This window comes from Nicotiana tomentosiformis, chromosome 6 (assembly GCF_000390325.3).
Source record: "Nicotiana tomentosiformis chromosome 6, ASM39032v3, whole genome shotgun sequence".
NCBI classification, from domain to species: Eukaryota; Viridiplantae; Streptophyta; class Magnoliopsida; order Solanales; family Solanaceae; genus Nicotiana; species Nicotiana tomentosiformis.
Window position 1 is genome coordinate 138,464,261 of NC_090817.1, and position 71,236 is coordinate 138,535,496.

General features: G+C 39.4%; 5 protein-coding genes across 11 annotated transcripts; 1 reads left to right on the top strand and 4 right to left on the bottom strand.

Annotated features, from left to right (window-relative positions):
* Positions 1-7,064: 7,064 nt before the first annotated feature.
* On the bottom strand, positions 7,065-11,458 carry LOC104106263 (protein CANDIDATE G-PROTEIN COUPLED RECEPTOR 2-like). Its single transcript, XM_009614763.4, has 6 exons — positions 10,952-11,458; positions 9,400-9,591; positions 7,770-7,929; positions 7,575-7,677; positions 7,400-7,481; positions 7,065-7,311 (listed from the first exon to the last, which is right to left on the bottom strand). Exons 1-6 carry the CDS (start codon positions 11,234-11,236, stop codon positions 7,234-7,236), a joined length of 900 nt encoding a protein of 299 aa, XP_009613058.1. The 5' UTR covers positions 11,237-11,458; the 3' UTR covers positions 7,065-7,233.
* A 905-nt stretch (positions 11,459-12,363) lies between these two features.
* Positions 12,364-17,168, bottom strand: LOC104106264 (chaperone protein ClpB1-like). The gene is made up of 7 exons (XM_009614764.4): positions 16,916-17,168; positions 15,194-16,367; positions 14,419-14,600; positions 13,694-14,316; positions 13,331-13,610; positions 13,002-13,199; positions 12,364-12,917 (listed from the first exon to the last, which is right to left on the bottom strand). Exons 2-7 carry the CDS (start codon positions 16,344-16,346, stop codon positions 12,624-12,626), a joined length of 2,730 nt encoding a protein of 909 aa, XP_009613059.1. The 5' UTR covers positions 16,347-16,367; positions 16,916-17,168; the 3' UTR covers positions 12,364-12,623.
* An 18,061-nt stretch (positions 17,169-35,229) lies between these two features.
* LOC104106265 (uncharacterized) lies at positions 35,230-44,936 on the top strand. 3 transcript variants are annotated; one of them, XM_009614766.4, is made up of 10 exons: positions 35,230-35,397; positions 37,238-37,610; positions 37,691-40,245; positions 40,340-40,482; positions 40,687-40,976; positions 41,265-42,603; positions 42,681-42,729; positions 42,818-43,065; positions 43,159-43,266; positions 43,986-44,936. In XM_009614766.4, the coding sequence occupies exons 2-10, from the start codon at positions 37,427-37,429 to the stop codon at positions 44,218-44,220; spliced, it is 5,151 nt and encodes a 1,716-aa protein (XP_009613061.1). In that variant the 5' UTR covers positions 35,230-35,397; positions 37,238-37,426; the 3' UTR covers positions 44,221-44,936. The 3 variants fall into 3 exon arrangements, with proteins under 3 accessions (XP_009613061.1, XP_009613060.1, XP_070033994.1); XM_070177893.1 differs by having other exon boundaries at positions 35,231-35,397; positions 37,238-37,346; positions 37,443-37,610; positions 40,687-42,603; XM_009614765.4 differs by having other exon boundaries at positions 40,687-42,603.
* Positions 44,937-46,006: 1,070 nt separating this feature from the next.
* LOC104106266 (uncharacterized) lies at positions 46,007-53,242 on the bottom strand. Of its 5 annotated transcripts, XM_033658691.2 has the most exons (9): positions 52,906-53,242; positions 52,461-52,554; positions 50,443-50,484; positions 49,148-49,316; positions 48,410-48,462; positions 48,075-48,299; positions 47,334-47,380; positions 47,088-47,158; positions 46,007-46,926 (listed from the first exon to the last, which is right to left on the bottom strand). In XM_033658691.2, exons 1-8 carry the CDS (start codon positions 53,208-53,210, stop codon positions 47,104-47,106), a joined length of 990 nt encoding a protein of 329 aa, XP_033514582.1. In that variant the 5' UTR covers positions 53,211-53,242; the 3' UTR covers positions 46,007-46,926; positions 47,088-47,103. The 5 variants fall into 5 exon arrangements, with proteins under 5 accessions (XP_033514582.1, XP_033514581.1, XP_009613063.1 ...); XM_033658690.2 differs by having other exon boundaries at positions 46,007-47,158; XM_009614768.4 differs by having other exon boundaries at positions 46,007-47,158; positions 52,470-52,554; positions 52,906-53,240.
* A 3,452-nt stretch (positions 53,243-56,694) lies between these two features.
* On the bottom strand, positions 56,695-59,877 carry LOC104106267 (biotin carboxyl carrier protein of acetyl-CoA carboxylase 1, chloroplastic-like). Its single transcript, XM_009614771.4, has 7 exons — positions 59,487-59,877; positions 59,341-59,394; positions 58,713-58,846; positions 58,322-58,631; positions 57,524-57,595; positions 57,039-57,104; positions 56,695-56,957 (listed from the first exon to the last, which is right to left on the bottom strand). Exons 1-7 carry the CDS (start codon positions 59,616-59,618, stop codon positions 56,934-56,936), a joined length of 792 nt encoding a protein of 263 aa, XP_009613066.1. The 5' UTR covers positions 59,619-59,877; the 3' UTR covers positions 56,695-56,933.
* Positions 59,878-71,236: the final 11,359 nt, after the last annotated feature.

A 71,236-nucleotide genomic window follows, 5' to 3' on the forward strand; every position in this document is an offset into this window, starting at 1 on the left:
CTCGTACGGGGTTATGTGAAGGTTCGCTACCCCTACGATCTCTGTTATACGGCCGGTATCGATCCTTGTTTGACCTTGGTTCTCGGTCGATATCGCTTTTAATATCGGACCCAAAACCCAACTGGTCGTCTTCGACTCTTATTTAGGATTGATACCGATTGTGCATATCGGCCCAAGTAATAGCTGGGTACTCGATCAGGTTATGCTTCAGCCGCCGTGAAGCCATCGAGTTTCGTTCGTTTAGACCTTGAGTGAAAGCTTGAACAGTCCAATCGTCTGTGACTGGTGGTAGATCTATTCGCTCCATTTGGAAATGAGATACGAATTTTCTTAGCATCTCGTTATCCTTTTGTCTTACCTTGAATAGGTCCGACTTCTTAGTCCCGACCTTTATGGCCAAAGCATGTGCTTTTACGAAAGAATCTGCAAGCATAGCAAAAGAATCAATAGAGTTAGACGATAAATTATGATACCATATCATTGCTCCCTTTGACAGGGTTTCACCGAATCTTTTCAATAATACAGATTCGATCTCATCTTCCTCTAGATCGTTCCCTTTGATGGCACATGTGTAAGAGGTGACATGTTCGTTGGGGTCGGTCACTCCATTATATTTAGGAATCTCGGGCATGCAAAACTTCTTTGGGATCGGTTTAGGAGCCGCGCTCGGGGTAAAGACTTTTGTATGAATTTTTTGGAATCTAATCCCTTCAATATCGGTGGTGCCCCCGGGATCTGATCAACCCTGGAGTTCTATGTTTTCACTTTTTTGTCGTTTGCCTCGATCCTCCTTTCTCCTGACTCTATTCGTTTTGTCAGTTCTTCGAGCATCTTAACAATTTTGGGATTAGTCCCCGATTCTTGCTCATTTGACCTTACTACAGCTGGTCCCATTTTGTGGGTGACTTCGTAGGGTGGACTGGGCTCGAGTCTGGTCAGTGCCTGGGTTTGGCTCTGCAACTGGGCTATTGCTGCTTGTTGAGCTTGCAACATCTCGAAGATCATATGCGAACTGATTCCGTTTTCCTCAGCATTTTGGGTATTTCGAGCTGCAGACCAGGTTCCACCATGAATGCTATTTTCAGGGTCGGAACGTTGGTTCGCCTCCATGGGCGCATGTGAATTGACGTCTATTGGCTCTTCGACCCGAGCTCCAACGGGATCGACGAGTGGCTTTCCACCCTCGGGGGTTAAGTTATTGTTCTCATCTTGAAGGCCAGCTTCGTTGTCGATAGGTAGGGCCATTAATTGAGAATTCGTCGTTTTCAACCTGAAATTAAAGATACTTCCAAGAGCAAGTGTAAAATGGTATATTTTGTAGAGATTCGTACCAAACAACCACTGTTATCCTTAGCCCCACGGTGGGTGCCAAACTATTTACCCGAAAAACGGATAGAGTTGAATTTATACGTAGTTCTAAAGGTACGTGATATAACTTGACATAAATTGAAACAACAACAATAACAACAACAACAACAACCCAGTAAAATCCCACTAATGGGGTCTGGGGAGGGTAGTGTGTACGCAGACCTTACCCCTACCCCGAAGGAGTAGAGAGGCTGTTTCCAAAAGACCCTCGGCTCAAAAAAAAAAGACAAAAGGGACAAAAAGGGAGACAATATTAGTATCACAACAACAATCATAGGATAAATAGGAACACCATGAAATTCAGAAGAAAGATGCAAAGTAAAGGGAGACAATATTAGTAAATATTAGTAACACCACAACAGTCATAAATAAAATAGGAACCTCATGAAATCTAGAAGAAAGATGTAAAGCAAAAGCGATAGTTAGTAAATAGGACCTGCACTTAAAAGAGAAATAGTAAGCCATAACATTCCCACTAGTTATCTTTAAAAAAAAAAAAAAACTACATGATGAATCAAGAATGAAATACAAACCAAATTGAGTGAAAAATATTTTATAAACAAGCAAGATGAATCAATGTACTAAGCCCAAAAAAGGATAATCTCTATATCAATATCAGTATGTTTTCTCTGTGAATAATATGAGAGTGTAAGAATGCCTTTAATGTTGGATCCTTTACAGAAATAGTAGCTATCCCTCTTATAGTGGAGGAATCCTACTTTAGATATAATTAAAAATACATAGTGGAAATCCCATAATAGATTAGCTTTTCCCTAATTTCCGCCGAGATTCTCTCCCTTAGTGTTGCTATAACGGCTCTTGGCTTTTGGCTCGATCTTGGTCGGATTCGGTATTTGTCGATTTTCAGATTTAGAGCTCGATATTAACTCGAGCTCGATATTGGTTTGGGGCTCGATATTGGTCGGTCTCTAACTCTTAAGCTCGACGACACCGCTTCACTTCATAGTTCGATTTGGACTCGGGCTCGGTAATGACTTCGAGCTCGGTATTTGATCGGTCCCAGAAATTTGAGCTCGGTAACTTAGCTTCGGATCTCATATCCGATATTACGAAGATGACCTTCGGTCCATTATGTTTCAATCTTGACTAATCATACGAAGGTCGAAACCGATTTTGACCGTATACATATATACACTCTAATAAGCTCTCTACCGTCAAGAACCAGGGACTAACATATGTTGTTTAGCATAATTTTCAACAAGTACAAGTCCATTCTCATTTTTATAAGCATCCATTGAGAATTCAAACACCATCTTAACATTTTGGCTTTGTGAAGAAGAGTATTATTCAGAGTTAGTATGATCATTCTTTTTATTTGATATAGAAAAGAACCAGCCCAATAAGTTAAAATTTTGGCCTTGAAATTGATAATTTGGGTTGGGGAGTGAAAGAAGGTGCACTTTAATAATTCGGTATTTCGGCATAGTATTTCGGTATACCGAAATATCGAAACCTCAATACCGAGGATCGTACCGAAATATCGAAGAACCCAAAATCCTATACCGAAATACCGAATAAATCGATATTGAAATACCAAACAAATTCGGTCCTGTTCGGAATTCGATTTTTCGGATTTTATGCCCACCTCTAGCGTGGACTATAACACACGAAAAAATTTGGGAATCGTATTGAATTCTTATTTTATGGCCCTAAAATGCCAAAAAAATAAGGAACAGATATGGTGAAGCGGTGACTATTATTCATTAGATCATTTTTATGGGCCCGCAAAACTTTAGGAGATTCAGAGTCGGTCACCCGAATTCATGTTGTTGTCATGGATAGTACACGAAAATCTAGGAACCGTCCTTAATTCTTATTTTATGGCCCTAAAATTCCCAAAAAAATAAGGAATTGTCATGGCGAAGCGATAACTATAGTTCATTAGGTCGTTCTTTATGGGCCAGTAAAATTTAAGTAGTTTCGAAATCGGTCGCCCGAATTCATGCTGATGGCGTGGACTATAACACACGAAAATTTGGGAATCATTCAGAATTCTTGTTTTATGGTCCTAAAACGCCAAAAAAATCAGGAACAGTCATGACGAAACGATGACTATTGTTCATTAGGTCATTTTTTATGGGCCCGAAAATTTTTAGGAGATTCAGAACCCGTTGCTCGAATTCATGGTGGCGTGGATTATAGTAAATGAAAATTTGGGAATAGTCCTAAATTCTTATTTTATGGCCCTAAAAAGCCAAAAATGAGAAAAGGTCATGGTAAAGTAATGACTATTGTTCATTAGATTGTTTTTTATTGGCCCGTAAAATTTTAGGAGATCCAGAGCCGGTCGCTCGAATTAATTCGGATGGCATGAATTATATCACACGATAATCTCGAAATCATCCTAAATTCATGGTTTATGGCCCTAAAACGCTAAAACACGAGGAACGGTCATGGCGAAACGATAACTATTGCTCATTAGGTCTTTTTTGAAGGACCCATAAAATTTGAGGAGATTCGGACCTAGCAGCCTGAATTCACGCGGATGGCATGGATTATAGCACACGAAAATCTGAGAATTGTTCTGAATTCCGCTTTTATGGCCTTAAACGCCAAAATATAAGGAACGGTCATGGCGAAACGATGACTACTGTTCATTAGGTCATTTTTTATGGGTCCACAAAATTTAAGGAGATTCGAACCGGTCGGTCGAACTCATGCAGATAGCGTGGACTATAGCACACAAAAATTTGAGAATCGTCTTGAATTCTTGTTGTATGTCCCTAAAATGCCAAAAAATGAGGAACGGTCATGGCGAAGCGATAACTATGATTCATTAGGTATTTTTTTATGGGCCCGCAAAATTTTAGGAGATTCAGATCTGATTGCCTGAATTCATGTTGATAGCGTGGATTACAGCACATAAAATATATGGGAATCGTCATGATATCTTGTTTTATGGCGCCCTAAAACGCCAAAAAAAAAAAAGGAATGGTCATGGCGAAGCGATAACTATTGTCCATTAGGCCATTTTTTCTGGGCCCATAAAATTTTAGAAGATTCAGGGCCGGTCGTACTAATTCATGTAGATGGCGTGGACTATAACACACAAAAATCTGAGAATCGTCCTCAATTCCTGTTTTATGGCCCTAAATGCCAAAAAATAAAAAATGCTCATGACAAAGCAATGACTATTGTGCATTAGGTTATTTTTATGGGTCAGAAAATTTTTAGGAGATTCGGAGCCGATCACCCGAATTCATACATATGGCGTGGACTATAGCATACGAAAATCTCATAATCGTCCTAAATTCCTGTTTTATGACCCTAAAACACCAAAAATGTGAAACGATCATGACGAAACGATGACTATTGTTCATTATGTTATTTTTATGGGCCCGCAAAATTTTGAGAGATTCAGAGCCGGTTGGCAGAATTCATGCAGATGGCGTGGTATATAGCACATGAAAATCTAGGAATCGTCCTTAATTCCTGTTTTATCGCCCTAAAATGCCAAAAGACGAGAAACAATCGTCGCAAAGTGATGACCATTGTTCATAGATCGTTTTTTAGGGGCCCGAAAACTTTTATGAGATTCGAAGCTGATCGCCCGAATTCATACAGATGGCGTGGACTATAAGACACGAAAATTTCATAATCTTCCTAAATTCCTGTTTCGTGACCCAAAGCGCCAAAAAAGATGAATAGTCATAGCAAAGTTATGACTATTGTTCATTAGGTCACTTTTTATGGCCCGTAAAATTTTAGGAGATTCGGAGCCTTTTTTCCGAATTCATGCATATGGCATGGACTATAGCTCACGAAAATTTGGGAATCGTCCTAAATTTCTATTTTATTGCCCTAAAACGCCAAAAAATGAGAAAAGGTCATGGTGAAGCAATGACTATTATTCATTAGGTCATTTTTTATGGGCCCGTAAAATTTTAAGAGATTCAGAGTGGATCACCCGAATTCATGTAGATGGCATGAACTATATCACACGATAATCTGAAAATCGTCCTGAATTCAAGTTTTATGGCCCTAAAACGCCACAAAAATGAGAAACAACCATAGTGCATCGATGACTATCGTTCATTAGGTCTGTTTTGATGGCCCCGCAAAATTTTAGGAGATTTGAAGTTGGTCGCCCGAATTCAAGCAGATGGCGTGGACTATATAGCACACGAAAATTTGGGAATCGTCTTGAATTCCTGTTTTATGGCTCTAATACGCCAAAAAACGAGGAACGTTCATGACGAAACGATGACTATTGTTCATTAGATCATTTTTTATGGTCCCGTAAAATTTTAGGAGATTCGGGTCGAACGCTCGAATTCATGCAGATGGCGTGAACTATAGCACACGAAAAATTGAGAATTGTCATGAATTCATGTTTTATGCCCCTAAAACGGAAAAAAAAAATATGGAACAGTCATGGCGAAGTGATACTATTGTTCATTTGGTCGCTTTTTATGGGCCCGCAAAATTTGAGGAGATTCGGAGCATACCGCCCGAATTCATGGAGATGGCGTGAATTATAGCACACGAAAATCTAAGAATCATCCTGAATTTCTTTTTTATGGCCCTAAAACGCTAAAAATGAGGAACGATCATCGCGAATCGATGACTATTATTTATTAAGTCGTTTTTATGGGCCCGCAAAATTTTAGGAGATTCGGAGTTTGTCGCCCGAATTCATGCAGTTGGTGTGGACTATATAACACACGAAAAACTGAGAATCGTCCTTAATTCCTGTTTTATAACCATAAAACGCCAAAAAACGATGAATGATCATGGTAAAGCAATGACTATTGTTCATGATATAAGAAAACATTTACTTCGTATATTTACTTTACTCGACCACGCGAAGCATGAGCATGTTCACTAGTTTGAAATATATGAGAGTAGTTATTAAAAAGATAATAATGTATATACACGAGGAGAAATGGAGGGAAAACAGATTCTTTTTACAGTGCCTGCTACTCCTTTAGAAACCGGAAATTTGGGGGCATTTTCATATACACACTTTTGGGTCACCATTGAAGTTATACTTGCATTCACAAAATTTTACAAAGTGTACCGCATATATCTGAAGTAGTTCAATATTTTCGATGCAACTTTAGAAATCAAATCTGAAGTAGTTCAATCTCTTTAATGCAACTTTAGAAATTCGATTTTGAAGTAGTTCAATCTCTTCAATGCAAATTCAGACATCAAATCTGAAGTTCTTCTATCTTTCAAATGCAACTTCAGACATTCGGATCATAAGAAGTTCAATCTACTAAATGCAACTTCAGATTTCGAATTTAAGTTCTGAAACATAAACTTTTTCTTCGAATTTCAAACAATTCAATACACGATTCAATGCTCAAATCTACTCTAAATGAGCTCAAATTTAAAACATAACTTTCAAATATCATAAAGAACAAATTTCAATCATCAAATTGTCAAAACAACAACAAATTTAACAAACTCATTTTCAACTAAGAAGATGAAACTCTAAGCACAAAAAAGACAACAGTAACGAAGAAGAGAAAAGTGTATGTATCTGATGTTATCCAAAAATTGGGTATCAATTAAACTTTTTTTAAAAAGTGGGTACAAATTCATGGGTAACGGCAAAATTGGGTGCCACATGAATATTTTATGAAAATCTGCAAGGATTGGATACTTTTTCGTCGGATGAGATCCAGAACCGAAAGATGTCTATCAAAGAGTTAGAGGGACCGACTAAATTTACAAAACAATTAATTTCGTGTATTCACTAATGTTCATGTCTTTGCAAAGAGCAGATTATTCACTAGTGACTTAAATTAAATATTGGTTTTGTTTGTTACAATACCTTCCAGTTAATATTTACAGTTACACAGTGGAATTACTTATTTGTCTACCAGTTTTACAAGCTTACTCCCAGTCAACATCAAAAAATCCTGCATCTTTCATCTCTGAGTAGTAAGCGCTGTCCAGAAGCCAATCTTCCTCCTGCAATTGTGACGACAGAAATGAGAGAACGCTTGCAATTGCGCCCAACAAATAATTTACTGGTCAAAGACCTAACTTGGGTAATTACCTTGAAAAAATCAGCCAGGAACGCTACATAAAGAAAAGGAAGATAAAGGGAGTGATAGCAAACTACTGCCAAATTATACAACCTGCAAAGTCAAACGATTTGCAGATGTCAATTGAGTTGAAAAGACACTATTAATTTGGAAGAGTATAGGTGTTGGAAACAAATTTGTCTCTACCAAAGTCCAAAGCCAGCCTTAATGCCTGCAAGCCCACAGGCAAATAACACTACAGCAGTTGTTGCAAACATGACAATGACATAATTGTAGAAGACTGGTCGTGCTGCATATAATGGAAAACACTGTATGTTAATACGAGATGTTGGACAGGGAAAATGGAATAGGAGAAGAAGAGGAATAAAACATCTGACTTACGAGGCAGCTTATCTCTCCACTTTGAGAAATGCACAAATAATATGTAGCCATACGCTGCAGCAAGAAGAAGTTTGTGGGTGAACCAGACGCCCCACTTCCCCCTATGAGCTATTTCCACGTCATGGAAAAGTGGAACTCCAAATCCAAACATAAAAATTACCTGACGAAATGAAAAGAGGCATATAAGAGCTTCCACATAAGGGACCCACATAGCGAAGCTTTATTTTATTAATGAACGTGGTTCTGTCTCATCTTAAAAAAATAACGAATGTGGTTCTGAAAAAGTAGCAACAACTCTGGGACACGAACGTTTTTCACTTCTTGCTTCCTATTAAACAGAACCAGGTTTTTTATGGGTAAACAGTAACTAAGTAAAATTTAAGTACTATCTCCAACATCTTTTGCATAGTACTTGCTAGTATTCCACCTTGGACTTGTGTGTTAGGGAACACACCCCAGTGCTTATTAGCGAACAATATACTCAGTAATCTCGACAAATATCGAAGTTGGGCACGCATTAATTACTGCTCCCACCCCTTCTCTCCCAGCTGCATTATTTAGTGGGGTAAGTTTCGCTACCATGTCCCATGTCCCAAAAGCACAACAACATTAAACTCACCATTTTCTGGAAATATGTGTATCCTACCTTTAACAATCATGATGGGCTAAAAATTCTGTGTTCCTGGATGGATGTCGCTGTTCATATACACTTACCTTTTGAAGACTGATTTCTCTTGTTTCAAGAGAAGCTTTGCAGCAACAGACAAAACGAGGCATCCCTTAAATTCAAGGAATCGAACAAAGAGCGGAACACATCACATTGAGATAAATCATTTTAGTGTGTTGTTGGAGCACCAAAGGCTTCCAATGAAATGCAATTACACGTTTAGCATGGCTTGTTAAAGCACAAGATCTTGATCCTGTCCTGGTTGCAAGTGTAAGAAACCCAAACCAACCAATCAAGCTCTACAAGATATACAAGGCAACAGACTCAGCAATCTCACTACAATATAAGAGCATTCTCCCTGAGTATCTTTTACCATGTACTATACCACCATTTAATTTGCGTTCTCACTATGGGCCATTTGGAATTTAAAACGGGACACTGTAGCCCAATATTTTCTTTTTGAATCGGTACTATAGCGCCCAACATTGTGAGGGTTTGTCCACATTCTTTTCAATTAAGCTTAAGATGAAAACAAGGACAGCAACTGATGGGAAACTATGCGATTTCTGCAACACTATCATTTGCTTCATCTATGCTCCCGTACAAAAGGAAAATTCATGGAAATTCAGTCAAGAAGGAGAAACATTATAGCAAGAAAGTGAATATTTGAATGGAAATAAATAGACCTATGCGCCAAAGTTTCACCAAAATTACACTTCAATAAAATCTAACCACATAGCCGGTGCTGAATACTGGGTCTTTCTTCTGTGTAGATTCCACTTATCAACAAACTTAGTTTAATGGGTTCCTTTAATTCGTTGGATAGGGGCCAATTTGTGATAAAGTTTATGCTCAGGCTGGAAAACAGGTTTTCTGTTACTGGGTTGCAATCATCGGTGCATTCACCAAGTAAACTGTCTTTGTTAGTCAAAAGACAAAAAAACAAAATGAAGAAATCTTTACCTTTAACAATAAATCTGCCCCGACAAAAAGGCCTGAAACCATGAACGTACGTGCTAAAGTTTCCAAACAGCTCGCGTAATTGTCCTGAAGTAAGAATGCCACTATGCTAATCTCCAGAAATAGCATTGCTGACGTCGCAAACAATGACAGAAGATTCCAAGCCACCTGCTTTCCTGGAGTGCACTGCCACACCTGCTTTGGCAGAATTTGGATGGGTGAAGCAATAACAGTTAAGGACAGCAGTGTGTATAAAGATTATTGTTTACGACTACAATATTATACATAGACCATAACAGCACTAACACAGAAGGTAAGATAGGTTCCAGGACACAGACCCCTTTCCTTCAAGCAATTTTTACAGCAAACAAGCCCACATAACCACTCAAGAAACGACAACTTTTGATCACATTCCATAACATAGAAACTCAAGAAAAGATTGACCACAATAATCAAGCACAATTCTCTTAAGCATATGATGCTAATCAGAGTTCATTTTATACTATTTTCTAGTCTTTTACTACAAAAATAGCGCAAAGGTCAGATTAAGTCATGCTTTGATCACCCTGTTTATCTAGATATCCATATTCCCTCTTAATTTTCTTTTCTACTTTATCTTCATCAACCACAATGGTAATAATACTCTATTTGCAAGCCAAGAGCATCATTTTCTTTTATAACGGTGGTGTCCATCCAACTTGTGCACACCTCAACTATTCACCATGTACTAGCATCCTTCCGCCAATGCAGTTACCAGGCAAATCTTCCCACCAAGGAAACATTTTTGCCTCGACTGGGATTGTAACTCCGACCTTCCATGGTCTTCATTCCAACTACTGATATGCTACACCCTTGAGGTGCAAATCGATAGCATCATAAGAGTTGATGAGTCAAAAATCTAGAGTCAAACGTGTAATACTTCCTTCTCATTATTTTGAGATGATAAATCGAATAAATGTGTCAGGATATACCACAGTTCAGCTCATTTACCCCCCCCCCCCCCAAAAAAAATAATAATAATAATAATAATCACGGAGTGACTGCATTCTGGTAATCTCTTCCTCAATTTGCTTCAAACCTACAATCCACCGAAGGAAAACCAGAAAAAAGATCAATCGAGATAAGAAAACATAATGTTTATCAACATGAAACCTATCAACCCTCCTTTCCATAAAGAATAAAGGGTTCCAAATACCCAGTCATCCCAAGCACCCTCCGCCAGCCAACCAATAACAATAGCAAGGGATCCCAGCTTAAGGAGCCACTCCTCTCCCTCAGCTCTCCTTAATGGCTCGAGCTGGACAAGCAATGTCAACTTTTACAGTATCACCTTAGAGAAGGTTAAAGTGTCTAATTTTAGGTCTCAATTCCAACATGAGACAATGAGTTAACATTTTTCAGGAAATAAGATGTACGTATCTGTAAACTACATAAAAGTACAACTCCACAGGACCAAAAGTCATTAAAATATCTCGAAATTGAATAAATTAAGAAGAGTAATATAACATGGAAATATTTACCGTCAAGCTAACGGAAGTGAAAATGATAAAATTACCTGAAGAAAGCACCAAGCTAGATTTAAAAGAGCAGCAAACCACAGAAGTCCATAGTATCCGATCATGATATACGATCGACGGTGATTGAGCTTCTTAAGGTTGCTCCTAGCATGAAACCCTAAGTACACTATGAACAAAGCCGAGGGCAATACCAGCGCCGTATCGTGCCAGAATCCATGGCACGCAGTTGCGGAGCTGGAAAACCGGAATATGAAGTGATCTAGACCGGTGGCTCGGACCGGACCGGCTTCAGTGATGGAGTATGTTCCGCTAAGATTCGACATTTTTCTTCGAAGAAATGAAAAACCAGAGAATTTAAGGCATTTTGAGAACTTGAAGATGAGATTGAATCGAAATTCGAAACCCTAGAGGTGACGTGAAATGGAAGCAATCGCGGGAGAGGAGATCGATTGGTTGCCGTGTTGATGATGGAGGAAGAATTAGGAAACTGATTTAGTACTTATTTGAACAGGGAATAAATTCACGTGGAGTGAGGAAAAGACAAAAGAATGCCTTGTAGATATATATATATATATATATATATATATATATATATAGCCACTTGGCAGTTGGCCATAAACGAAATCACTGGAGTTTGCATTCACGTGCTTTTAGTGGAACTAGTTGGACTTCCATTCAGAATCTATCATAAGTTTTTGCTTTCTGTAACTAATTTAGGAAACTTTCCTAAAACGTGATGATTTTCAATTCTGTCAATTCTAGTATAAGTGATTTATTTCTAATTAGGATTAAGTAATACAATTAGGATTTATTTCTAAAAATATTTCCACTATTAATATAATTTAATTTGTTACTATAACAAATTACTTATTATTAATTCTAGATTTCTATTTTTATTAAATAAAAATTACTGATAATTACCCTTCAAATAATATCAGTGCATATAGCTTACAAAAATGTAGAAGTTCGTCATTTTTTTTTAAACCCTTCACAAATTAGGAGGATCTATAGTGTTTTCACACTTAACCTCCAGTTCGTCATTTTTTTTTAAACCCCTCCCAAATTAGTAAGATCTATAGTGTTTCCACACTTAACCTCCAGTTCGTCATTTTTTTTTAAACCCCTCCCAAATTAGTAAGATCTATAGTGTTTCCACACTTAACCTCCAGTTCGTCATTTTTTTTTAAACCCCTCCCAAATTAGGAGAATCTATAATGTTTCCACACTTAACCTCCAACATGACTCGACTAGGTAGATCACTTGTCATATATCGACAATGCGGCCAAAATTATACAAAAATGATGAGAAGTTATAACGCTCTACAAAAATTCTTAAAACCAAAATAATACTCCTGAAGTTTTAGAAATAGTCTGCTTGACTATTGATGTTTTATTTTATTTTATTTACTTTCTTGAAAACGATTTCATTGCTGTCTAACAACTCCAGATCCTTTAGACGAAAGTAATTCTATTATTGACTTGCCAACCATAGTACTAGAGAAATTTTCACCGAAGTGAGTACATTAATAAAGACAACAAGTAGAAAGTTTACACTTACATGATAGAAGGATAAAACCCTGTTTCAGACCCTGTAAGACAACAAAAATACGTTCATAAAATCAACACATATACAAGTAGTATCCTCAAAGTTGAAGCTATTGCAATGTTAGTAGTCTCTGTTTCATCTTTTTTTGATTAATTTTCAACTTCTTCAATCTTCCATTTCGTCATCTTCAATTTCTTCAATCCTCATCTTCTTGACTGCTTGGACAGCATCACTACTGGGACCATTAGGAAGCTGAATCAATATATCAGATTTTTGCCCGGTGGCAGCATTCACAAGCCCTCCATTCTTCTCCACCCTGTAGGTTAGATCTTTCCCGCTGACCCCAGCATCTATGTAAACCGTTGAGTTCTCATCAATCTCCTCCTTCACGAGCATCTTGGATAGCTCGGTCACCACCTTCCTCTCCAACCATCTCCTAATAGGTCTTGCACCATAAACCTGAATGCCATGAACACCACAATAAGTACAAGTTCGCAAAATAATCCTAAAATATTGGACTAGATTACAAGACATAACACTTACCGGGTCATAACTCTCTGTGAGTATGACATCTAGAGCTGCCTCAGTAACGCCCAATGCAATACCCCTCTCAGCCAGCCGTAGTGCAACGTCCTTCATCTGGTAGCGGCATACTTGCCTCAACTGCTTGTGGGACAGAGGATCAAACACAACAATCTCATCCAGCCGATTCAGCAGCTCGGGCTTAAACTGCTTTCGCACCTATCACAAAGCATACACACATGTATTCAGTTGTCATTCCAGCTAATAAGGTAAACTATTCACTGTATTGTTCCAGTTTTATCAGCAAAGGGGGCAATAAGTTAAAGAGTTGCTAATGTGAGACTATTTACCTCCTGCATGACCATTTCACGAGCTGTCTCCATGGTACATTTGCCCATTAATCCAGACAACAGATACTCTGCTCCCAAGTTTGAAGTCATAATAATCACGGAGTTGGTGAAATCAACTGTGCGGCCTTGACCATCTGTTAACCTTCCATCATCCAGAACTTGAAGCAATGTATTAAACACTGCAGGATGGGCTTTCTCAACTTCATCAAATAGCACAACACTGTAAGGCCGCCTCCTAACAGCTTCAGTAAGTTGTCCTCCCTCATCATGCCCAACATAACTGCAGATGTGGAACACATGAGAATCTGTGATTGAATACTGTATAATATGATATAAAAAAAAAAGAATTAGATTCAAACTTACCCTGGTGGAGCACCAATCAGCCGGGAAACAGAGTGTTGTTCCATGTACTCGGACATGTCTATTCTGATCATCAGTTTATCATCATCAAAGAGCTGCTCTGCAAGAGCTTTAGCGAGCTCTGTCTTTCCAACACCAGTTGGCCCCAAGAAAAGGAATGAACCAGTTGGTTGCTGTGGCCTTCCTAAACCAGCTCTGGACCTTAACACGGCTTCAGCAACAGCTCTAACTGCATGATCTTGCCCGACCACTCTTTGGTGCAATCTATCGCCAAGACCAATCAGTTTCTCTTTCTCATTCTGACCAAGCCTTGAGACCGGAATACCAGTCCAACGACTCACAACTTCCGCAATCTGATCAGGACCCACAGTCTCTGTTAGCATTGTACTCTCAGCTGAGGTACTCTCAAGATTTGCTATTGCAGTTTCCACTTCTTGAATTGCCCCATATCTCAGATCTGCTGCCCTCGCCAGATCATATCTCCTTTCAGCTTCTTGTAAAGCATAGATGAGCTCATCGCGCTTTTGCTTGAGCCTGCGCAGCTCATCTATCCTTTCCTTCTCTTTTTTGTACCTCATCATCAAAGGTTGGAGTTTGTCTCTCAAATCATCAAGTTCTTTCCTCACCTGAACAAGTGTCAGCATAATTCAAGTCATTACTATTCTTAACATATCTTCTAGAAAATAGAGCGATTACCAGTAAAAGCAATGGTAGCATATAATACTTACTTCTATGAGACGTGCTTTGCTAGCTTTGTCTTTTTCCTTCTCGAGAGCGTGAAGTTCAACCTCTAGCTGAATTCTCTTCCTCTCAAGATTGTCAATTTCCTCAGGTTGACTATCAAGCTGAACTCTAACATTTGCACAAGCTTCATCAACTAGGTCAATAGCCTTATCTGGCAGATGTCGACCTGAAAATACAAGAGGTTAGTGATTTTTGCACCTGGAATGTGCAGCAAAGACAAATACATGCCAAACTTTAACTGGCTGACTGCTTAATTTGTCACGACACAGACATAAAAAGCATTTTGCAAAAATGTGAAGTGGAAAACAAGCTACAGTTTTGATTTGAGTACTTCTTAATTATCCTCAAGAAGTTCTAGTACACTTCTGACAATCATACAAGTCCGAATCTACCATTATCCAGATGGGGAGCAGCTTGTAACACGTAAATAACTCATACGGTTGTAAAGGTCCAGAAGCAAGTGCAGACAATGATATGCTAATCAAGTCCAATGCCTTGCCTGCTTAAATGAATCAAAATTCTGGCTACTATTTCAAGAAGTCATTTTAGTACCAGACAAATATACATCTATAGCTCCAACACCATAACATTTTAGTTTAAAATTCACCCTTCATTTGCTTGACCAAATCTAAGACCCCTTCTGATCTATAGAGTAAATGAAATGCACGAGGAATAAGTAGTGCATATACATGCTTAGTGATTGACGGAGAACAGACATCAAAACAAGGTGCTACGTAAAAATAGCAAAAGCATAGTTACCTGTAATGTACCGAGATGAGAGCTGGGCAGCCACTACAAGAGCTCTGTCCTGAATTTTGACACCATGATGCCCTTCATACCTCTCCTTCAACCCACGGAGAATACTAATAGTGTCAGCAACACTAGGCTCAGCAACATACACCTGCTGGAAACGCCTCTCAAATGCAGCATCCTTCTCAACATACTTCCTGTACTCCTCGAGTGTAGTTGCACCAATGCACCGTAATTGACCTCTGGCTAGCATTGGCTTAAACAGATTAGCAGCATCCATAGACCCTTCTGTCCGACCAGTACCGAGGACTAAATGTATCTCGTCAATGAAAAGTATTACTTTCCCTTCCGCTTCTTCAACTTCTTTCAGCACAGCCTTCAGCCTCTCTTCAAATTCACCTCTGTACTTAGCTCCAGCAACTAGCGCTCCCATATCCAATGCTATAAGCCTAACATCAGCTAAATTACTTGGAACATCACCACGTACAATCCTCTGTGCTAGCCCTTCAACAACTGCTGTTTTACCCACACCGGGCTCTCCAATAAGAACCGGGTTGTTCTTAGTCCTCCTTGATAAAATCCGAACGACTCTTCTAATTTCTTCATCCCTACCAATCACGGGATCAAGCTTTCCTGCTTGTTCCACAAGATCACGGCCATAAGTGTTGAGTGCTTGGAATGTGGTGTCCCCTGAAGCACTTTCGACTTTTCTTCCTTCCTTTCCTCTAAGTTTCTCTACCTCTGATTTCACTCTTGATGCACTCACTCCAGCTTCTTTCAAAAGATCTCCAATTTGGGAGTCTTCTAGCAGTCCTAAAATCAACTGATCCACTGCTAAATGGCTGTCACCACGAGACTTCTGCGACGATTGTGCTCGGCGTAACACCTTGATAAGGGAAGTGCTAGGTGGGATTTCGTCAGGAGCCGGTGTTTGAGAAGGTAGCTTCTTCATCGCTTGATTCAATACCCGCTCCACTGAATTAGCTACTTCTTCATTCCCACCAGCATTGACAATCGCTTGTCGAAAAATACCATTGTGATCAGATATTAAGGCCACAGCCATATGCAGAGGCGTAAATTGAGCATGCCCTGCGGATAGTGCTAGCTCGAGTGCCCCAGCAAGGGCCTCGTTAGTCTTGTGGGTGAATTTTTCAGGATTCATAATGAGTCACCTATAGACAATCTGCAACAAAAGCACACACATTCCAAATAATCGGTTAAGTAATACCTATTTCCACATTAAGTGTACTGTACACCATAAGATCAATTAAGATGGGAAACTAGCTAGAATAGCAAATTTACAGTTCTAGATGTAATTATTGCAAATCCGCACGAGAATAATAATTGAGTTAATCAACAATCGATCCCCCTCGATATATATATCCAATAAAAGAGTCTAAAAGACATGGGGAAAAAAGAGGATCGCTAATTAATTGAACTTTCTGTAAATTATCAAACAAGTAATGCAAAATAACCAAAAAGGGCAGACCGTATTCAATTAAATCATACATCCGACAACAACTAGTTTGTGATGTAAGGCTGGGTTAATACATGATTGATTGAATAACCAACTGGAACAAAGAAGTACACATGCTATCCAAAACAATGCCCGCAGCGGCAATGCCGGCGAATCAACAAATGTTACAGCACGAGAAAGAAAATGCAGAATATGGAAATGAAACAGAGATAACCAATGATCAAATGCCAGACATGCAAGTGAAGCAAGCATACCTTACGGCAATAAACGAATAGAAACCCAGAAAATTAGCAATTCCTTCAATGTGATTTGGCGAAATTCGAGTGCTTGGTTTCGATTAGTGTACGTTTCAGGGAGATTTCACAAGTAATTCTTTGAGTTCGAAGAAGAGTGGAGAGGGGAGAGGTCCTTTTGTTAAGCAAGAGCGAAGAGTCAGGAAAGTTCGATGGTGAGCCCAGAAACTACTAGATTGTTCTTCTCTGAACCGCGACGTGGAGATGGAGGAGTAAAGTGTGGGCCTAGTTTTATTGTCTCTGGTTTTTACTGGATTGACCGAGATATGTCAGTTCACCACCCTCATTTTAGCGTATTTCACTATCAGTCCCATTCTGTAATAAGGTAGTTTTCTTTTCATTTTAATATTTTTTTTAGTCATTGCTCTCATATTCACGATAAATGGTAGTATCTATATTTGGAGTTAGGTTTAAAATAGTCTCTTAAATATTCGTTAAGCAATTTTAATTTTGCAAATATTTAACGATATTCTGGTTGTTAGATTTAAGAAAAATTATGAAAAATAATTAACGGTAACTAACATTTAGAGGTGCATTCTTTGATTTCTGTTATTTTTGTTTTAGTATCTTACGCAAATTTTTTTAGGAGCAATTTCTGTTATTTTTTATTTGTTTTTGTGTCTTGGGCATTTTTGTCATTTGATAGGTTCTTCCTAGTGTTTCTAGTTAAATTTTCCTTTGTCCGCAACTCAATTAAATCTAACAACTAAAGTTTGTTGAATATTACAAAGATCAAAAGACTCACTATGACAAATTTGAAGGATAAAACTTTATTATCAGTACATTAAAGGAAGAAGGAGGAAAAAATTTAGACGTGCACACGCAAAGAGACCATTTTTCACATTTTTCTACATGGTAAAATCAATGTAACTGCTACCATGTCTAATTCACTTCTTTTCTATTTTTTTTTGCTAATAAGTATACGATTATATTAAAAGCTAAACAGTAATATTATTACAAAGGGGACCAATGGTGGTTCAATAACGACCGAAAGGTCCTTATTAAAAGCATCCAAAGTAAAGGGTTGGGGAGACATAAAATGTATGGAACTCCACTGCAATTGGCCTTCAGAAGGAGTTAGGAGCATGCCATGTTTTGCCAGGGCGTCTGCTACACCGTTTGCCTCCCGATAGATGTGGTCAAGTGTGGTTGTCTGCAGCTGGTGGAGTAAGGTACTCCAATAAAAAATAAGATGCGAGTATACATCATTCCCATTGCGTATCATGGAGATAAGTACATGTGAATCGGTTTCAATCTTTAAGGGTAGGAGAAGTAGGTCAGTTGCAAGCTGGAGACCTAAGAGGAGGGCTCGGAGTTCATATTCTAAAGCAGTAGAGCAAACAATTGGCATAGTGAAGCCTCAGATCCATTGTCCTTGGTGATTTCGGATAACTCTTCTAGCTGATGCTTGCAGCGTGTAAGAATTAAAGGAGTCATCGGTGTTAAGTTTGAAAAAAGGAGTTTCAGGGGGGTGCCATTTAATGTGTTGGACATGAGTAGAAGGGATTGTTGATTTTATAGGAGATAAGGAGTGAAATTCGATAACGTGGATGAGTATGGTTGGTGGGTGAACGGGATTGTTGAGGTTGTTGAAAAGATTATCATTTCTGATTTTCCAATTATACCAGATGATAAAAGGAATCAGGAGTGATGCAAGAATATCAATACCATGATAGGTGAAAGGTTCATGTGGGGTGGCACAAGAAAGCTTGAGCCATGCCGAGAAATTTATAGTTGGTGGTGTGATGTGGAAGAAATACCATGTATGGTGTGCAGTCGAACATTGAAAAAAATAGGTGGGTGAGTATTTCAAGGACATGGGGACAAGAGTGGCAGTTAGGTGTGGTAAGCATATTGATGGAGACTAGGAAAGAGGATGTGGGGAGGCGTTATAGTAGGAGAAGCCAGAGGAAGGCTTTGAGCTTTGGTGGAATGTTGAGCTTCCAGATCCAGGGTAGGTCAGGGATAGATGGTTGATAAGGGAGGGATACGTGTAGATAAAGCCTATATACGGAGGCAGTGGAGAAGCCATGTTGTGAAAAAATCCAAGAGAGTGTATCAAATCGGTTAAGGGATGGGTGAAAATATGTATTATATATGAGTCACAGGATGTGTGGGGGCAATTGGAATAAAATTAGATAGGTATTCCATTGACCTTGTTGAAGGAGTGAGTTAACTGTGATAGTAGATTCTGACGAATTAAGGGGGCCTTGGATAAGGCTTCGAAGGGGCAGTTGTTAGGTAGCCAAGTATCATTCCATATATTTATGAGTGATCCGTTGCCGATCTGCCATTTAACAGTTTGTGTGGAAGTGGAATACCCTTTTACTAAGGACTTCCATATTGTCACGACCCAAACCGATGGGCCGTGATGAGTGCCCGAGTTCTACCTATCAAATACCCCTAGAATTCGTCTAAGATATAAACATGAAATAAGAGTAGGTCATGCATAACGTCTCGAAATAAACTACTGGTTCATATGAACAACGTACGTGAGAAAATATGCCCAAAAGACATATATATATATATATATATATATATATATATATATATATATATATATATATATATATATATATATATATATATATATACGGAATATGGTAGGGTGAGCCGATAAGGTCACATACTATATAACTATACATGACTATCTACAGACCTCTAATAGAGTGTACAACTGTATAAAGGACAGGACTGGAGCCCGTCATACCCATATGTATACAAAAGTATCGTACCAATACTCAATAGCAGCTCCAGATCAAATGGAGCACACCAACTCTCGCTGAGCAAGGATCCTAATATGGGGAACCGTCAGACTGTCTACATGCACCTGCGGGCATGAAATGCAGCATCCCCAGGCAAAAGGGACGTCAATACGAATAATGTACTGAGTATGTAAGGCATGAAAATTAGTACATAAAAGACATAGATGAAACATGGAGTACAAAATTCTACCTGTGAGTCTAAATAACTTTGTGAATTCTGAAATATTTATAACGTCATGCACGTGTATGTAAATGTCGTATCATGCATAGGTATAGGTGTACATAACATCATCAAGCCTCTGAGGGCATCCCATCATATCATCTCGGTCACTGTGGGCAAATCATCAACGTATACTAGATGATCAGGTGGTGGTGCGTATATAACGCCGTAACCTTTTCTCATATCCTATATATATATATATAATATATGCGTATATAACGCCTTCTGGTCATGGGTCAATGTATATGTATAAATGCATGAAATGCATAAGAAATACGTTAATAAGATTTCTCGACTATCATAAAATGAATCTACCTTTCGGACAAACTTTATCAAATACGTATTTTCTGAGACCCATGAACAGAGGATGTAATAATAATTCACATGGGGAATCAAGAATATAGACACTCCTAGTATTTCTATAAATAAAGCTATTTATGAAAGTTGCGTATTTTATTCGTTTCGTTTGTATCATTTGGATTATGCCAAAAAGAAAGAAGGATAGCCTTAACATACCTCAAGTCATCAATGCAACTCAACAACATGCTTATGACAACTAGCGCACCAACCCTATAACAAAGAAATACATATACAACTTAGATGGCGATAGTATATTACGTATTTCAAACGATAACTCGATTCTAAAATAAAACGGGCAGCATTTCCCCTGATATTACTGCTCCCTGAAGCCTACTGTAGGCGATATATAAATATAATACAATCAGCAACTCAAAACCAACCTAATTACAATTCGGGATCTTCAATACAACAAAAATCTCAAATATACCATAATACACCCAATCAACAAGTTATCAGTTAGCATGTAACTACAACGACGAGCGACCAACCTACTACCCCTACCACATGTGGCGTTTATCCACGCCCTTTTATCCTTCAAAACTCCATAAATCAGCAGCACAATAGACAGCCCAAAATCAACACGAAACAACCCACAAAACAGCCCACTACAAGTCAAATAACTCGAACTCACGGCTTCCGATCACCGTCCCGTGAGGTCTAACTATTAGAAAATAAATTTATCAACCTTTCTTGATATGTTAAAGCTTAAATACAGAAATTAGAAATTTTATTAACTATTAAATACATTTTAAAACTCAAATTACAAAGAAAAAGAGAGGCGATATAGCGATACTTACGTCGTAGGGATCGTTTTAATGTTATCGCTTCTTGATTTCATGCCCGGGATGATAATCTTGTTTGAAGCTATTGTAGAGAGCTTAAGGGTAAGGTTAGGGGTGTTATTTGGGCGAGATCTCTGGAAAGATGGAGAAAGAGACGAGATGGGATGTAAAAATCCCATTTATTTAAAAGTCAAAAAGGTGCTACTTGGTACCCTATGATTGGCCCTTCTTCCAATGCTTATAACTTTTTATCCGGGTGTCATATGAATGAACGGTTATGAGTGTTGGAAACTACACTCCAAGACCTTCAATTTGGTATATAATATGTCCCAACAAGACCTCATATAGCATACAAAATTTATTTCTCAAAAAGCTCTATTACAAGGCAAATCCTTAGTCGGTTTTTCCGCAACTTTAATCCGATTTTTTCCAAACTTTATATTTTTTATCCAAACCTAATATATAGTCATATTATGACTTTAAAATTATTTAAATCATGATTAACAAGTCTCATATTCATTATACGTCACCTTGGGACGCACAGGGTGTAACAATCTCCCCCCTCCCCCCCCAGAAACATTCATCCTCGAATGTTAAACTCCCAGAGATTTATAGAAATTTTGGCAGAGTCTCCTCTGTAATGGTACCACTACCAACCTGTCAGACAAAAAACCTAACAATACAAAACCACACATGGCCACAATCATCAATAACACCAATGGTCTTACACGACCAATGACAATAACTAACATAAGAATCAAGTACCATATACGTACCTAAGATTGTGATGTGTCAGTCTAATCCTCCTACGGAAGCGGAAACAAGTGAGGATACCTAGACTTCATGTCTTCTTTAGCTTCGCAAGTCATCTCCTCTGCATTATTGTTCCTCCAAAGTACTTTAACTGAAACTACGTCCTTAGTTCTCAATCTCCTAACTTGTCTATCTAGTATAGCAATGGGAGCTTCCTTATATGATAGTTGCTCTGTGACCTGAACATCGTCAACTGGAATGACTCTAGAAGGATCTCCAATACACTTGCGGAGCATAGACATGAGAAAAAGTGGATGCACTGACTCCAAGTTCGAAGGCAAGTCTAACTCGTATGCTACCTGGCCTACTCGGCGTATGATCTTATAAGGTCCAATGTACCAAGGGCTAAGCTTTCCTTTCTTACCGAATCTCATAACACTTTTCATCGGTGATACCTTTAGGAATACCCAGTCATCTACCTGCAACTCCAAGTCTCGCCGTCGATTATCTGCATAGGACTTCTGATGACTCTGAGATGCTAATAGCCTTTCCCGTATAAGCTTAATCTTCTCAACTGCCTGTTGTACCAACTCTAGTCCTACTAACTTAGTTTCCCCAATCTTGAGCCATTCGATAGGTGACCTACACTTCCGTCCATAAAGAGTTTCGTATGGAGCTATCTGAATGCTAGAATGATAACTATTATTATATGCGAACTCAATAAGTGGAAGATGATCATCCCAGCTACCCCTGAAGTCCATCACACAAGCCCGTAGCATATCTTCTAGTATATGAATAGTACGCTCAGCCTGACCGTCTGTCTGGGGATGAAATGATGTACTAAGACTCACCTGAGTCCCCAATCCTTTTTGGAAGGACCACCAGAAATTAGCTGTAAACTGAGCACCTCTATATGAGATAATAGATATAGGGACACCATGAAGTTGTACTATCTCCTTAATGTAAATTCTTGCATAATCCTATGCTGAATACGTAGTCCTGACATGCAGAAAATGGGCTGATTTTGTAAGTATATCAATAATAACCCATATAAAATCGAACTTACGCTGGGTACAAGGTAAGCCTATGATGAAATCCATGTTAATTACTTCCCATTTCCAAGTCGGAATCTCCATAGCCTGCAATAATCCACCGGGTTTCTGATGCTCAATCTTAACCTGCTGACAATTAGGGCACTGAGCAACAAACTCTGCTATATCCTTCTTCATTCCGTCCCACAAGTATATTCCCCTGATATCATGATACATCTTCGTCGCTCCTAGATGAATAGAATAACGAGAATAGTGAGCTTCTCCCATAACCTGCAGGCGCAACCCTGCCACATTAGGAACACATAATCGACCTCGATATCTGAGGACTCTATCTCCTGCAATCTCAAATGGTGTCTTCTCCTTTTGAGGGGTTGTATCTCTATAGTGAGCTAGCATAGGATCTTCATATTGGCGTTCCTTCACTTCAGTTACTAGAGAGGATGTTGTTGTATCCTGAATAGTAACTCCGGTACCACCTGAATCTAGTAATCGAAATCTAAGATTAGTTAGCTGATGAATCTCATGAGCTATCTCACTCTTCTCTGACTGTAAATATGATAAGATACTCATAGATCTACGGCTGAGGGCATCGGCTACTATATTCGCCTTTCCTGGATGGTATAAAATATCAACATCATAGTCTTTTAGTAACTCCAACCATCGCCTCTGACGTAAATTCAATTCCTTTTGCTTGAATATATACTGAAGGCTCTTATGGTCCGTATAGATATCAACATGAATGTCATACAAATAGTGCCTCCACATCTTTAGTGCATGAATCCCCGCGGCTAACTCTAAATCGTGGGTCGGGTAATTCTTCTCGTGGTTTCTTAGTTGTCCAGAAGCATAAGCGATAATCTTACCATGCTGCATCAATACACAACCTAATCCAACGCCCGAAGCATCACAATAGATAGCATAACTATCGGTCCCTTCTGGAAGTGTCAGAACCGGTGCTGAAGTCAATCTGTCATTCAATGCCTGGAAACTCCGCTCACAAGTATCAGTCTACTGAAACTTGGTTGCCTTCTGAGTCAACTTTGTCAATGGTGCTGAAAGGGAAGAAAACTCCTCTACAAACCTCATGTAATAACCTGCCAAACCCAGGAAGCTACGAACCTCTGTCGGTGTTGTGGGTCTGGGCCAAGTCTTCACTGCCTCAATCTTCTGTGTATCGACCCGGATACCCTCACCCAAAATAATATGCCCAAGGAAGACACCAGAATTCACATTTAGAGAAATTTGCATACAACTTCCTTTCTTGTAGATCTCTAAGCACAATACGTAAATGATCTGCATGCTCAGCCTCTGAACGAGAATAAACCAAAATATCATCTATAAATACAATCATAAACAGATCTAAAAAGGGCATGAACACGCGATTAATCAAGTCCATGAATACCGCCGGGGAATTGGTCAAGACGAACGACATAACACGAAACTCAAAGTGCCCGTATCTGGTCCTGAATGTTGTCTTCGGAATATCTTTCTCTCTCACCCTTACCTGATGGTACCCCGACCTCAAATCTATCTTTGAGAAATACCTGGAACCCTGCAACTGATCAAATAAATCATCAATCCTCATGAGCGGGTACTTATTCTTGATCGTTGCCTTATTCAACTGTCTGTAATCAATACACACCCGCAATGAACCATCTTTCTTTCTCACAAATAACACAAGTACTCTCCACGGTGATGTACTGGGTTTGATAAAGCCTTTTTCAAGCAAATCCCTCAGTTGTTCTTTCAACTCTCTCAACTCTGCAGGTGCCATTCTATAAGGAGGAATAGATATCGGCTAAGTATCTCGTAATGTGTCAATAGCAAACTCAATCTCCTGCTCTGGCGAAAGGCCTGGAAGCTCATCGAAAAAACATCAGGAAACTCATTAACCATCGGGATAGATTAAAGGGTCGGTGACTCTGCTTTCATATCCTGTACCCGAACTAAGTGATAAATATACCCCTTTCTGATCATCTTCCTCGCCTTGAGATAGGAAATTAACCTACCTCTCGGCGATGCAGTATTACCTTTCCACTCTAGAATTGGCTCCCCTGGAAACTGGAACCGAACCATCTTTGATTTACAATCAACGTTAGCATAACAAGAAGCCAACCAATCCATACCCATTATAACATCAAATTCCACCATATCTAACTCAATCAGGTCTGCTATTGTAGAACGACTATGAACTACTATTATACGGTCTTTATATACCCGTCTAGCCATCACCGGATCCCCAATAGGTGTAGACACCTCAAAAGGTTCAATCAACTCAGGTTCTATCCCAAACTTACTAGCAACCAACGGAGTGACGTACGATAAGGTGGAACCTGGATCAATCAATGCATATACATCATATGAGGAGACTGATAAGATACCTGTAACAACATCAGGTGATGACTCATGATCCTGTCGACCCACTAAGGCATAGATACGGTTCTGAGGACCGCTCGAGCTAGATGCTCCACTTCTGCCTCTACCACGACCAGCTGGTGCCTGTGAACCTTGCCCGGGGGCATACTGATAATGACAAACTGGCTACAGATCTCACTGGCTGAACTATACCTACACCACCTCTCGTCGGACAATCTCTCATAATGTGGCCTGGATAACCACAAGTATAACAAACACCCAACCCTATAAGGCACTGCCCGACATGCTGCTTACCACACTGATCACATCGTGGCAAGGGTGGCCTCATCTGACTTGACTCACCCCTAGGACCTGAAGATCTCGATCTCTTACTCTGGCCCCTATCATGCTCACGATCGGCCCTCTGCTTCTGCTTACGCTCCTTTACACCCTGAGTGTATGCCTGAATACGAAAAATATCAATGCCTGGATGAAGTGAGACCGACATATAGTCATTGAGAAGGTGCGGCTCCAACCCCATCACGAACCGGTGAACCCGATTCTCCATCTTAGCTACAATAGTGGGAGCATACCTAGCCAAAGAATCAAACTGAAGGTTGTACTCCCGAACACTCATATTACCCTGTCAAAGGGTCAAGAACCTATCAACTCTAGCCCGTCTAAGCTCTGGTGGCAAATAATTACGAAGAAAAGCCTCTGTAAACTCATGCCATACTGTTGGAAGAGCATCCTCACCTCTGGAAAACTCCCAAGACTCGTACCAATTAATTGTAACATCCCGAAGTCTATAGGAAGCTAGCTCAACTGACTCAATCGCAGTGGCCTTCATTACCCTTAAAGTCCTCTGCATCCTATCGATAAATACCTGAGGGTCCTCATTTGGATCTGCTCCAGTGAATACATAAGGGTCCAAATTAATGAAATCGCAAACCCTTGCACGGATGGCCCTATCTGCATGACCGATACCTACCTCATGACGTCGAGCCTGTACGGCCACTAATTGAGTCAATAGCTGAATATCATCTCTCATCTCCTGACCCGGTGCATCTGGATGAGGAGCTGGGGGTACTGGAGCGGGTGCTGGAGTCGGTGCCCCTCGGATCTCATCTAGAGAGGGCAGGGTATGTGAAATATGAGATGGAGTCTCACTGTGCGACTCTCCCCAAGACCTGGTAACTCGTGGCGCTCTACTTGAAGTCTCATCACCCACGGATTTGCCCTTCTGGGCGGCTGTAGCCTTCTTGGGCATCACTGAAAATAAAACATATCGTTAGGAAAATGAATTATTATATCGCACGATCTAAGATAAGAAGGGAAGGTAACATCTTACATGTCTTGCAGCCTCATATTTATAAGTGTGGTGCACAACACACTCATAAACAAGACTCTACTAGACACGGTATGTAGACAACCCTAGAATGGAACTGCTCTGATACCACTTTTGTCATGACCCAAACCGATGGACCGTGACGAGTGCCCGAGTTCTACCTATCGAATACCCCTAAGCATTCGTCTAAGATATAAACATAAAATAAGTGTAGGTCATGAGTAACGTCTGGAAATAAACTATTGGTTCATATGAACAACATACGTGGGAAAACATGCCCAAAAGACACACACACACACACACACACACACATATATATATATATATATATATATATATATATATATATATATATATATATATATATATATATATATATATATATATAATATACGGAATACGGCAGGGCGAGCCGACAGGACCACATACTATATAACTATACATGACTGTCTACAGACCTCTAATAGAGTGTACAACTGTATAAAGGACGGGACTGGGCCCCTTCATAACCATATGTATACAAAAGTATCGTACCAATACTCAATAGCAGCTCCAGATCAAATGGAGCACACCAACTCTCGTTGAGCAAGGATCCTAATATGGGGAACCGTCAGACTGTCTACCTGCACCTGCGGGCATGAAACGCAGTATCCCCAGGCAAAAGGGACGTCAGTACGAATAATGTACTAAGTATGTAAGGCATGAAAATCAGTACATAAAAGACATAGATGAAACATGGAGTACAAAATTCCACATGTGAGTCTAAATAACTTTGTGTATTCTGAAACATTTATAGCGTCATGCACGTGCATATAAATGTCGTATCATGCTTAGGTATAGGTGTACATAACATCATCAAGCCTCTGAGGGCATCTCATCAAATCATCTCGGCTACTGTGGGCAAATCATCAACGTATACTAGCTGATCAAGTGGTGGTGCGTATATAACGCCATAACCTTTTCCCATATTCCATATACATGTATATAACGCCTTCTGGTCATGGGTCAATGTACATGTATAAATGCATAAGAAATACGTTAATAAGATTTCTCGACTATCATAAAATCAATATGCCTTTCGAAAAAACTTTATCAAATACGTATTTTTCTGAGAGCCATGAACAAAGGATATAATAATAATTCACATGGTGAATCAAGAATATAGACACATATAGTATTTCTATGAATAGAATTATTTATGAAAGTTGCATATTTTGTTCGTTTCATTTGTATCATTTGAATCATGCCAAAAAGAAAGAAGGGATAGCCTTAACATACCTCAAGTCGTCAATGCAATTCAACAACAAGATTATGACAACCAGCGCGCCAACCCTATAACAAAGAAATATGTGTACAACTTAGATGGCGGTAGTATATTACGTATTTCAAACAATAACTCGATTCTAAAATAAAACGAGCAGCATTTCCCCTGATTTTACTGCTCCCTGAAGCCTACTATAGGAGAGATACAAATATAATACAATCAGTAACTCAAAACCATCCTAATTACAATTCGGGACCTTCAATACAACAAAAACCCCAAATATACCATAATACACCCAATCAACAAGTTATCAATTAGCATGTAACTACAACGACGAGCGACCAACCTACTATCCTACCACATGTGGTATTTCTCCACACCCTTTTATCCTTCAAAACTCCATAAATCAGCAGAACAATAGACAGCCCAAAAGCAACACGAAACAGCCCACTAGAAGTCAAATAACTCGAACTCACGACTTTCGATCACCGTCTCGTGAGGTTTAACTATTAGGAAATGAATTTATCAACCTTTCTTGATATTTTAAAGCTTAAATACAGAAATTAGAAATTTTATTAACTATTAAATACATTCCAAAACTCAAACTACAAAGAAAAAGAGAGGCGATATAGCGATACTTACGTCGTACGGATCGTTTTAATGTTATCGCATCTTGATTTCGTGCCTGGGATGATAATCTTGTTTGAAGCTCTTGTAGAGAGCTTAAGGGTAAGGTTAGGGGTGTTATTTGGGCGAGATCTCTGGAAAGATGGAGAAAGAGACGAGATGGGATGTAAAAATCCCATTTATTTAAAAGTCAAAAAGTTGCTACTTGGCACCCTATGATTAGCCCTTCTTCCAACGTCTATAACTTTTTATCCGGGTATCGTATAAATGAACGGTTATAAGCGTTGGAAACTACACTCCAATACCTTCAATTTGGTATATAATATGTCCCATCAAGACCACATATAGCATACGAAATGTATTTCTCAAAAAGCCTTATTACAAGGCAAATCCTTAGTCGGTTTTTCCACAACTTTAATCCAATTTTTTTCAAACTTTATATTTTTTTTATCCAAACCTCATATATAGTCATGTTATAACTTTAAACTCATTTGAATTATGATTAACAAGTCTCATATTTATTATACGTCACCTTGGGACGCACAAGGTGTAACACATATGAAGGAAGCATGCTTTTTGGTTGTAAAAGTGTTCGGGTGTTGTGGTTGGTGGTGATATTTTGCGCGAAGGACTTGTGCCCAAAGGGTATTTGGTTGCTGGCAAAAATGCCAAGCTAGACTGATAAGGAGGGCCATATTTTTGCCTTTAGTTTTTTAAAGACCCAATCCACCTTGTCGTTTTGGGAGGGTAACTTGATGTCAGTTTACTGGATGAAGACATTTATTTTCTGTAGTAGTGCCCCAAAAGAAGTTTCGTTGAATTTGATCAATGTAGTTGAGAATTTTTGTAGGTAGAAGATTATTTTGCATGGCATAAGTGGGAATGGAGGCTAGAATATATGGGATGAGTGTAGTACGACCCGCCACGTATAGAAACTTTATTTTCCATCCATATAATTGAGTGCGCATGCGATCAAGAAGATATTGGTAATCGCTACTCTTTGGTTGAAGGTTTGTGATGGGTAGTCCAAGATATTTACCAACAGTGGAGGATGTACGCATGCGAAGAATAGTAGAGACACGTTGGCGAGAATTTTGTGGGGGTATTTGGTGAGAAGATAATTTTTGATTTAGCATAATTAATTTGTTGGTCAACGATAATGCCGAGATGATAGAGTGAATGTTAGATGCATTTTTAATATCTGCTTTGGCGAAAAGAATTAGGTCATCAACAAATATGAGTTGGAAGATAGAAGGCCCTTGTCGGGAGATCGGAATGGGGTTCCATTCATTAGCGTCTGTGGCATGTAGAATAAGGCGGGAAAGTGTTTCCATGCATATAATGAATATATATGGGGATAGGGGGTCGCCCTGTCTCATACCTCTGGTTAGTGAGAAGAAAGGTGTAGGTTTGCCGTTAACCATAATGAAGATGGAGGAGGTGAAGATGCAGTTCATAATGAGTGTGATTAAGGATGGAGAAAAGTTAAGGCTAGTGAGAGAGTAATGTATGAAGGACCATTCAAGGCGGTCAAATATTTTTTCTATGTCAATTTTTATCAACATATGAGCTACAGTTCCTTTGCGTTTGTTGAAAGAGTGTACTGCTTCTTGGACAATAATTGCATTGTCAATGGCTCGACGACATGGGATGAAGCTACTCTGGTATGGGCTAATTAATGAGTGGAGGTAGGGTTGAATGCGATTGACAATAATTTTCGTAATGGTTTTTGTAAATGGTGTTGCAGAGGCTGATGGGACGGTATTGGGTGATACGTTCAGGATTTTGACTTTAGGAATTAAGGAAATATAAGTTTGATTAATTTCAGGTGGAAGAAATTAGGTGAAAATTATGTCCTTACAAAATCAGTTGATGGCTCCTTTGGTTTGAGGCTAGTGTTGTTAGAAAAAAATAGGATGGAATCCATTTGTACCTGGTGCTTTAAGCGGCTTAAAAGAGTGGATGGCTTTTAATATTTCAACATCAGCTAGTGGGCGACTTAGGTGTAGAGAATTTTCTAGGGTAAGTGCTTGCTGTGCATGTACCGTTGTTTGTTTTAAGGTGATGAAAAGTTCAGTAGTGTAGATCCGTTGAAAATGGGTTATGATAATGTTATTTATGAGGGTCGGGTCCAAGACCCAATTACCTATAGTGTCGTGTAGGCCCAGAATGGGATTTTTCCGATGACGATGAACAATACTAAGGTGAACAAATTTTGTGTTGCCATACGTCCGAATACTTTACGTTTTTCAAGTGACGCTAATTCTGCCTAGATAGCATCGTTCCATTTTTGCCAATCATTTCTTTCTACATTCATCGACAGATCTTGGTTCAAGATCCTCATCTTGTTGCATTATTTCAACAACAACATTATAAGCAAAAATGTTGTCGATAATAATATTATTTCGGTTCCACCTTTTTGCCGTAGAGACATAACTTATTGAGATCTCTTCATTCTTATTATTTTCAGGTATCTGGACCTCCTCTGAGGTCTTATCATTTGTTATGTCATATGGCTCTTTTTGAGCAATTACTCCCATATTGTGATCTCCTGGATCATTTGCTCCTTTTCGCTTTTGAGGATTTTTATCTTTGGAACCAATTGGTCTACCACGTTTCAAGCGTAGCTTAGACTCATTTGTATTTATAGATTGTCCAACCGGGACATCAATTCAAATAGGAGCATTAGCAGCTGGAATTAGTGACTTAGTCACCCTTTGTAGGTTAGTGAATGCATCAGGTAGTTGATTTGTAATATTTTATAAATAAATTATCTTTTGAACCTCGTGTTCACATTGATTTGTTCGAGGATCTAAATGAGATAGTGATAATGCATTCTAATCGATCTCCTTTTGCAGCTGCTTATTTTTACCCCCCTAATATTGGGTATACTGATTCATCAAAATGACAATCAATAAATCTTGCCGTAAATAAATCTCCAGTTATAGGTTCCAAATATTTTATAATAGAAGGAGATTCATACCCAACATATATCCCCAATCTTCTTTGGGGTCCCTTCTTTGTGAGTTGTGGTGGAGCAACTGAAACATATACTGCACATCCAAATATTCTAAGATGGAAAATATTTGGCTTCTGACCCAAAGCCAATTGTATTGGGGAGACTATATGATAACTTATGGGTCTGATCCGCACAAGAGCTGCTGCATGCAAAATAGCATGGCCCCATGCCGAAATGGGAAGTTTTGTTCTCATAAGCATTGGTCTAGCAATTAATTGGAGTCATTTGATCAATAATTCTGCTAGACTATTTTGAGTATGAACATGAGCAACTGGATGCTCAATTGTTATCCTAGTTGATATTCAATAATCATTAAAGGCCTGAGACGTAAATTCACCAGCATTATCAAGACGAAGTGTCTTAATTGCATAATCTGAAAACTGTGCTCTTAATCTTATTAATTGAGCTAGTAACCTCGCAAAGACCAAATTGCGGGTTGATAACAAGCACACATGTGACCATCTTGTAGATGCATCTATCAAAACCATATAATATTTGAATGGTCCACATGGAGGGTGTATGGATCCACATATATCACCCTGTATACGTTCCAAAAATGCAGGAGATTCAACTCCAACTTTAATTAATGATGGTCTAATAATCAGTTTTCCTTGAGAACATGCAACACAAGAGAATTCTTTAGTTTGAAGAATCTTCCGGTTCTTCAATGAATGACCATGTGAATTCTCAATTATTTTGCGCATCATATTATAACCGGGATGACCCAACCGGTCATACCAAATAATAAAATCATTAGTAAACTCCTTGTTTACTATGGCATGTGATTCAACTACACTAATATTAGTGTAGCATAATCCGGAGAAAAATGCGGGAAGCTTTTCAAGCACATACTTCTTTTTCGCTTTTATTGTAGTAATATAAAGGTATTCAACCTTTCCTTCATTGGTGGTCTCAATATGATAGCCATTTTGGCGAATATCTTTGAAACTCAACAAGTTTCTTTGAGACCTACTACAATATAATGCATCATTAACAGCCAATATAGTTACTCCTGGTAGTAATACAGTCGCTCTTCCAGAGCCCTCAATTAATTTTATACTACCAGATATTATTAGGATATTGGCTTCTTTCATAATTAAATAAGAGAAATATCTCTTATCTTTTAATATGGTGTGCGTCATAGCACTATCCAGAAGACATATTTCTTCTTTATTATTCATACGGACAACTGAAGACTGGGAAGTTTTCATATTCTTCAAGAAGAAAAAAAAACATCATAAGTAATATTAAAAAATTTAAGAACAAAAAAAACTACATTTATGAAATTAAATACTGACAACATAAATTTTTTTATTCAAAATATGAACTTCATAAAAAGAAATACATTTATTCTTATAATTTTTCCCAATAATAAGTCTTCAGTTATGATGCTCAAAGAAGTCTCCAGCTTCTAAATGAGTAATATCTGCAAGGCCTTCAAAAATATCGTATTTATAGGCAAGGTTTGCTTCAACTTTATCATGATTATTCATAGGGCCTGCCTCAACATCATTTTGAAAAGTCAAGCGAGTCTAACTTTATTTTGTTTCCCTTTTATAGATGCTTGATAAAGTTTGACAAAATATTCAGGTGTACGATAAATTCGTGCCCAATGATTTTTCATACCACATCGGTGGCAAACATTACCTTTGCCTTTCGAAGGATTATTCTGAGAACCCTTATTGTTCTCTTGTTTATAACGACCACCGCCATGGCGATTATTATTTCGCCCCTTGCCACACCCACATATATTTATACGGCCACGATAATTATTTTGTCTTTTTTCAGACTTTGGATCTATCGTTCCCAGATTCGCTTCTGGAAATGAAACTGATCCAGTGAGGTGGGCTTCATGATTTTTTATTAAAAGGGCATTATGTTGTTCAGCCACCAAAAGGTATGAAATTAACTCCGAATATTTCCTAAAGCCCTTTTCACGGCATTGCTGCTGTAACACCATATTTGAGGCATGAAAAGTGGAAAGAGTTTTTTCCAGCATGTCCTCATCATTCATAGGTTCCCCACATAATTTTAGCTGGAAAATTATTCTATATACAACAGAATTATATTCACTTATGGTCTTATAATCTTGTAGCCGTAAGTGCATCCACTCACGACGAGCTCTTGGCAATACCGTAGCTTTTAGGCGGTCATATCGTTCCTTCAAACTAGTCCATAATTGAAATGGATCTTTCAAGGTTAAATATTTACTTTTTAACCCTTCATCGAGATGATGGCGAAGGAAAATCATGGCTTTCGCCTTATCCTGACTTGATGCTTCATTTCCTTCTTTAATAGTGTCACCAAGACCTTTAGCGTCAAGGTGAATTTCAACATCAAGTACCCATGGCAAATAGTTATTCCCAGAGATGTCAAGTACCATAAATTCAAGCTTTGACAAATTCGACATAGTGAAAACTATCATAGAAATAAGTGAATTAGAATGACAAGAATTATTATCAATTCAGTGCAGTACATAATCGTGTATTAATATTCTATATGTAGAATTATCAAACAAATATTTATGTGCAGTGCGATGATAAATTAGTGTTTAATATTACACACAAAAACTTTAGACATGTAAGTATATTTTTATAGAATAAATAAGTTGAATTAATATGTACTAGTATAATTTTGTTCTACTTAGAATACGTTTCAATAAGCTAAGTAGGCATAAAATTAGATGATATCAATTCTGACAAGTTTCAACATTCAATGCGATTCATCTAATAGTTCAGTCGTTAATTTTAAAGTCATTAATTAATTTGTACACTTGGGTGATAAATTTATTGAAGACACATTTAAACCTTTTGAAAATTTTGTAAGAATTCCCTCTAAATGCATATTCCGTTAGAATATTTGGATGTGGGCTTAATTAGTCTAATTATTGTAATATAATTTTAATACTTATTTATTTATGTGTAAGATTAAACTTCTTCGTAGTTTATATAATGAAATAACAATTTAATCGAAACTTATTGTTTTCATACCAATGCAATTATTATAATCATATTCAAAATAAGTTATGCATATGGTAATTAAATTGCAGGTTAAAGAAGATCCTAATAGAAACGTTATAAACATAGGAATGTATACCTGAATCGGAAAAGAAACTGACTACCTCTTTTAGGAAGAAGATAAAATTCGGATGAAGCAGATAACCTCAATTGTTTAAAACCTCGTGCTGATAACGCGTTAAGAAATGAGAGCACAATAGAACAATATACTAATGGAGATAAAATATATATATGATGGAGAATGATTTTGTTATTTCTTTTCTTGGTGTGTTATTCATAGGGTCAAAAGTTCCCTATTTATAAATTGTACAAATACATTCAAAGGTTATAAGTTAATGTATTTTTTAATTGAGTACATGAATACAAAATACGTTAAATGGACAGACAAATGCATTCCTCTCACTCACATGTATTCATCTCATTTATAACATGGTCGACTTTATGAAAATTTTCCATATATCAAGCGAGCATAGATTCTTTTTGGAGGGAAAATTTAAGACGAACTATACTTTGAATTAAGGTACTTTCAATTGGATTATTCGGGAAAAGGATCCCCAAATTACGCAGCGGGCCCCACATACTCTTCAATGACCTACCTGAGAACTTAACAATCAGAACACAAAGCTCCGAAACCCGGATTCGGATTTAGATCCGGATCCGGATAGGGATCTCACCCTCGACCCGAACCTAACCACGCTCAACAGTTCGTTGAAAATTACGCACTCACTTTATCTCTCTCTTTTCTTTTTTTCTCCCTCTTCAGCTTCTCTCACTGTAGTTTCTCTCTCTGCGCAATTGCCATATCGGCGATTCAAAACCTTACAATTCGGATACCCGAAGGATCCAGTCCAAGCTCAGTTGGTGCAGCTTCGGGATTTCTTGTAAGTGTATTTTTATAAAATTCTGTTCCGTGTGTTATCACCAGCCCTAGTCTCTCTCTGTGGATTTGGGATTTTAACTTTGCAGGCTAATTTACAGTGAATACACAGCTTGAACTATAATTTTGTCATTTTTATATTCAATCTCTGTAATCTGTATTTAGATATCCCATAAGTCTTTCAGATGGTACTGGCGAATTGTAAAAATGGTGCCTTTTTACAATTGACTGCTCTTCTCAGGCTCGGCAATTAACATCGTTAGTTTTTTAGTTGAATGAAACGGACGAAAATGAAGAGAAATGGATATCGAAGTTTCAGGAAGTTGGGTCCATCTAGTTGGGCATTGAGGTAGTTGTTGTTGTTGGAGCTGATTAACGTTAGTATATATTTTTTGCAAAGTTGGACACAAAAGTCCAGCTTTGTTTCCATCCAAACCTGTTGCCTGATCACAGTCAACAACATAAAATTATACTATAAATATTGTAAACAACATAATAATCTGTTGTTAGTAAGTTACTGTTATCACTTATCAGTACATGCTTTTACATTCGGAAACTAACTAGGAGTTGGAAAATTGTTAGTTCTGATTGATATATCTGATTGCTTTATTCCAGAAGGAGAACTGGCGTTTGCCAAACTTTGGAGGAAATGTGTTCCTTGACAGTTTAGTAAAGGTCCCTGTCGATGGATTTTAGGTCTCTCCTTTGTTAAGAGGAAGATCCTGAATTTTATTTATTCTCAACAAGATTTCATTCCTTTCATCAACAAAGGTAATGACGATCCAGGAGTCAGCCCTTTAAGTGGTAAATATAGACCAACGAAAGATATCCCCAGTGGGCACAACAGCATTTTGAGTTGCTCATCATACTAGCCCTAGTTTTGGAAGTGAGGGTCAAAGCTTGTAATCTATGTCTGCTTTGAAGCATTTTGACATCGAGCGGGCGGGTGAGGACTTTCTTAGATGAATAGCATCATCATACTAGCCCTAGTTTTGAGAAAGTGTGGGTGACCATGTCACCTCTTTGAACAAATGACCGATGACGATTTATAATCAAGATTTTATACAATTGCATGTTATTGGGTTGGTGAGATTGCTTGCCCTTGGTAAATAAGAAATCAGTACGACAAGTAGGGCTTTGTTCATTAACCAGTGGTATAGCTTTTTAACTTGACCATAAACTATGGCATATTCAGCACTTGTCCTGATTTTGGTAATGAGCTTGCATAAGGTCAATCTGAGGCTATGCCAGCAGTTTTTGACTGATGCAAGCCAAAGGAAATGCTCACTTAAGTCAAAGCACTAGATATTCTGATGCTTCTCATTCTTCAGAAAAATGGCAGATCCAGTTTAGTTTTGCATGTATCTTCTACCCCCCCGCCGCCTCCTTTTCTTTTACCAGATGGAAACAAGTGCGGTATGCACTAATCCTTAATGTGTTTGAAATTTGAATTGCCTCGTCTTGACGGTTTTATCGAACACTTGTTATCGCGGATGCCTTTTTTTTTTAATACTCTTTATAGCCATTGCTGGTCTTTCTTTTGTCTATGCCATGTCCACTTGGTCAACTACAGGCTCTCTTCTGTGATTACTGACTGAGGAAAAGATGCGAGCTTCAATGCTGTTGATAATTAACATGTACTAGCCATTGATTATGTATTCTATGGATTATATGTATCTGCATGTTTATATAAATTTTAGTTGTGTATTGAAGTAATTCCATCAAACTAAGTTTGAATCTTCAAGTAGTACTGTATGCCTTTTCTTTGTCATCTCAGCTAATATCTGTTGCCACTTAATATGTCTCTACTTTCACCCAACTGAACTTGGATGAATGTCTTACAGGTTTTTGCAGTTTTAGAGGAGGCAGCTGATTCTTAGCTTCTAAGAATAGTGATCCAAGTTATTATGTTTAAGTTCTGGAATTTACATTGCAATGCCAGATAGAAAAAAGGTTGAGTTTATTGATATCTTGCTATGTTAGTAATTGTATAGCAACATTTAACAATCAAAGGTTTGGGACTTAAATTATCTATGCCTGGCAATGAAGTCAGAGATAGGGTTCACAATTTTTTCGCACAAGACAGCTTGTCACAAGGAGAACAGCATTCCCCGGTAGCGGAGGGGAATTTTCCAGCTCTAAGTAATATTTTGGGGGTTGGAAGCCAGAGACAGACAGGTGGACTGAGTTCCAACACATACAATTTACAGAACTCTGGTAATTTGATATGTTGTCTAAACTTTATTTGGTAGCCAAGTAGCTTGTTGGGCAATTTTCTTACTTTCCTTTGTTTGCAGAAACTACGAGAGCAGGTAGCAGTTATCCATTTAATGTGCAGCGTGGCTTGGAATCTGCACAATCAACCCCATGGAATGAGTTTGCTAAAAGTCAGTCACAAAGTCAGCAGCCAAACTTGAATGGAAACATGTATGGTAATCAGTATTACCAAACAAAGCAGGATGAATCCAGATTTCTGGCTGTGAATACAGGTTCTAATCAATGTAATCTAGCCTCCGGGGCCTCATCTTTTCATGAATTGCAGCGAGGGGCGGGTCTTGAACAGCAGGCAAGGGGACCAGTCAGGTCAGAACCTTCTGGAGGTCCTATTAGTTTTGATCTTTTTGGTGGACAGCAAATGAACCGTCAGCAATCAAACATGCTGCAATCTTTGCAACGGCAGCAGTCTGGGCTTAACGAAATGCAGCAACTGCAACAGCAAGTCATGTTCATGAAGATGCAAGAATTTCAGAGGCAACAGCAACTTCAGCAACTAGATGCCAGTCCACAACATCCATTAAATCAGGTTCCTCCCCTTGCTAAGGTGGCATCTAGTAGCCATTCCCCTGCTTCTGTTAACGGCACTACAAATTCCGGTGCAGCAAATTATGCGCCCGCAACTGAGATTGGCAACACTAATTGGTTGCAACGTGGTTCTCCAGTTCTCCAAGGATCCTCAAACGGATTCAATCCCACAAATTATGGCCAAGCTGCACAACATTTGATGGGTTTGATTCCTCAACACATTGATCAGTCTCTATATGGAACTCCTGTTGCCAATTCAAGAGGAAGCTTGAACCAATTTCTACAGATGGGAACAAAAAAGCCTGCAGTACAGCCAATGCCAACCTTTACTGGTTCATTTCCGGGTAATGAATGTGCTGCATTGTCAGATCAAGTCAGTGGGCCGGATGGGACTTCCATTACTAGACAGGGATTACAAGGTGAAAGTTTTTTAGGTCATACTGTAAGTCAAGCTCAATCTAATGCGATTAATATCAAGAACCTTCAGCAAGCAAATATTATGCAAAAAGGTTCAGCTCTCCAGGATTTCTGCGGCAGATTGGATCTAACCAATCCCTCAGAGACCTCGCAGGAGAAAGCGGCACCAACTTCTTCACCAGAGAATGAAGTTGGTTTAGATCCTACAGAAGAAAGAATTTTGTTTGGTTCAGATGATAGTATATGGAATGCCTTCTCCAAAAGCCCTAATAGGAATGAGGAAGGTGATAATCTGTTTGATAGTGCAGGATTACTAACCGGATTTCCTTCTCTCCAAGGTGGTAGTTGGAGTGCTCTTATGCAGTCTGCTGTTGAAGAAGCTTCTAGCAGTGATGTTGCCCCGCAGGAGGAATGGAGTGGTTTGAATTTTCACAGTGCTGAAATTTCTTCAGGGAATCATAATTTGATGTACAACAATGGGAGACATAAAGCATCTTCTGCTGAAGACAAATTGCCCCCAGCCCCATCCTTGAATTTTTCTGTTCAGCCCTCTGATAGCACCAATATGAATAACAGCTTTCACAACGTCCAGGAGCACAGGTTTCCATATGAGCGAGGCCAGAATATGCAAACGAATTCTCTAAGACTTGCCCAGTCATCAGATGGAGGAAGCAAGTCGTCAGATTTTGGTCCACTGCAGACATCAGTTACTGAAGCAAGCCAGAAATTTAGCAATACTTCACATCCTCTTGACACTGAGATGATTGCAAGAAGGGTTTCTAGTAATTTGACAGCTGAGCTTGGTGGAGCTAGACAACCGTGGATGAATTCAGCTAATTGGGGTGTTCTTGGATCAGCATTACCATCTGGAGATGCAGCGTCAAGTATTTCAAGTGATAACTCATCAAAACGTTTGCAGGTCAACAATCAGAACAAATGCATCCAAGACGAAGTCTTTCATGGTGGTGTGGCATTGAAATCTAGTCCTCGCTGTATTTCTGCAGTTGGTATGGAGCATGCGGGATCATCTGTGGCTAGTCTGCAGGGGAATTCAGAGGTCTTTAGCTTCTATAACTCGGCCACAGTTCCAAACTCAAGTATGATGAAGGGTGCTGAAGAAACCAAACAATCTCTTCAAAATAATAATCAATCTAATTACTGGACAAATGCTGATTTGGTTAAATCTAATGCAAGTGAAAGTTTGGGGGTTTTGCAGCGTCATGTTATGAAAGACAGCCAGGTTTTGCACTCATCACCGGATGTTGGTGACAAAGAGTTTAAAATGTATGAGATGGAGAACAGTGATAAGAAGGATAATTCAAATGACAGCTATCACTCTAACTCACATCCTCATTCTTCTGCTGGTGGGGTTAGGGAAAATGCATTATCAGATGCCAGTGATTCTAGGTGTCTTCTCATGGGGAATCAGAAGTTGTCTAATCAGGGTGGTCTGAAAAATTTGTGGCCTCCGAAGTTTCAGTACCATCCCTTGGGAAACTTGAATGAGGATGCTGATCCTCCTTGTAGCATGAAGCAATCTACTCATTCTCAGTCTGTAGTGCAGCACAATTCCTTGAATAGACAATCAAAGGTTTTTGGTCAGGTTCCTCAGAGTCAGGCAGAATTAGACAAGGTAATATATGTGCTTAATGTAGTATTTTTTGAAGAGCCCTCAGTTCTATAAATCCTTGATCAACAGTAAGAGGTGAATGTTCCTTGATCTACAGGGGCAGTTGCCTGATGTTTTGATGGATGGAAAAGGCTCTCACGAGGTGCATTTGCAGAGCAGGTTTCCTGGTGTATCTAATATTCCTGGCCTTTTCAATAGATCTCTTGACGTACATTCACCTAATAAAGTTGGACAATCTAGGTAGTTAATTTCCTGATTCTCAGAACTTATTAGTAGTAGTATTAGGTACATTTTATAGATCCTGTAAGATTTAGATGTTCTTTTGTACATATCTTTCCGTATACCTTAAAAACCTTGTTGACTGTCAAGTTGAGAAGTATAATCTACCTTCCAATGCTTTCCCCCCCCTTGGTTTCAATGTTTAGACTGTTCTGTTTTTTGCAGTCCAAACATGCTACAGCTTATTCAGAAGGTGGACCAATCGAGAGAGTGTGGTTCTGTGGCACAGTTCGGTCATTCTGAGCACAAAGCATCATCTGAGATGCCTGAAGCAGATGAGTCTGATGAGCCTGTTAGTCATCACCAGAGAAGTCAGTCTTCTGCCCCTCAAGGCTTTGGATTGCAACTTGGCCTTCCATCTGGACGTGCATCAGTCCGAAGCCATTCTTTGTCATCTCAGAGCGCTATCCAAGCAGTTAGCTCTTCGCATTCAAGTCATGCTGCTGTTGACACTGGTGAGAAGAATCAAGGTCTAATTCATCAGGCTCAATCCTTACTTCCACCTTCTGACCTCTCCCAGGAAGGGTTGAAGAATAATAGATTTGGTATTCCAGGAAGTAGCAATAATGAAACTTCTATGTACACAATGCCCGGAAAACTTTCTCCAGCAGTTGAATCTCTTTCTGGTTTTCCCTATATGGGAGGTCAGATTAAAAATCCAAATGTGGTTAGGACAACTGAGCAAGTCTCAACAAATCAATCTGTTAGTGTATCTTTTGATAAACATGTTTCCTGTCATACAGAGAAAGGCGACTCTCACAGAGGATCTGCAAGTGGTCAAACTGTGGAGGCTTCTTTGCCGGATGGGGCAGGCAATACACAAGATAAGAGTGTCCTCCCTGCATGCAAGTCCCAATTAAGTAATGCCAATGGTACAGTGAAAAGTATCTTTACCAATCATGTTTCATCCCAGGAGCCAGTGTCAGTGTCTCAGCCATTAGTGTCCGGCATTGCTCAGCAGGATATGTCTTCAAAAATGTCCTCCAGTATGTGGACTAATTTTCCACCACCTCAGCAACCTTTTGGTGCTCAGTATGACAAGAATCCTTCCCATATCTCCCAATCACATCAGTTGAATATTGTGGAGTCATCGTTGTCTGCTCCAGGGAGGCGAAGTGATCAATACTCCAATAGAGGAGGGAATTTGACTCCCCAGATTGGTACCAGCTCAGTGAATTCCCTGGGGTCTGCTGAAGGGGAAGAACAGCGTGCAGAGGGAAGCTCTCCGCAAGTACCATTGAGAAATGTTGACCTCGTCCAGAAGATGAATGATTCGCAGGGTAGAGAATCTATTGACAAGTATATCCCGGGAGGATCTCCTGCAAATTCTGCATCTATGCAGAGAGATATCGAAGCCTTTGGCCGATCTTTGAAGCCAAATAACTTATCTCATCAGAACTATTCCCTATTAAACCAAATGCGGGCCATGAAACAGGTGGAGATAGATCCAAGCAATAGGGCCTTCAAAAGAATGAAAGTAGCAGACAGCAGTGCAGGTGCTCTGCAAGTTCCTTCTGGGGACACTGGAATGCTAGGATTGTCCGGGCCAGAGAATTTGCATAGAAGCATTTCATCTCAACAAGTGGGGAAAATGACTCCTCAGGATGTACTTGCACTTTGTCAGGATGATTCTCAGAGCGGCGCTCACAGCAATAATACAAATTCTGTTAAGCTTGAGCAAACTCAAAATGGTCCTCAGCTGGAACCTTCCTGGTTTAATCAGTGCAGAACCTTAAAAAACAGGCAGATGTTACAGATGTATGATGCACGTAGAGCTGCTGCAATGAAGACAGTCAAACAACCTTTCACTATTGGGAAGTCATCCAGTAGTTTGCATGCACTTAATACTATGCTGCAAGTCATACCTGCAACTGCTGATCGAAGTTCAATCAGTAATCTTGGGCCAAATTCTATCCCCAGCTCTGCTGCAATTGAGCATTTTTCTTCCCCGCCGACATTGCCAGTGAATGCTGGTCATCAGCACCAAATTTTGAAACCCATGAAGCGGAAACGTGCGACATCTGATCATACTCCTTGGTATAAAGAAGTTTCAGTGGATTCACGGAGCAATCAGACAATCAGGTTCTTATTATGCATTACAATTTCTTTAATAAATCCTCTTGCTTCATGCTGATGTGTGTTTAACTTCCTCTATGCAGCCTGGCAGAAAGAGAGTGGGCTAGAGCTGCTAATAGGCTTACTGAAAAGGTATCATGAACTGACTACTAAAATCCTCTTGTTTTCAAAATTTGATTTACCTTTACTTTTCTAACTACCTGTTATTTTCTACTATCAGGTTGAAGAAGGCATTGATTTTATTGAGGAAGGGGCACTAGGGGTTAAAGCTAAAAGAAGGGTTTTATTGACCACTCAGCTTATGCAGCAACTACTTCGCCCTCCACCTGCAGCAATTCTTTCTGCAGAAGCTAATTCAGAGCATGAGAGTGTGGCTTACTCCATCGCTAGATTGGCATTGGGGGATGCATGCAGCATGGTCTGTATCTCAAATGGTGCTCTGAATATGCCTCATGATGATAAAACACTGTGAGTTTTCTGGTTGTTGCCTGAGATTGTTCAGTCATGTCTATAACTTTGTTGATCTTCTGATCCTAATGATATGTTTGATGTAATTTGTAGACTTCCTGAAAACTGCAATACTTCAGAGAGGGTTAATAAACATTGTTTTGCCAAAGCTGTAGAAGAGTTAATGGGAAGAGCGAGGAGATTAGAAAGTGACTTTTTGAGGTAATGCTTAATGTTTCATTCAGGTTCTTTTTTTTCTCCAACAGCAACATGTGCAGACAAGTGTTGACTGCACACGGCTGGCTATAGCAGATGAGTTTCTATAACATTATATTTAGGATCCAGAGAACACCCTGCACTGTTTTAGGGGCTTTTGGGTGGTGGGAGGGGAAAAAACTAGTTGGAGGTGAAAGAACACCTCTCGAAGGAAATCGCAGTCTCTCGCCATGAAGTCATTGAGTAGGTCTGACTTTTCTGCGGTCAATATCAATATTGAGTGATATTTTCACGTTTTAGGGAGGTAATCATATTTCCTCAATTTGTAGAACTTGAGCTCTTCTGTTGCTTTAGACATTTTCTTCCTGCTTATATTTCTTCTCTTCCCGTTCTGGAATATGATCTTGAGTCACGTTTCTTTTTACAAGTTATTTTTCATTTCTGTTGACTTCTTGCTTCTGGTTTAGCACATCTTAAAACATATAAAGCTGATGAAAATGAGGGCACAAGTACTAAGAGTACTTATTGGTTGGTTGCATAGAAACATGAACTTTTTATTCGGAAATCCACACTTCTGAAGTCTTTAATATCTACTGCCATTTGACTTGTTATTAGTTTTTGGGAGTTCATTTTATCTTTTGAGCTGTTCCACTTCTGTTGATTATATATTCTATCTGCTTTATTGAACTCTGTTTTGATTTCTAATTTGTTGTTCCTATGATCAGACTGGACAAGAGAGCATCCTTATTAGATGCGATAGTAGAAGGGCAAGACCAAGAGAAATTCGCCGTTATCAACCGGTTCGCGAAGTTCCACGGTCGGGGACAATCTGATGGTGCTGAGACCTCATCTTCATCAGGCCCAGCTGCACATACCCATAAACCTTTTCCCCAGAGATACATCACTGCACTTCCTATACCGAAAAATCTCCCTAGTGGGGTACATTGTCTTTCTCTGTGATCACAAATGAATTGATCTTTCCCTGTGCTCTGTCATCAATTACCTCAACTTCTGGTAGAAATTTTTGTCCTAGTCATGTACTAGCACTAGCAAGAAGAAAATAGAACCACACAATCAGTATTGCTGAACATACACTCAATTTTCACCTTAGATGCAATGTAGGCTGTCCAATCCTTTGCATTAAAAAAAAGAAAATATTGTCATTATCAAGAAATATATGATTCAATCCATTTACATCTCTTCGAAGACTAGGGTGCCCCATCATTTTTTGCCAGAAGTGGGGAGAATATATACCCTGTGGTTAAAAGCTGTCGATATGTAGTTGGTCAATGGTGCTGTTATATATGTCACCTCCTTGCAGAATTGTGAAGGTTATTATAATTGCTTTAGGCAGGTCCATGTATTTGTATTGGCATCATCAAGTATAAGTGATGCCTAGGCTCATAATTTATTCTGGTGATGCCTTTCTTTTTTTTTTCTTTTCCGATAAAGGTTAATTATTCTGTTGATGCTTCCCTCAGCCATTTGTAGTTTATAGTTAACAGCTGGAAACAGTGCTAAGCTGTTCAGATTGTTCAGAACATAGTTTAGATGAAAAAGGAGCTTTCAGAACAGCTTGATATTTAATTCTTTCCCTTGTACAGAGGTTTAGATCAATGCCTGTACTTTGCCTTGTATGGTTCTTAATGTGCAACTGCTGGGCAGATTTTTGATAACTTGTTCTGGGACTTCTTATAGTCTAAAATGTTGATGTTTTCTCCTGTTATGTGTTGAATTATACCCTCTTTTCTGAGGGTCCCATCTCGCATCCTCCCCCCTCCCTCCACACAACCACGTTTTGGGAAATAAAGGAGACATGCCTCCCAACCTTATCACAAAGTGAAATTTTGCAACTTTAGGGGACATATTTTCTCTTTTCGGTGTTTTGTTGTCTGTCTCGGAGTGAATAAACAACTGCTTGGTTTGACGCGGGATTTGTCAACAGTAACTTTCCTCCAGCATAGCTTTGACGGTCCAGAAAAGAGGTTGATACACGAACTGAGAGAAACTTTGGTTATATGGTTGATCAAGTACTTGCTTGTGTTCTCTATGTGCTACAGAATGCCCAAATGCGTGTTGAAACTACGAAGAGGTTGAGCATAAGCTGAAGCTGAATAGTAGTAGTTCCAAACTGTAACCTAAGGTTAAGTGAATGCCCAGAATGAGGTGTAACTAAGCAAACCAAAGTTCGATGGGATGTAACTGGAGTAAGCCACGCAATGAACTGTTTAATTTACTTGAACATTTGCTGATTAATAGTTATATCTGAGAATTGCTTGCTTTTTATAATGTGTAAGAACTTAGGGATGAGGTAAAGCAAGAATAATACAAATTAATTCACAAAATTTTTACTATTAAGAATTTTTCTCAAAAGCAATAGAAGATGTAGAAACGTTTCTTTACGAAATGATAAGCATGACGAGTGTTGTAATTTATGCAATTGAAATCGAAGGTATTAATATTAATTCATACCATTTCACATCATAAGGTAGCTTATTCAAATTCTTCAAATTATAATACGAATTAAGTAACTAAACGGTAATTTATTTAACCATCTTACGTGAAAGGAAAACGAAGATTACCGCCTTGCTACTTCAATTACATGCATTGACTTTCTCTTACCGACAAAATTACCAACTTTTACTTCTCTTTTTTTAACCTGTAAAGTTTGCAGAGTATTTCTGCAACGTTGAGAAAAAAGTTCTCCTTGCCCAATGAGAATTTCCAGAATAGACAGTTCACAAAATGAATTACAAACAGTAACTTCATCATAAAGTACATGTCTCGCGACCACATCCTTTTTTTGAGAAATACGATGCTTTTCCTACCTTGTTATACTGGACACCAACCCAACCAGACCAAGGGTTAATATAAGAGGAGTATTCTATCAATGGAACAAGTCTAGCATCTATGCCCCCAAAAAACCCAATAAATAAACAAACAAATAAATAGAAAACTAACATTCATAGTTGCTCTTGCTGCAGAATCTTAGTAGCTTAGTTGGTTGGCTACCTAAACTTTCACCTTATTGGTGGAGGTTCAACCTCACCATGTAATCCCCTTCCCCTACCCCAATATATAATTTCTTTTTTAAAAAATAGCGGCTCTTGCTAGCCTTAGCTTCTTCACTTTCATATACTCCCTCCGTTTCAATTTATGTGAACCTATTTCCTTTTTAGTTCGTGTAAAAAAGAATGACCTCTTTCCTTATTTGGAAACAATTTACCTTTATGCAATGATTTATAGCCACACAAAATGTATGTGCCTCATTTTACACCACAAGTTCAAAAATCTTCTTTCTTTTCTTAAACTCCGTGCCCATTCAAATGGGTTCACATAAATTGAAACGGAGGGAGTACTAAATATGTCAATGTTGGCACTTCACCCGCCAGTTGCTTTAACAGACAAAGACAGCATTAGGCAGTCATTAGCCTGATACTTGGATACATTGCCCGGGAAACAACAGTAGCATTGTTTGTAAGTTGGATGATTCTCCTGGACAAGAACAACTTCACCATCTTAAATCCCAGCTTAGGTCGCTTTTATATCTTTTCAAGCTCTATCGACCTCATTGGCGAATAGACCCATCACCATTACATGTATATATACATGCCTCGACCAAATGAGTTGGGGCTATCCATGCTAATCTTTTGTATCCATTCTGCTCTGCTCAGGTGCAATAGATACATCCAGATAAGGATGAAGATAAAAATCTTAGAAGCTTGAAGATCAGCTCAATGCTTCATCAGGCATATGGATGAGCTCAAGCTTGATCTTGGAATTACAACGTTAAAATTTAAAGAGTTTTTTCACCCTTGTTCACCTACCTGTGTAGTTGAGGCTTCAAGATATGGTAACATGCATCTCCTCACCTACCATAGCAAATAATTCACCTATCCTGTCAAGAAACACTAATCTGTTACAACATGATATACAAGGGTAAATATCTCATTCTAGACGAAGTTACAACATTATATGACTTGTGAACACCAATACCAATAGAAGCCAAAAAACGCAGAAGTAGCTTCAGAATCAAAGATCAAAAAACTTAAAGTGCCACAGAATCACTTTACCTGAATCTATCGACATTGACTTCTGCAAGCCAGGTTGTTAAGTAAACCTACAATTCAAATATTTAATGAGTACATAATGAAAGTGGAAACACCAACTGGAGGTTGGTAAATTTTTCCGTCCAATAAGACAATGATGGATTTTTCTAATCTGATCATCAGCAATTGTATACGTATTTCACTCCACCATTATAAACTATTACCTTGACAATAAAACATGATTCAGTGTCATCAGTCATCCTAAAGAAAAAAAAACTTCTTGAAAAAGAAAACATGATTTAATGAGTTGAAACAATGCATAGAAGAGACAGGAAAGCCTGTCTTGAACTTAAAGAAAAAAAAAGTTATAGATAAGTAATAATATCTCCAATATAGCTATCTTGCAGCAACTTCAAGAGAAATTGGATACCCAAAAAAAAGAGCCAAAAGTTTTTTTACATGGTTAGAAGTAAGACCTTCAGAAAGACAATTTGTGTGTTAGAAGTAAGACCTTCAGAAATTATATGGGATATACATAATTATTGATGGTACCATTAGAGCAACTATGATATCCTACTCAATGTGCCGGCCTAGGGGCTTCTCCCAGAGATGATATATCACTCACCGTCAAGCCTAGAGTCTTTGAAGCACTAGGGATGTGCCTCAGTGTGCTAATAATTTTAAAAACTATAGACACACAGAGGAGTAGGCACAGAAATTTATTCCAAAAAGTATAAATTCTTTATACAACAGGTGACCTGATACCTGGAGAATATTGCTCTCTAATTGATTACTCGATTGCATGGGGGAAGTCCGAGAATTGCAGCTCTCTAGCCTGGGCACGAGTTGCTTAAGAACCTCATTTGAGTTTGAATTGCATTTGAGCAGATCATCAAACTCTCCTACATAGAAATGATCACTCCATTTCAGCCTGTCGACCTGGGAAAATTCCTCGGAACCAATGGAGCATATTTCCATTACAAGCAACCGCTGCACATCACTCAACTTTCAATAAGGCAAAACAAATATGTAGGCCATAGAAGGTTTGTACCAATAAAGTGAAAAATGCCTCACTGTGGCGGAGGAGATGAGAAAATCACCTTTATATTCGTTTCTGACACAAACATCTGGACCAGCTCCAATGCCAGTTTCTCTGAAGTCATTAGAGAGGAAAATTGTAAATATGAAGTGCTAAGCAGATAAGTAGATAAAAGGAGAAGTTAGTTATCAGTTTAAGACCAAAAGGAAGCCAAGGTATAACTCCTTTTACTGATTGTTTAATGGGAAACTCTCCATTCCCGATATGTCAAGGCTATGCATAGATTATCCACCCCTAAAGCAATATTTTATAGTTAACCAAGGAGATTAAGGGTGACTGCAGAATGTCCTCTGGCCAGGCAGAAAAGACTATCATGTGATCACCAAAACCCTACAAACCATGAAGGGGAGAAACCAAAAATCCTGACCACTCAAAACTCAAAATCGAGCTCTAGCAACTTATACCACATTGACAACCAGATTTGCTTAGGTTTTATATGATTACTTCTTTTCTTTTGATAAGTAGGTTTTATATGATTACTTCTGTTGTTGGACCATGATATTCCATTTGAACTCATCTAAGGCCAATATCATTTGTAGTACACTAGAGCAAAAGTTTTAATTTAAGCTATGTGATACCCTTGTACTACTAACTACGCAGACAATAAATTTAATACTCATTGATTAGCTCGGACTACGAATTAACATATGAAAACCTTTTAACAAAACATTGACAAATCTCTGCAGGAATTTCTAGTTGTGGGGACAGTCTGCAACTTGCAAAGGTTTTAAAAACATACCGAAATCAAAGATTGACCAAAAGGTGAAAACAGGAATCCCATCACCATCACCAGTGTCATTCTGATCTCCAGGGAACAAAGAAAACTCAGTAAGTGCACTGCCATTTGTTCCTTTGCGGTAACACCTCATAGATTTAGAAACATTGACCATCTGAGTTACAACAGCCACCTGCAGACAGTTAAATAGTCAGGCAATAAACAGGCATGGCAATTTCATAGAAGTCACTGGAACTAAGAAAGTAAAATGTCAGTATACCAGACTCCTAAACGATCATAGCTTCAATATAGTCATGTAAGGAGTAAGATCCATGCCTAAGCAAGAGCTGATTGACGGAGAGAACAAGAACCGAGTCTCGAAGATAAGTCACTTGGCAATTGGTTTCTGTCAATGAGTGAATGACACACAAACAACTAAGAACTACATACGCACGTCCTGATTCAGTCTTGATTTTTGCACCCTTGACTAAAAAGTACTCAAGAACCCAGCTTCCCAAGATACCAAAACTTTTGCAATTTGTGTACTGACACCTAACGATATATATACAATTCGCAGTAAATACTTTATCTTATAGCTAAAACTTTTTGACCCTACAAATTCACTTACATAACTTTGTCAAATTAGTTATTTAATGTTTTTTGGTCAGATAAGGTTAAAAATGGATAGTCATACAACTATAGGTTGAGATTGTGATCTCAAGGACGTTGGACATTCAAGAACGAGATAAATGCAATTCTGGATGTCAAACAAGCACAGATAAGCATGGAAGACAAACACAGTAAACACTTCAAAAGACCAGTAGAGATGTCTGTTTGTTGCTTTTTACTAAGATTAGCATCAAAGGAATTTGTGCCAGGATATCTAAACAGCAGATATGTCGTTCACTTAGAAATACGTAACACACTACTAGCCTTCCAAATACTTGGGGATTATAGAAGTAACATTGTGCTTAATCAGTCGTTCAAACTGTACATGAGGCATTCATTTAGGGATGTTTCCCTTCCAAACACAGGAGAGGGTCGAATGAAATAGGGAGCATTTGAAAGTAATGAAGTTATAAGACATTTGGAGAAGCCTGAACTATTAAAGAAGATGTTAAGCATTACGTAGGGAGATACCAACAGGTTTAGATGTGTAAATAACACAAAACGATATTCAGGTTCCAAGCAACACAGAAGAAAACCACAGCAGAGAATACATCTATTTGATAAAAAAATGTTTACCAACTTTACTCAGAGTAGCAAGCTAATCATTGACACATTTATGAAGCGAACCAGTAAATATGTAGTGTGCATACCATATCTTTGTAAGATGACAAGAGGTTACTCCTATAAGTCTCCTGAAAAATAAAGACAGCTGTGAGAAATTACTCAGAGTACAGTTTGATTTTGTCAATAAACAGAGATGGGTTTTCCATTCTACTTTACAGACTCATTTCCAGCATACTTGAGCAACTAAATAATGAGGAAAACGTCTGACATGCACTCAGACAATATTTCCAGCACAATCTCGAGCATACTCAATGAGAAATCCAACAACATTAATTTAGCAATGATGGTAGGCTAGAAACCCGTGTTTTAGTTATAGTTTGCACTCTAATTACTGCATTTTACTTGTGTTTGAGCTTAAATGATAGTGAATTGCACTCATTATGTGTTTTATGCCTTGCAAGAAGTGATTCCGAGTTAAAAAGATAATCGGGAGCTAAATCGAACAAGTTAGACCTTTGAAGTCTGAGTAAAAGTCCAAAAAATTAAATCACGATCGCGTTCGGGGGTCGAGAGCCAAGTCTGAATATCAAAACATGACGAAAAAGAATTATTCTGTAAAAAACCCACAGCCGCGCCGCATGGGGCGCCGCTGGGCGCGACGCAGCTGTGCAAAATGGCCAAGCCTGTCATAAACGAGACCCTGTAATTGTCCACTGGCGCGCTGCGTGGGGCGACCGCCCTACGCCGTGCCAGTGTATTTTTCGTAGAGTGTTTTTCCTATTTCGGTTTGGAAAGGGTAGTTTCGTCCGGGCCCACTCCTACATGGTATAAACAGTGACGGAGGCAGAATTTTCGCTAAGGGAGTTCAAAAAGAAAAAAAATTAAAAATCAAATGAGATTTTAGCTAGTGGGAATTGAACCAATGACCTCACAAAGATTTTGAACCCCTTGACCTCTAAGCTATGCTTTTGGGCTATGTCAATGGGATTCAAAACATTATATATAGAGAGTACTTTTGACCTTGGAAGCTTTGGGAGAGCATTGGAGGCTACAAGACACATGATTTCATCATCTTTCCATCAATTCAATACGGGAGTTTGGATTGTAACGTTAGCTTGATGCTTTCTCACTCTTTAATTATATTTGTGATGACTTCCACCATAATTATGGAGCAGTTTACCTTAGGGTTTGACATGATTTGGTGACTTGATTGTTGTTTATGGATTCGACTACTGCTTAATTGCTTGAATTTATTGGAGAAGCTTTAATATAGTTGTGATTTTATTTTTTATAGTGTTTAATAGAAAGAGGAACATCTTATTGAATATTATTACAACGTATGCCTCACTTTATTTTGGTGATTCTTCGAAGTAATCGAGAGAGCTTTTTGAGTTGATGTTTAAATTAAGATTGAGAAATATTCGCGAGAAGTTTCTCTTAGATCATTCCTACCAATAGATTCTTGCAAGTTTCACCGCACTTCACATTAGTTTATTTGAAAGATTTAGATTTAATTGAGAGAGGAGTCTGAATCGAAAGTATAAGCTAATCGCCTATTGAATTCGTGAGAATCGATAGAACCTCAAGAGTGAAATATAACAGTATCATATCCAGAATAACAACCTTGCACCTATCATGTCAAAACCCTTATTTCTCACATTGATAAGAAACCTACTTTGCTAATCTCTAGTTCTTTGCAGTCAATTGTCAATTGATCTACTTTAGTAGTTAATCGTAGTTCGTAATCATTACAATCAAGTTTTGATCATCCTGAATAGCAGTTAAACCAAGAATTACTAGAGCACTGTTTAAATCCAATCCCTGTGGAGACGATAATCATACTATACTATCTTTGACTAGCGAGCATCAATTTTGTGTTGTGTTTTGCGCTCGACAAGCGACAAGAATATTAAGAAATTTGTCGCTTGGAAGGAGCTAATATATTCTCAGCACTTCAAATTCAATAGGTTTTCCATGTAATTATGAGGATACAACAAGGGACATCAACACACATTCTCTCAATCAACTTTATGCAGTGTGCAAATAGCCAGCTTCTAGGATAACTCAAATTGAAGCCAAAACACAGAAGGACAAAGGCAATTACTATAATCACCTGCTGCTTGAACAATTTCCTACATGCTTTTTTACGTATATCAGGCATATCTGTTAAAACACCCAAGTCCATCGCATCCATATACCTGCACCAAATCTTCAAAGGATGTAATTCAAAATCACTGACAAGTCAATATTGTAAATTGTTAGAGTCCTGCACCAGTTGAGGGTATGAGTTGTAGTCTCTTTATATTGTAAATTTTCTTCGCAATGCTTAAAGCTCCACAAAAATTTTGGTGTTTTTTTACTCTTTTTGCTTTTGACTACTCTGCTGAGAACTCATGGTTCTCCTCTGACTACTAACACAATTATATTTGGCGTCATTTTTTTTATTCATACGTTTTGGAAATGCTTTTAACTATAAAAATAGTGAGTTATAGTATCTTCCAGCAAGTTCCTGACTTGCAATTTTATTTAAACGTGTGCTTGAAGTTTACCTTTGGGAGAGATGTGAATTGACTACAGAAGTGGCATATGATCGAGCAGTGGAGGATAAGGAAAACCATTGCGTCCTCAGAGCAGCCAACTTCGACCATTGGTTTCTCAGGTTTCGTTGCGCCGCCGGTCTCCATCGCCGTATATCTTGAGTGGATAACGGCGTCGACGGCGTTGTTGGGGGCGCCGGAGATTTTGCAGCCGGACTTTGAATAGTCCGGTTCGTGGCTTCGTCGGAGGAAACCGGAAAGGTAGAAAGTGTCGGCGACGGCGCCGGAGCAATTGAAGAGAGGAATTTGGACTCCATTGTTGTGACAGACTGATGGCTAAGGTACTAGTAGTAAACAGGTAGAATGTAAAAGGGATCATTTAGCACCTTCAATTTTAGAAAGTTAGCACTTAGATCCCTCGATTAATCAATTGTCATTGTAACACGTCCCTTTTGAAACCTCAAAAAAGAAAATTACAAACATAAGTAACTCCAATTAGAGAAGTAGTAAGTAATAGTTTTCCATTTTAAAAAGAACAATAGATTCAAATTCCTTAGTCCAGTCATCCAATTTTGGCTACTGATTCCTATGTCAATTTTTTTTTATTTTCTAAAATAAATTGAGAAAATTTATTTAAAAAGGGAAAATGGCCAAAATTGCCTCTCACCTATTGAAAATGAAACAACTATAACTTTCGTCTGAATTTGGTCCTAAATATGCCCTCGTTTTTAGCCCAATGGCTCACATCTACCCCTAAAAGTATCGGATTGCCACATCACATTTTAACTAATAAATAATTAAGGGAATCTTACGTAAAAGTCTTAAATATGTCCCAACTTACCAACTTGTACGCTTATCAAAATTAGTCAAACACATATAAAAATTGAAATTTCAAATTAATAAGAATTTTTCTCTTCAAGAATCATAAACAAAGATTTCTTCCATATTTTTAAGTGTGATCAACAACATTAGATGCAAGACGGAAATGAAATTTCAGGATAGGGCATCAAATAAGGTTATGAAATACAAGAAAATATATATACATGATTCCAAAAAATAAGCAAAAAATATCTTTTTTTTTAAATGGGTATGGTTGAAATTCATTGAAAACATATAGATGAGCTAATACACAAAATGCAAGGAAGATTGAAGGTGATTTGATATCAAAATTCGTAGTTAAAATCGAGTTCAATTTTTTTTTCTGCGACACATGTATCAAACATGTATCACGCATACGCATGTATCTCACATACAGGTAGGTATATATGGATATATATGTGATACACATTTGATACAAATATGATACATATGTGATACACAAATGATACACAGTGTGATACATATATCATTTTTTTTTCATATTCATCTTCTACTTCGAATTTTCAATTCGAACCACCTCAAAACTCCACCAAATCATTCAAAAACAGAGATTCAAGCTCCTTAAGATGTACTCAATCTATTCTAATAACACTCACTCAAAAGAAAGTAAAAAACTTTGATATTTTTTTGGCTACAAATAGCTAATTGGCTAATATTAGTAATATTTTATGAATTGGTCAAATATTATAATAAGCTATTTATAAATAGAGTAATGAAAAAGTCGCCTATTTGTTAGATGAGAAATGCAAAACAAAAAAAGATTGCACGCCTAATCAGAAATTGTTATTTTTGTTAACTCAGGTGGGGAATTATGGGTCTCATAACAAACTACATGGGCATTGGTTCCCACTTCCCGGCGAAGCAAGAAAACTTGATGGAATTGTTTAAGCCATCTTTTAGATTTTCAGCTCTTGCAACTTAATTAAAATTTATGGATCAGATTCACTCTTTCAATTACGCAGTTAATATATTTGCTTTGTCATTTCACTACTCAATCTTAGGCTTTATTCACCATTTCATAGCAATACTTTGTAGGGTTAATGTCCAAATATGCCCTTGTACTATACGAAATTGAGCACATTTGTCTTTCGTTAATACTTTAGCTTAAATATGCCCTTACCGTCACATAGTTGGTCCATATATGCCCTTAGAGTTACACAATTGGCCCATATATGCCCTTTTCGAAACGAAATTCACCCAAACTAATTAGTTCTTTCGTTAATTGTATTAAAGTGTATTACAAACACTATTTCCTTTTTATTAGTACTTTTTTTTTTCTTTACCTTTCTCTTTCTTTCTTTTTTTTTCTTTTCCTTTTTCTTTCTCCCTTATCCGTTTCCTCCATTATTGATGTCTTCTCCATTTTCGTCACCAATTTCACTTGACAAAACTCATGAATTCCAATTACTAAGAAAATTCTCCCATAAGGTAATCAAGTTCCAATTTCACTGGCCCTCTAAATAAACGAAATTAAATTGTTCCAAAAATTATAGTTTAAACTTTAAAATAATAAAAGTATCTCAACCTTTAACAATATTCAAAAGACCAAAATATTTAAATTGTTTCCAGAAAGATAATTTAATGATTAAAAGCCTAGAGTTCAAGTTGTAGTGTTATAAATTTGAGTTGTTAGTCTTTTTTCATCTTTTTTCAGCTGGATATTTTCTATTTTTTTTATTAACTATGTAAATTAGGAGTGTACATGGAACGGGTTGGTTCGATTTTTATCAAAATCAGACTAAACCAATTATATCGGTTTGGATTATTCGATTTTGTTGGATTTTTCGGATTTTTTGTTACATAAATATTATTTCAATCTTACTTTGTTAAATTTTTTAGAACTAAATATATGTTCAGTAAAAATTAAAAAATTGACAAACATATGATCTATAAAAATATGCTTATGGGAGAATTTTCTTAGTAATTGGAATTCATGAGTTTTGTCAAGTGAAATTGGTGACGAAAATGGAGAAGACATCAGTAATGGAGGAAATCGGATAAGGGAGAAAGAAAAAGGGAAAAAAAAGAGAAGAAAAGAAAAAAGAAGAAAGAAAAGAGAAAGGTAAAAATACACTTTAGTACAATTAACGAAAGAACTAATTAGTTTGGGTGAATTCCGTTTCAAAAAGGACATATATGAGCCAATTGTGTAACTCTAAGGGCATATATGGACCAACTATGTGATGGTAAGGACATATTTGAGTTAAAGTATTAACGAAGGGCAAATGTGCTCAATTTCGTATAGTACAAGGGTATATTTGGACCTTTTCCGTACTTGATATGTGTATGGAATTGTAGACGAACTTTATGTATAATTTATGTTTTTGTAAAGTAATCACAGATTTTACAATCAGTTGGGAAAATTTATTTATGCTTCTATTTGTAATAATTTCTTCATCTCCCATGGCTATCAACCTTTCAGATGAAACTGTTCATCATTCTTTTAATAGTTGAGTCTGAATAATATTCCAAAACTGGTGTATTGTTGGATCCTAGGGCCTAGACCTACATTTCTTTGCCTATAAAACAAACAACAAATCTCATCGGCATATATCTTGAACTGGGCCACATTTGAACGATAAACGAGATTAGATTGCCGCCATCTATCATATCTCAGCTCATAGCATTAAAGAACTTTATTCTAATAATCCAGAAACACTTGATAGTCAACTTTGCACAAAACTCGAAGCTCGATGATGGTAGGCTCGTCCCTCTATCATTCTTTACTTAAATCTCAGAGGCTTTTATCCACCGCAAAGTTCAAACTCGTGACATATACCTAACCCACACACATGACACATCACACGCTGCATGTATCATTGAACCAAAGCCTTGGGGGCTCATAGCATTAAAGTACTTAAAGAGATATATATATATATAGAGAGAGAGAGATATTGGAGTGGTGATAGAGACTAGAGGATATAAGTAACTCACAACTTTATAAAGATAAATACATCGTTCCAAAATTTATGAGCAGCATAAGCAAAATGACAAATAAAATTTAAAAATATGATCATTAGATTTGAACTACAGTCATATGGTGATCCAATCTCTGTGAAGAGCATATCTGCCTAGAGCTAAAGACAGATTTTGGCCTCAATAACTATTGAATATCACTCTGCGCCTTCCACCTATGTTGCATACTAGATGACTTCTCCCTTTCATGGTTCAATGACAAATAAAGGCTGCAAGAAAATATTGGAAATCACACAAAGCACAAGTAGAACTAGTCTAAAGTTATATGGTAGAGAAAGAGAGTGACGTACCGTGTCTACACTAACGGGTTTACCATCATCTGCAATTATGTCAACTATGGTTCCAGATGAATCGGCCTGATAAAGAATTCAAAAATGATGAATGGAGTAGGTAAAAAAGGAACTAAAAACTTATAGGTGATGGTGCGACTCTCCCCAGAGTTCACGATACCATTCAATTTTAAACATTCAACATGATAATGGTTTTAGGTAAATTTACGACCAATTTCACCAAAATGGGAAATGTTGAGAGGAGCTGCTCTTTATGACACATCACTTGCCTATTTACGTCATTCCTATAGGTCTCTTACCATGAAATGGATGCAACAGAAAAGGAAAACTGAAAATACAACACTTAGACATGTTCCACATTAGAAATTATCTGATTATATATGTTTGTACCCTATCATAATCATCTTTTTATGAATCTATCTGTCACAGCAACTATAGAACTGAGTTTGCACATGAAGGAACACAAATCTTAATCCAGAACTTACCTCAATCTCATTCATCAATTTCATGGCCTCAATGATACAAACTACTTGCCCTTTCTGGACCTTGTCTCCTACCTGGTAATTCGTCAGTTTAGTCAGGGTCATGAGAAAACAACAAGACCAAAAAGTATAGGGAAACGAGAAGCTGCAGGCAAGCACATAGTGGCAAACACTCTCTACTTTGGTCGCTAGATGTGAACCGTGTTATAGTGAATTTGCCCTTGATTAAATATTTCTCTGGTTTCCGGACTAATCTAAACATTTAACGCCAAAATTCACATAAAATTAAGGAATCCAGAGTCATGCTATAGTGCAACATGAAAATATTAATCAGCTTTTACTTTCCTCTTTTCATTCTCTTTCTACAAAACTTCAAGGATGTTCTTTTGCCTACAGGACACTACATATAGACCAAAAAGCAACAGCTCCCTCCTTTCTCTCCCCTCCCAAAAAAATATCATAATAAAGGGAGGGGGGGGATAACAGTCAACAGCAGCAGCAAAATGTGCAATCTACTGACAGTGCGAGTAGGCCCCTGCTCTGACAAATTTACTCCGAACTTCAAACTATAAGAGCAACGATGCAAGTCTAATTGCTTCATAGTAATCGTTAATAACTGCTCCATTCTTCTTTACCCCCTTTACTTCAATTGCTAATTTACTAAATATATGGAGTGATTAAACCAAGGTACTCCTTAGCCTACTTCATAATGAGACTCATAACTTTTGGCAAAATATCAGGATACAGTGCTCTTGATCCAATGGCAACTAAAACACAGGTGAAAGCAATGTGTGTGTTTACCTTTACAAAAGGTGGTGCCCCTGGGGCAGGCGATCGGTAGAATGTTCCAGCCATGGGACATTTCATCGGAGGATGTGAAGACTTCGGCTTTGAAGGCGCAGGTGGCAGAAGTGCAGGAGCTGCTGGAGCTACTGGAGCCGCAGGAGCCGGGGCACTTGCAGGAGGCAACTGTGGTTGATAAAAGCCCTGCTGAACAGAAGGTGGGGCCATAACAACAGGTGGCTGGGGCAATGCCGCCTTCTTCCTTATAAGGATTTCACAATCCTTTTGCTTCAGCTGCAGCTCCACAATGTCCCTCGAATCTACAAGCCTAAGCACAAAAACCCAAAAACTTTTAACTCTAGCAAAAGACAAGAAAATGAACTAAACAGGTGACGAGAGCTCAACGCACTCAACAAGATCGGCTGCTTGAGACATGAATGCTTGAATGGATGAAGCATCTGGAATTGAGTACTCAGTCTTTGGGACTTCCTCCAAGCTTTTCTCAGAAACTGGTTTTGAATTGGTCGACTTGTCAATAGCAACCTTACAACAACAACAACTAAGCCTCAGTCTCAAACAAGCTAGGGTCATCTGTTTGAATCCCGACTGACCATGTTACTTCATATAAACCCATTTCACGCCAATATTGTACAAAAAAAGTACTAGAATTTTTTTATAAACTACTACTCTCAATAGCAGCCTTAAATTTAGAAAATTCATTCAATCAAGTAAGCTTCAACTACTACTCTCAATAGCAGCCTTAAATTTACAAAATTCATTCAATCAAGTAAGCTTCAATCCCAAATTTACTGGATTCAGACTATATGAATCTTCTGTCTCTTTTCTTTTTCCTGATAAATCAGAACCTATAATGATTCAAATGATACATTGAGATAAAAATTTTCCACTTAGATGTCACAGCCTACAGCAATCTCCTTGTCTAAAATTACACAATCAGAATTATAATTTTATCACAGAACATTTCTTTGCGGGGCTCAAAATTTTAACAAGAAACCTGGAATATCAAAGAAAATTACCTCATTGAGCTGGGCATTCACCTTAAACACCTGAGATTGGAGTCGACTGGACCCCTGAAGGAAAACACACACACACACACACTAAATTCAATCAAATGCATGGTAAAGTTTCAATCTTTAAGATTTACGTCAAAGGGAAAACAAACCTGAAGACGAGGGAGCAATGCAGGAGTGGATCTCAAGGAAACGGAGACGTGGGGTTGTTGGGTCGAGCTGGAATGGGAAGAAGCAACGGATAAAACAAAAATCTTGGGACAAGGGACACTGAAAGAAGCCATTGGAGAAAAGGGGATTTTTCAAGAAAATTGTGATTGTGAGTGGGAATTGGAGGGTTTTGTAGAAGAGAAATGGACGGTGAAATTGATGAGATTTAGCAAGGGAAATCCAAAGAAAAGGAATTGGAAGAAAAGGGGGCGATACACACGAGGGGAAGGGGACGACGTTTTAAGCTGGCACTGCCAGTTTGCCAGATGAGTGGAACAAAAGGGTTAAAACTATAGTGTACTTTAGCCTAATAAATGTAACAGAAAGTTGGTTGCCTAGTCTTACATTGTGAAAGTTTGGTTTTGTTGTTTGACTTTTTTTCCTTGCTCTTGACTTTTGGACCGGTGGTGTAATTTTAGCAAAAGTTACTTTCTCCACCTAAAATATTTATAGTTAATATACATACATTAACATATATTAAATATTTGCCGTCAAAAGCTAATGTCTCTCCGCTCTCTTTCTAACGTCTCTCTCTGATCTCTCTAACGTCCCTATCATCGGACCTCCGGTGACCACCGGACCAGGTAAGACCTCCACCCACCCACCACCCACCCACCCATGTCTTCTTTTCCTCTCTTTCTCTCTCATGCTTTTTTCTTTTTCCCCATTACTTCCCTTTCTTTCTTGTCTTCTTGTTCCCCCCTTCCCCCTTCCCCCCTTGCTTTCCAGATCTGCCCCCTTTATATTTCTCTTTTCTTCTTCTCCTTTCTTTCTCTCCCCTATACCTCGTCTCTTCCACCCCCTGTCCCCTTATTTTTTGGCGCAATGACCTAGCCTAGCAGCGGCTGAGACAATTTTCCAGCGAGTTTCGGGCGAAGCGGGCGGGAACTTCCAAAATAGTTGTTGCGGACAACACCTTTCTCGGCACTTGTTGTGACTCCATGTTCTATTGTTCTTGCTTAGAATTTGCTATTTGTTAATATTGGGTCAGCTGCCTTTTATTCTTGGCTATTGTATTCCCTTGGGCTTGCTTGCATTTATCTGCATTTAGGTGTATCACCTGTGTATTTGTTGTGCTCAAGTTACACTACATTTCAGCTTATATTTAGGCTTTGTTTGTTTTACGCTTGATTTGCTCGTCCGCTTTTGTAGTAGTTAAAGCTTAGTTTATACCACTGTATTTTTTGCTGGTGTAGTGGCTACTCCGAGAAATGGTAGAGTAAGTTCATGTCTTCGGATGGGTCAGCGGGTGGGTCAGGAGGCGGGGAGCAAGGGTGGCAAGTGTAACGACCTGGCCGGTCGTTTTGAGAGTAATAGCCCCAATCCCCTATTAATTGCTTTCCCCAAATGTTTTTCTGCTATTGTGACTTGTCGGGATGATTGGTTTTGAGCTTCAGAGTGTTTTGGGACACTTAGTCCCCAAATGAGAGCTTAAGCCTTAGGATTTGGACCGTAGACGGAACTGTGTGAAGACGGATCCGGAATGGAATTCCGTCAACTCTGTTGAGTGATTTTGGGGTTAGGAGCGCGTCTGGAATGTGTTTTGGGAGTCTGTAGCAGATTTAAGCTTGAATTGGCGGAAGCTAGTTTTTCGGTGATTTCGGCCGATAGTGAAAATTTTGATATCGAGCTCGGAATGAAATTTCGAAAATGGTTGTAGGTTCGTAATGTTGATTATGACTTGTGCGCAAAATTAGAGGTCAATCAGACGTGATTTGATAGGTTTCGACATCGGTTGTAGAATTTTGACGTTTCAAGTTCTTTAAAATTGAATTGGAGGGTGATTCGTGATTTTTGCGTTTTTTGATGGGATTTGAGAGCTCGACTAAATTCGTAAGGTATTTTAGGATTGGTTGATATGTTTGGTTGAGGTCCCGGGGGCCTCGGGTGTGTTTCGGATGCTTAACGGGTGAAAACTTGGACTTAGAGGAATTTCTGAACTTTGCTGGTTCTGGTGTTTTTGCACCTGCGTAAAAGAGACCGCATGTGCGCGAGCCGCACATGCGGAGATGGAAGCATAGATGCGATAAATCGAGAGTTGGCCTTGCGTAGCAGGTGCGAGGAAGTTTCTGCATCTGCGATGCCCGCAAATGCGCAAGGATGTTCGCACATGCGCAAGATGCACAGAAGTGGAAGGGACTCCGCATGCGTGAGGGCGCAGATGCGGCCCTTTCGTCGCAGGTGCGAAGGCAGAGGGGGTAAGTGAGTTGCGCAGATGCACATATTTTTTCGCATAAGCGCACCCGCAGGTGCGAGCCCAGGTTCCGCAGGTACGGAAATATCTGGGCAGTGATTAAAACCGAAGGGCTTCGCGATTTTTATCATTTTTGGCTTTGCAAACTCGGGTTGGGGCGATTTTTGAGAGCATTTTCGAGGCATTTCTTGAGGTAAGTTCCTTGTGCTTATTTTTGGTCAATAATCTTGCCTTACCATGTATTTTTCCACCTAGTTAATATGTATTTAAGGTGGAAATTTGAAGTTGGAGACTAGGAATTTGGGAGTTTGAATTGTGGATTGGAGGACCATTTGGTGTCGGATTTTAGTAAATTTGATATGGTTAGACTCGTGAGTGAATGAGTTTTTTCGTTTCGTGAATTTTGTCGGGTTTTGAGACGTGGGCCGGGTTTGAGCCAATTTCGGATTTTGGCCTAATTTTGTAGTTTTTCTTGTGGGATTCATTCCATTAGCGCGTATTGATGGTATTATACTATTCTGAATAGATTCGGGCCATTTGGAGTCGGATAATCGTGGCAAGAACATGATATCAATTTGATTTGAGCGGTTCGAGGTAAGTGGCTTGTCTAACCTTGTGTTGGGGACTTTTCCCTTAAGATATCTTGATATTATTTGGTGTGTGGGCGCCGTGTACGTGAGTTGACGAGTACGCACACGGGATATTATTGCAAAAATCATGTTTAACCTTTTTAAATCATAAATTGCTTCTCTTATTAATTGTACTAATATATTTAATTGTGTAGTTTAGACTAGAAAAGCATATTTACGTGTTTTAACTGCCTAATTGATATTCTGTGTGTCATGTTTAGTTAAGTCCTTATTTGCCTTATCTGTGTCCAGTATAAACTGTATAACTCGATGCCATACCTGCCATTTCATCTTGTATTGCATATTTAAATCGGGACTACGGACGTATTCCGGGAGATCCCCTTGTACTGCATATTTAAATTCGGACTACGGACGTATTCCGGGATATTCTCCCTGTACTGCATATTTACTTTGGGACTACGGATGTATTTCGGGAGATCCCCATGTACTACATATTTACTTTGGGACTACGGACGTATTCCGGGAGATCCCCCTGTACTGCATATTTATTTAAAACTACGGGACGGTATCCCAAGAGATTTCCCACTGTGTTTACCTTGTTTTGAGCTGAGGGCTCCCTCAATTGTTAAATTTTTGAGAATTTCTTTAACTGTGTTACCGTAAATTCTACTTATATCTTTTACTGTTTAATTTATTATATTTACTCTGGTAGGGCCTTGACCTGACCTCGTCACTACTCGACTGAGGTTAGGCTTGGAACTTACTGGGTACCATTGTGGTGTACTCATGCCCTTCCCTGCACATATTTTTCGTGTGCAGATCCAGGTGCGAGCTATCAGCCTTGGGGTTAGTACGTGCTGCTGATTCTAGGAGACTTCAAGGTACCTCTGCTTGCATCCGCAGATCTTCGGATCCTTATTATCTTCAGACTTTTGTATAGAGCTACATAGATTATAGCAGCTTGTGACTTAGTGATATTCCGAGTCTTGGGAAATTATTTTGTGTATGCCGAGTGGTACTACTCTTGGCTATTTAAAATATATTGTTTATCAAAAAAAAATGTTGCGTTTTCTTTATATTTTCCGCAAATGTTAGTCTTACCTAGTCGTAAAGACTAGGTGCCATCACGACACCTTACATATGGTTAATTTAGGTCGTGACAAGTTGGTATCAGAGCACTAGGTTCATAGGAGTCGTGAGTCACAAGCCGATTTATTAGAGTCTCACGGATCGGTGCGGAGACGTCCGTACTTATCTTCGGGAGGCTATGTAACTGTTAAGAACAATCATATTTCTTTGATTTCCTTGTCGTGCGAGTTATTGACACTAAAAAAAATTCTAAGATTCTATTATATTCTTTCTCACAGATGGTGAGGACCCGCAATGGGAGGACCGATGATCAGGCACCCGAGCCCCCTGCTAGAGCCACCAGAGGCCGGGGTCGGGGTAGAGGACGACCATGCGGTGCAGCCCGAGCACCTGCGAGAGCTGCGTCAGAGGAGCCCCCAGCAGCTTCAGCTGGAGGGCCAGCGCTGGAGATCCCTATTGCTACTCCAGCCCTCAACGAGACTTTAGCTCAGTTCTTGAGCATGTTCAGCACTATGGCTCAGGCTGGACTATTTCCGATAGCTCCCGCTACATCTCAGGCCGGGGGAAGGGCACAGACTCCCGCAGCCCGCACCCCTGAGCAGAGGGTCCAGGTTGATCAGGCCCTAGAGTATATTCCTATGCCCCCAGTGGCTCCGGTTCAGCATGAGATCAGGGTAGCTGCTTCTGAGGCAGAGCAGCTCAGACTTGAAAGGAACAAGAAGTACCACCCACCTACTTTCAGCGGACTAGCTTCAGATAATGCTCTGGGTTTTCTTAAGAAGTGTCATCGTATTTTCCGCAATATGGGCATTGTGGAGATGAGTGGGGTTCCTTTCACCGCTTTCCAGCTGAGGGGATCAGCATATCAGTGGTGGTGTGCCTATGAGCTGAGTAGTCCGGACGAGGCAGCCTCACTCACTTGGACTCACTTTTCAGAGATGTTCTTGTGTGAGTATGTTCCTCAGAGCCTCAGGGATGCTTGGCGCGCAGAGTTAGAGCAGTTGCGTCAAGGTTCTATGACTGTGTCGGAGTATGCAGTCTGTTTCAGTGAGTTAGCTCGCCATGCACCTGCTCTGGTTTCTACAGTCAGAGAGAGGATTCATCGCTTCATTGAGGGACTCCACCCCAGTATTCGGACCAGTATGGCCAGGAAGTTGGAGATGGACATCACTTATCAGCATGAAGTGAGCATTGCCAGGAGAGTGGAGGGCATGTTCGCCCGTGACCGAGAGGAGAGAGAGGCCAAGAGGTCTCGGGAGACTGGTCATTATTTAGGAGCTCGTGCACCAACAACATGCTATGGTAGGGGTTTTGTGAGTCGCCCTGTTCATTCAGCTCTTCCAGCAGCCAGCGGTGTCCCAGCTCCTCCTAGACCTCAGGAGCCCTATTATGCACCACCAGTATCCAGTATGCCTCATACTCGAGGTGCTATTACCGGCCAGTCCAGCAGGTCAGGTCCGAGTCAGTCTCAGCCGCCGCGTCCTCCGAGAGGTTGTTTTGAGTGTGGTGACACTCGTCACCTGGTTAGAGATTGCTCCAGAGCCAGGAGGGGTGCACCTTCACAGACTTATCAGCCTCCACGTGCTCCACCTGGTCCTCCGACCATTCTTCCGGCACCAGCTGCTACCCCACCTCCTCAGCCAGCTCGAGGTGGAGGTCGGGGAGGTCGAGGTCGCCCTAGAGAGGGAGGCCAGGCTAGGTACTATGCCTTTCCAGCCCGTTCAGAGGCCGTTGCTTCAGATTCAGTTATCACAGGTATCGTCCCCGTCTGTCATAGGGATGCATCAGTATTATTTGACCCAGGCTCTACGTATTCATATGTGTCTTCTTATTTTGCCCCATATTTGGGGATATCTCGGGATTCATTGAGTTCCCCTGTTTATGTATCTACTCCTGTGGGAGATTCTCTCTCATTGTGGACCACGTATATCGGTCGTGTTTGATTGCTCTTAGTGGTTTTGAGACCAGAGCCGATTTGTTATTTTTCAGTATGGTAGATTTTGATGTTATCTTGGGCATGGACTGGTTGTCGCCCCATTATGCTATTCTTGATTGTCACGCTAAGACCGTGACGCTGGCTATGCCAGGTTTGCCGAGATTAGAGTGGAGAGGTACCTTAGAGTATACTCCCCGCAGGGTCATTTCATTTCTTAAGGCTCAGCGAATGGTTGAGAAGGGGTGTGATGCGTATTTGGCCTATGTGAGAGATGTCAGTATTGATACCCCTACAGTCGAGTCAGTTCCAGTAGTGAGGGACTTTCCAGATATGTTTCCAGCTGATCTTCCGGGTATGTCGCCCGATAGAGATATTGATTTTGGCATTGATTTGTTGCCGGGCACTCAGCCCATCTCTATTCCTCAATATCGTATGGCTCCTCCTGAATTAAAGGAGTTGAAGGAGCAGTTGCAGGAGTTGCTTGATAAGGGCTTCATCAGGCCCAGTGTATCACCTTGGGGTGCTCCGGTCTTATTTGTGAAGAAGAAGGATGGTTCTATGCGTATGTGTATTGATTATTGGCAGTTGAACAAGGTTACAGTGAAGAACATGTATCCTTTGCCTCGCATTGATGACTTATTTGATCAGTTACAATGTGCCAGGGTGTTTTCCAAGATTGACTTGTATTCTGGCTATCATCAGTTGAATATTCGGGAGCCGGATATCCCGAAGACTGCTTTTAGGACCAGATATGGTCACTATGAGTTTCTTGTCATGTCATTTGGGCTGACCAATGCCCCAACAGCCTTTATGCATTTGATGCACAGTGTATTCCGGCCTTATCTTGATTCCTTCGTCATTGTATTTATTGACGACATCCTGGTATATTCTCGGTCTCGGGAAGATCATGAGCAACACCTGAGGATCGTGCTTCAGACTTTGAGAGAGAAGAGGTTGTATGCAAAATTTTCTAAGTGTGAATTATGGCTTGATTCAGTGGCATTCTTGAGCCACATAGTGTCTTGTGATGGGATCAAGGTAGATCCGAAGAAGGTGGAGGTAGTGCAGAATTGGCCTAGACCGTCATCAGCTACGGAGATCCGTAGTTTCCTTGGTTTGGCGGGGTATTACCGTCGCTTTGTGGAGAGATTTTCATCCATTGCAGCACCTATGACCAGGCTGACCCAGAAGGTTGCTCCATTCAGGTGGACCGAGGAGTGTGAGCAGAGCTTTCAGAAGCTCAAGACAGCTTTGACTACAGCCCCAGTATTAGTATTGCCTACAGGTTCAGGGGCATACACTGTCTATTGTGATGCCTCGAGGATTGGCCTTGGAGGGGTATTGATGCAAGACGGTAGGGTGATGTATGAGAAGAACTATCCATTTCATGATCTCGAGTTAGCAACTATTGTTCATGCCCTGAAGATTTGGCGTCATTATTTGTACGGTGTTCCCTGTGAGATTTACACTGATCACCAGAGTTTGTAGTACTTGTCCAGGCAGAAGGACCTTAATTTGCGTCAGTGGAGGTGATTAGAGCTACTTAAAGACTATGATATCACTATATTATACCACCTGGGGAAGGCCAATGTAGTGGACGACGCCTTGAGTCATCGGGCAGAGAGTTTGGGGAGCTTGGCATATCTTCCGGCAGCTGAGAGGCACTTAGCCTTGGATGTTCAGGCCTTAGCCAACCAGTTCGTGAGATTGGATATTTCAGAGCCTAGCCTAGTATTAGCTTGTGTGGTTGCTCGGTTTTCTCTTTATGACCGTATCAGGGAACTCTAGTATGATGATCCTCATCTTCTAGTTCTTCAGGATAAGGTTCGGCGAGGTGATGCCAGAGATGTGACTATTGGTGATGATGGTGTGATGAGGATGCAGGGCTGGATCTGTGTGCCCAATGTAGATGGGCTTCGGGAGTTGATTCTTGAGGAGGCCCATAGCTCGCGGTACTCCATTCATCCGGGTGCCGCGAAGATGTACCAAGACTTGAAGCAGCACTATTGGTGGAGAAGAATGAAAAAGGACATAGTTGGGTTTGTGGCCAAGTGTCTCAACTGTCAGCAGGTTAAATATGAGCATCAGAGACCGGGTGGATTACTTCAGAAGTTGGAGATCCCAGAGTGGAAGTGGGAGCAGATCACCATGGACTTTGTGGTTGGACTTCCTCAGACTTTGAGGAAGTTCGATACTATTTGGGTGATCGTGGATCGGCTGACCAAGTCAACCTATTTCATTCTGGTGCTGACTACATACTCTTTGGAGAGGTTGGCTGAGATTTATATCAGAGAGATTGTATGCCTTCATGGTATTCCAGTATCTATCATTTCAGACAGAGGTATACAGTTCACATCACGGTTTTGGAGAGCCGTACGACAGGAGTTGGGTACTAGGGTGGAGTTAAACACGGCCTTTCACCCTCAGACGGACGGGCAGTCCGAGTGCACAATTCAGATTCTTGAGGATATGCTCCGTGCCTATGTGATGGAGTTTGGAGGGTCATGGGACCGATACTTGCCACTTGCAGAGTTCGCTTACAACAACAGTTACCAGTCCAGCATTCAGATGGCACCGTATGAGACTTTGTATGGTAGGCGGTGCCGGTCCCCAGTGGGATGGTTTGAGCCGGGCGAGGCCCGATTGTTGGGTACAGATTTGGTCCAGGATGCCCTGGATAAGGTGAAGGTAATTCAGGAGAGATTTCGCACAACCCAGTCCAGGCAGAAGAGTTATGCAGACCGTAAGGTTCGTGATTTGGTGTTTATGGTTGGTGAGCAGGTCTTGCTTCAGGTATCGCCTATGAAGGGTGTCATGAGGTTCGGGAAGAAGGGCAAGCTGAGTCCAAGGTTCATTGGTCCTTTTGAGATATTGCGGCGAGTTGGGGAGGTTGCTTATGAGCTTGACTTGCCTCCCAGCCTAGCAGAAGTTCACCCGATATTCCACGTGTTTATGCTCCAGAAGTATCACGGTGATCTGACTCATGTATTGGATTTCAGCTCTGTCTAGTTGGACAAAGATCTATCTTATGTTGAGGAGCCAGTAGCCATTTTGGACAGGCAGGTCAGAAAGCTTAGGTAAAAGAATATTGCTTCAGTAAAGGTCCAGTAGAGGGGTCATCCGGTCAAGGAGGCGACTTGGGAGACCGAACAGGATATACACAGCCAGTACCCTCATCTTTTCACAGTTTCAGGTATGTCTTTATACTCGTTCGAGGACGAACAATTATTTTAAGAGGGGGAGGATGTAACGATCCGGCCGGTCATTTTGAGAGTAATAGCCCCAATCCCCTATTAACTGCTTTCCCCAAATATTTTTCTGCTATTGTGACTTGCCAGGATGATTGGTTTTGAGTTTCGGAGTGTTTTGGGACACTTAGTCCCCAAATAAGAGCTTAAGACTTAGGATTTGGACCGTAGTTGGAACTGCATAAAGACGGATCCGAAATGGAATTCTGTCAACTCCGTTAGTTTCGTTGAGTGATTTTGGGGTTAGGAGCGCGTCCGAAACATGTTTTGGGGGTCTGTAGCAGATTTAGGCTTGAATTGGCGGAAGCTAGTTTTTCAGCGATTTTGGCTGACAGTGCAAATTTTGATATCGAGCTGGGAATGGAATTCCGAAAATGACTGTAGGTTCATAATGTTGATTATGACTTGTGCTCAAAATTTGAGGTCAATCGGACGTGATTTGATAGGTTTCGACATCGGTTGTAAAATTTTGAAGTTTCAAGTTCTTTAAAATTGAATTAGAGGGTGATTCGTGATTTTTGCATTGTTTGATGGGATTTGAGAGCTCGACTAAATTCGTAAGGTGTTTTAGGATTGGTTGGTATGTTTAGTTGATGTCCCGGGAGCCTCAGGTGTGTTTCGGATGCTTAACGGGTGAAAACTTGGACTTAGAGGAATTTCTGAACTTTGCTGGTTCTGCTGTTTTCGCACCTGCGTAAAAGAGACCGCAGGTGCGCGAGCTGCACATGCGGAGATGGAAGCACAAATGTGATAAATCGAGAGTTGGCCTGGGGTCGCAGGTGCGAGGAAGTTTTCGCATCTGCGATGCCCGCAAATGTGCAAGGATGTTCGCACATACGCAAGATGCGCAGAAGCGGAAGGGACTCCGCAGGCGCGAGGGCGCAGATGCGACCCTTTCGTCTCAGGTGCGAAGGCAGAGGGGGTAAGTGAGTTGCGCAGATGCGCACGTTGTTCCGCATAAGCGCACCCGCAGGTGCGAGCCCAGGTTCCGCAGGTGCGGAAATACCTGGGCAGTGATTAAAACCGAAGGGCTTCGCAATTTTTATCATTTTTGGCTTTGCAAACTCAGGTTTGGGCGATTTTTGAGAGCATTTTCGAGGCATTTCTTGAGGTAAGTTCCTTGTGCTTATTTTTGGTCAATAATCTTGCTTGCCATGTATTTTTCCACCTAGTTAATGTGTATTTAAGGTGAAAATTTGAAGTTGGAGACTAGGGATTTGGGAGTTTGAATTGTGGATTGGAGGACCATTTGGTGTCGGATTTTAGTAAATTTGATATGGTTAGACTCGTGAGTGAATGAGCTTTCTAGTTTCATAAATTTTGTCGGGTTTCGATACGTGGGCCCCGGGGGCCGGGTTTGAGCCAATTTCGGGTTTTGGCCTAATTTTGTAGTTTTTCTTGTGGGATTCATTCCATTAGCGCGTTGATGGTATTGTACTGTTTTGAATAGATTCGGGCCATTTGGAGTCGGATACTCGTGGCAAGAACGTGATATCAAGTTGATTTGAACTGTTCGAGGTAAGTGGCTTACCTAACCTTGTGTTGGGGACTTTCCCCTTAAGATATCTTGATATTATTTGGTGTGTGGGCGCTGTGTACGTGAGGTGACAAGTACGTACACGGGCTATTATTTCAAAAATCAGGTTTAACCTTTTTAAATCATAAATTGCTTCTCTTATTAATTGTACTAATATGTTTAATTGTGTAGTTTAGACTAGAAAAGCATGTTTACGTGTTTTAACTGCCTAATTGACATTTTGTGCGTCATGTTTAGTTAAGTCCTTATTTGCCTTATCTATGTCCAGTATAAACTTTATAACTCGATGCCATACCTGCCATTTCATCTTGCATTGCATATTTAAATTGGGACTACGGATGTATTTCGGGAGATCCCCCTATACTGCATATTTAAATTGGGACTACGAGCGTATTTTGGGAGATCCCCCTGTACTGCATATTTACTTTGGGACTATGGACTTATTCCGGGAGATCCTCCTGTACTGCATATTTACTTTGGGACTATAGACGTATTCTGGAAGATCCCCCAGCATTGCATATTTTCTTTGGGACTACGGACGTATTTCGGGAAATCTCCCTGTACTGCATATTCATTTGAAACTACGGGACGGTATCCCGAGAGATTTCCTACTGTGTTTACCTTGTTTTGAGCTGAGGGCTCCCTTAACTGTTAAATATTCGAGAATTTCTTTAACCGTGTTACCGTAAATTCTACTTATATCTTTTACTGTTTAATTTATTATATTTACTCTGGTAGAGCCTTGACCTGACCTCGTCACTACTCGATCGAGGTTAGGCTTGGCACTTACTGGGTACCATTGTGGTGTACTCATGCCCTTCCCTGCACATGTTTTTCGTGTGCAGATCCAGGTGCGAGCTATCAGCCTCGGGGTTAGTACGTGCTGCTGATTCTAGGAGACTTCAAAGTACCTCTGCTTGCGTCTGCAGATTTTCGGAGTCCCCTTCTACTCCCTCGTCTAGAGATTTTTCTTATTATCTTCAGCCTTTTGTATAGAGCTACATAGATTATAGCAGTTTGTGATTTATTAATATTCCGGGTCTTGGGAAATTATTTTATGTATGCCGAGTGGTACTACTCTTGGCTATTTAAAATATA

Bases quoted from the DNA above. Each gene is read 5' to 3' on its own strand.
- LOC104106263 (XM_009614763.4), bottom strand. From the start codon at position 11,236: ATGTCGAATCTTAGCGGAACATACTCCATCACTGAAGCCGGTCCGGTC. The intron at 7,678-7,769 runs GTAAGTCAGATG...CATTATATGCAG, and splicing joins GTGGAGAGATAAGCTGCCTC to CACGACCAGTCTTCTACAAT. The intron at 7,482-7,574 runs GTAGAGACAAAT...TTGACTTTGCAG, and splicing joins AAGGCTGGCTTTGGACTTTG to GTTGTATAATTTGGCAGTAG.
- LOC104106264 (XM_009614764.4), bottom strand. From the start codon at position 16,346: ATGAATCCTGAAAAATTCACCCACAAGACTAACGAGGCCCTTGCTGGG. The intron at 14,601-15,193 runs GTAACTATGCTT...TTGTATTTTCAG, and splicing joins CTCATCTCGGTACATTACAG to GTCGACATCTGCCAGATAAG. The intron at 12,918-13,001 runs GTAAGTGTTATG...CATGGCATTCAG, and splicing joins TCACAGAGAGTTATGACCCG to GTTTATGGTGCAAGACCTAT.
- LOC104106265 (XM_009614765.4), top strand. From the start codon at position 37,427: ATGCCTGGCAATGAAGTCAGAGATAGGGTTCACAATTTTTTCGCACAA. The intron at 40,246-40,339 runs GTAATATATGTG...CTTGATCTACAG, and splicing joins GTCAGGCAGAATTAGACAAG to GGGCAGTTGCCTGATGTTTT. The intron at 43,066-43,158 runs GTGAGTTTTCTG...TGTAATTTGTAG, and splicing joins CCTCATGATGATAAAACACT to ACTTCCTGAAAACTGCAATA.
- LOC104106266 (XM_033658691.2), bottom strand. From the start codon at position 53,210: ATGGAGTCCAAATTCCTCTCTTCAATTGCTCCGGCGCCGTCGCCGACA. The intron at 49,317-50,442 runs GTATGCACACTA...AACTGTCTGCAG, and splicing joins TGTCATCTTACAAAGATATG to GTGGCTGTTGTAACTCAGAT. The intron at 48,463-49,147 runs GTATGTTTTTAA...TAATGACTTCAG, and splicing joins TTGGTCAATCTTTGATTTCG to AGAAACTGGCATTGGAGCTG.
- LOC104106267 (XM_009614771.4), bottom strand. From the start codon at position 59,618: ATGGCTTCTTTCAGTGTCCCTTGTCCCAAGATTTTTGTTTTATCCGTT. The intron at 59,395-59,486 runs GTTTGTTTTCCC...GTTTTCCTTCAG, and splicing joins CATTGCTCCCTCGTCTTCAG to GGGTCCAGTCGACTCCAATC. The intron at 57,596-58,321 runs GTAAACACACAC...ACGAATTACCAG, and splicing joins GGGCACCACCTTTTGTAAAG to GTAGGAGACAAGGTCCAGAA.